The 72,089-nt window shown below is 40.5% G+C and overlaps 1 protein-coding gene across 1 annotated transcript; it reads left to right on the top strand.

Annotated features, from left to right (window-relative positions):
• The first annotated feature begins 16,525 nt into the window (after window positions 1-16,525).
• On the top strand, window positions 16,526-38,725 carry smc1al (structural maintenance of chromosomes 1A, like). Its single transcript, XM_057327776.1, has 26 exons — window positions 16,526-16,906; window positions 16,987-17,175; window positions 17,317-17,429; window positions 18,869-19,072; window positions 19,242-19,480; window positions 23,096-23,354; window positions 27,367-27,507; window positions 27,920-28,002; window positions 28,086-28,185; window positions 29,800-29,907; window positions 29,993-30,178; window positions 30,261-30,440; window positions 30,735-30,881; window positions 30,967-31,104; window positions 31,594-31,710; window positions 31,911-32,017; window positions 32,207-32,348; window positions 32,423-32,568; window positions 33,617-33,770; window positions 34,992-35,105; window positions 35,180-35,336; window positions 35,426-35,580; window positions 35,670-35,821; window positions 35,900-35,969; window positions 37,800-37,910; window positions 38,299-38,725. Exons 1-26 carry the CDS (start codon window positions 16,798-16,800, stop codon window positions 38,377-38,379), a joined length of 3,702 nt encoding a protein of 1,233 aa, XP_057183759.1. The 5' UTR covers window positions 16,526-16,797; the 3' UTR covers window positions 38,380-38,725.
• Window positions 38,726-72,089: the final 33,364 nt, after the last annotated feature.

Here is a 72,089-nt window from a genome sequence, read left to right on the forward strand (position 1 = left end):
TTAGTACGCTGACGCCGTTAGGAAAAAGGGGGAAGGTACTGTCATAGGCGTACACCCTACCAGCCGCCAGTCTTGCCTCGAGCAAGACTCGAGCCGATACCGGTTTTACGCGGAGGCTGTAGGACCTTGCGAAGGTGATGGGTGTAGCCCAACCCGCAGCTCTGCAGATGTCTGCCAGAGAGGTGCCTCGCCAATCTCTGTTTGAGACAGCCCTCCCTGCTGATCTCCAAAACAGACAAAGAGCTGTGGCTCTGTGTGCGGTCTAAGTAAAGGCGCAGCGCACGTACTGGACACAACACGGACGGGGTTGGGTCTTCCTCCCCAGTGGGGAGCGCCTGTAAGTTCACCACCTGGTCCCGAAAGGGAGCGGTGGGAACCTTGGGCACGTAGCCGGGCCGAGGTCTCAGGATAACGTGAGAATCCCTGGGTCCGAACTCTAGGCAGTCAGGGGACACGGAGAATGCCTGTAGGTCCCCTACCCTCTTGATGGAGGCGAGCGCCATAAGGAGAACCGTCTTCATCGTGAGATGAGGAAGAGAAGCATCCCCTAGGGGCTCGAAGGGGGGCCTGGTGAGACCTGTCAGGGCTACATCCAGGTCCCACGAGGGTATGGAGCGCGGACGAGGCGGATTGCGCCTCCTAGCGCCCTTTAGGAACCTAATGACCAGGTCATGCTGCCCTAGAGACTTCCCAGCAACTGAGTTGTGATGAGCGGCAATGGCGGCTACATACACTTTCAGTGTGGAGACGAGAGAGCGCATCGGCTGTCTGGTTCAGGTCGCCTGGGATATACGTGGCACGCATCTTCCACGATCTTTGTAAAGACTCGGCCGAGACAGGCCGAAGGGGAGGACTCTGTACTGATATGCCTGACCCTCGAACGCGAACCGTAGGAACGGGCGATGACGAGAGAGAATCGAGACATGAAAGTAAGCGTCCTTTAGGTCGATTGCCATGAACCAATCCTGACATCTGCCAGATGTCAGGATGCGCTTCTGCGTGAGCATCCTGAACGGCAGCTTGTGCAGGTGTCTGTTCAGGGTACGCAGATCTAGGATGGGGCGCACCCCCCCCGCCTCTTTTGGGGACGATGAAGTAGGGGCTGTAAAACCCCTTGGACATCTCGGCTAGGGGGACGGACTCGATCGCACCCTTCGCCAGAAGGGTGGCGACCTCGCCCCGTAGTACGGGAGCATCCCGGCCTCTGACCGAGGTGGCGAGGATGCCCCGGAACTTGGGCGGGTTTCTGGCGAACTGGATCGCGTAGCCGAGACGGATCATTCTCCTCAGCCACCGTGATGGTGTGGGAAGCTCGAGCCAAGCTCCCAGGGACCGCGACAGGGGGACTAAGGGGGATCTGCTTCATCGACCCCCCGGGGGGTGGTTCGATGGCTGTCAGTGCGGGTCTCTCGCCGGGGGCCGGCAAGAAGACTGGCTCTGCTGGTTCGCCTACCTGGCGATGCAGCTCCACGCACCATCGATTTGAGAGTGCTGAGGGCTGCAATGTACATTCGATGTTGCGCCTCGCCATGACGCAACGTCGAGTTGCCGAACACCGTCGTGTAGAGGGTGAGAGCGGCTGTGATAAACACCCAGAGAGAGAAAAACCTTTAGAAGTGCGTAGTTGGGACGGGGCAGGAACCGTCCCGGATCGACCAACCAGCAATGGAATGGCTTGGGTCGGGCCCAAAAGGTGTTCTCGATCTCCCTCGGGTCTTCCCATTAGGGCTGCTATGGCTTCCGCCACGGCTGCTGATGGGGTGGTGGTCTCCTCTTCGACGTCTCCGGGGGGCTGCCGAGTGGGGGCACCTGAACCGGAGTGTTGAAGAGGACCAGGGCTGCTGGGAAGCAGAGGGTGCACGGGATCTTGACGGCCAGGGGGCGGCCGAATCGCGGCGGGGGAGGATATGCTTGATATCCTCTGTCTGCTCCTTTTACTGTCGTGAACTGTGGCTCAGCAGTATCACCAAACAGCCCCCCCTTGCGAGATGGGTGCGTCGAGAAAGCGTACTTTCTCGCAACCCATCTGTGCAGGGTTTGGCCAGAGGTGTCTCTCCTGGACCACATGTGTGGACATCGCCCGACCCAGGGCCCGCGCGGTCATGTTGGTCGCCCGTAGAGCGAGGTCGGTGACGGCGCGGAGTTCCTGCATAAGCGCTGGGTCAGTCTTACCCTCGTGGAGCTCTCTGAACGCCTTGGCCTCAGGATGGCCATAGCGTGGAGAGAGGGGACAGCTTGGCCCGCAGCAGAGTAAGCTCTCGACATCCTGGATGCCGAAAAGCCTACGTGCTTTGGACGGGAGTCTAGGTCGAGCCCCAGGGGGACTCGACGTATCCTCTAGCTGCCCCACCATCGAGGCAAGAAAGGGTGATGGAACTAGTTGACGTGCACGCGCCGAAGGGGGCGTTCCAGGTCGTACTAAGTTCCTCATGCACTTCCGAGGAAACACGGCACTGGGGCGAGTACTTCATGGAGCCGCTCTCAAACCCGAGATACCATGTATCCAGCCGCGAGCATTGGGAGAGGCAGTGCGGGCACTGCAACCCAACGCCGGCGGCCCGGGAAAGCATGGCTGACATTTCGACGTCCGCTTCTTCCTGATCTCGACCCTCCTAGGGAGGGAGCTTCAAGGAATCGTCAGAGTCTGATGCCAGTAAGTCACCCTCCGATGCTGCAACAGACATCTCATCATCACGTACCGTGTCCGATGGAATAAGACGGTGGACCATCTCATGGGGAAAGGTCAGACGAGCAAGACAAGGTGCGAATGGTCCGCGAGTCAGTGGCTAACGGATTAGCGCTCACAGTAATCCTCATATCACCCTCGCTGCTCGCCGTAGCGGGTGGCAGGGCCGTAGTCCTGCCGTCACGGAACGGGAAGCAGACAAGGTGGTGGCTGAGCCCCGTGGGAACACAGCCACCCGTGACGCAACGTCTGAATCGTCAACCGCCCGCAGTGCGGGCAGGACGTATCCACAAGGGCTGCCCCAGCATACTGGAAGTAGACCTCGTGTCCGTCCCCCTCCTCGATGAGTGTGTTGCACCCACGAGAACAGCGGGCATGCCACGCTGGAGAAATTTGCTCTTTTAGAATGCAGACGGTGTGGCACCGTCTGCTAGCTCGAACACCTCTGGAACCGCCGAGACGCCCAGGGGAAGTCGCCGCAGGAAGGGACCGTCCGCTGCACCACGTCGTAGAACCAGCAATCTGGAGTTGCTAAGTAGTAGCGAGAGTTGATCTTCACAAGCGAAGGCTCCGATGAACAAAAGGTGAATGAATGAAGCACGCCGTCTCCCTTTTATACCCGGATTTCCGGGGGCGGAGTCCGGCATGCAAATTTCATTCGCCAATTTTCATTGGCCTTTTCTAAGTAGTCGGAAGCGATTGGTTCTCAGGGACGAACCCCATCTGTCGGTTCGACACAACGTCGAGAGACCGACAGAAAGGGAACGGGGAGTTACAAATTGCCCTCATTGTAATCCGCCAAAATGACGGATGGACGGACGGCCTTAAGATTTTTCCATCACTGGTAAAAAAAAGAGAATTTTTTGGTTAACGCGACATCTGGTACACACACGTACAGGAAAATCTGGACCACGGCCAATCAGAGGGGGGTCCGCCCTTCACTATCTCTGATTGGTTTAGACCACGATATGGGCCTAATGTGTGTCTGTTGTTGAATCACAGGGAGACTTTCAGAGTCGCGGAGACTTTTTTTCTCCCTCGAACGATTTTTTTTAGTCGCACCATTGAGAAATAAGGTCGCATGTGCGACCAAACTGGTCGCACTCTAGAGCCCTGAGACTATCAACTGTGACATCACTGAACGCGAGAAACCCGGCAAGTCTCAAACTTCCATGTAAACGCGGTTTTATGTGTAGCCGGTTTATTACACTGGAAAAAATAACTTGTAGATTTTACTTAATAAAATTCTCGTAACAATTTGCACTATTTTTTTTAAGTAAAATTTGCTGCTATTATTCAAGTACAATTTACTAACCAGAATTAAGTAAATTCTACTTATTAAATACATTTAGTTTTTGTTAAAATATCAAGTAAATGTTACTTAAAGTAAACAAAAAAAATTACACTGAACAAAAACATGTCTAACTCAAACTTCACGGATCACTTACTTTCGTATTGAAATATAAAAAAATTACAAGATATATTGTCAATAAGAAGAGATTGGTGGTCTCTATACTGGCATTATCACAGTTACTGCTCAATAAGTGAAATTACACACTTCATGACTAACATCGTGCCTCCCTCAGCCGAGGCACAAGCACCGCTCTTCTGAACAACGTTAACAACTTTAAAAAAAAAAACTTAAAAATAATACCCAAACTCAAAGATAAATCAACACAAAACACGAACAAGTCTTTTTTTTACTGAAAAACACTTAAAATGACAGTTGTTCCCATGCTGGGAACTACAGATCAACTGCCAAGGTAGTTAGTCTACAAAAATGATTTATGTAGTCTCAACACAAAATAAACAAGTAAACTTAATTTGGACAATTTAAATGGGTTTAACATAATAAAATTTAGTTGGATTTACTTATTAATTTGTTCAATTAAAATTACTCAAAGAAAATAATTAAACTCTTAACAAAAAATTAGTAGATTTCATTCCCAAGATTTTTACGTTATTTTTACCATTTTTTTTTGTTAAAAACAGGAACATAATTATATTAAGTATATTTTATTAATTTATTTTCGTAAAATCTACTAAGGCACATAATCATTTTTTTCAGTGTACTATGCATGTAAACACGTGACAACAGGTTTCTTTTTAAGCTGATTTTTGATAGATATGCGTTTATTTTGTGCATTTAAACTCACTTACTGTTGCGGTGAATTTGTAAATCACGTTCAGCAGTCTATAGTACTTCTAAACTTGTATTTATTTAAACTTCATAATAATGTTCCGTACCGGGGTTCTGGGTATGTAAAGGATTCTCTGTGAAACGGTTGAGAATTGTCCAATCACATGAGGTCAAACATGTAAAAATCAATATTGATACTGTATCAGCTAAAGCAGAAAGGTCTGGGGCGCAGTGGCGCACAGAGCTGCGCCCTGGGGCATGTTCAAGCTCAAACCGGTGCGCAACGTTTTGCTACGGTTTACGGGTTGAACGACATGTTTCCTGGAAACGGTTTGCAACGGTGTGCAATGGGGTTTGAGATGCATTTTCTCTTGTTTGGTGGGCGTGTCAAGAATGTCAATGTCACTTTTATTTATATAGCACTATTTAATTCAACCGAAGTTGACCAATGTGCTGCGCAATTTAAACAGATTTAAAATTAATATAAAAAAGAACAAAAAGAAAAGACAGCATACATAAAAGACATACACAAGATCAATTACAGAAAGCCAGGTCAAAGAAGTATGTTTTCAGCAGAGAATTGTAAATGGAAGGTGAGGAGGCTGTTCTAATGGAAAGGGGCAGTGCATTCCAAAGTCTGGGGGCAGCAACAGAGAATGCACGATCACCCCTAGATCTTAACCTATACTTTGGGATACACAGTAATCTCTGGTTTGATGACCGAAGAGAAACAGTTGGCCTATATTCAGTTAAAAGGTCTGATAAATAAGAGGGAGTCAGACCATTTAATGCTTTAAACGCTAGTAAAAGAATTTTAAAATCAATTCTACAGCGCACGGGCAACCAGTGTAGGGTGCGTACAACTGGAGTAATGTGCTCACGTTTTTTGGTACTTGTTAAGAGTCTGGCTGCTGAATTTTGAACTAATTGTAAACGGGATAAGACTGATTGACCAATCCCAAAATACAGGGAGTTGCAGTAGTCACATCTAGATGTAATAAAAGCGTGGATGACTTTTTCAAACATTTTTCTGGTAAGTAAGGCTTTGCTTTAGCAAGAATTCGAAGCTGAAAAAAGCAGGACTTTACCACCATATTAATTTGTTTATCGAATTTGAGACCTTCATCAAAAATAATACCCAGATTTTTAACACAGGGTTTTTTTCCAGGAGGTCAAATTACTTAAGTTTATATTTGGAGTGGTTGAGTCCGGCCGACCAAACACTATAATTTCTGTTTTTTCTTCATTAAAAAATAAGAAGTTTAGAGATAACCAGGCTTTAACATCCGACAAGCAAGACATAAATGTATTCAAATCATTCGAGCTTTGCTTTAGGGGCAGATAGATTTGGGTGTCATCAGCATAACAGTGGAACGACAGACCATATTTCCTAAAAATAGAGCCCAGGGGGAGCAAATATAGGGAAAAAAGGATGGGAGCCAGAATGGATCCCTGGGGAACACCGCAAGATAAGGAGGTCACCTCTGAGGCAGACTCTTCTATATTAACTTTAACCTCCTACGACCTGGCGTCCACATGTGTGGACATCACATTTTTGGTTGTGTGCACGATAATACTTAATTCTATGTAACTGGAACCTGTTATTCACAAACATGGACCTTTATACTGCCATCTGGTGGTGTCAGAAGAGAAAAACACTTTACATAAAAATGTCAAGATGGCGGCGAACACATCTGAAAAATAAAGGCAGCTATGTCAGGCCAAAACATCCAAAAGGTAAAAAATTTAATAAAATGTCATTGTTGCTTCTTGTTAAGTTATGCATAGTAGTGTTGTATGATAAATATAGCATGCAAATTTGACACATTTTTGCAACAGTAAAGATGTACTATGCCTCTAAACTTGATGTCCACACATGTGGACAATGGGACTTTGCTAAGTTGAAAATGTAAAAATGTATTAAAAAATAATGAAATAATTAATCTTTTTAAATAACTGTGAAAACGTAGTTTGGGAAGAATTTGTTTGAAAACATCAATTTACACAACGACTGCAAGCAGTACCATGGGGCCAAGCCCACACTTTGCCCACACTTTACCAAGTGTACCCACACCCAGCCCACACTTCCCCCGGGGTGCCCATATTTCCCCCGGTGTACCCACAGCATTCCCACACTTCCCCCCAGTGTACCCACAGCATTCCCACACTTACCCAAGTGCACCCACAGCATGCGCACACACAACCCACACTGCCCCCAGTGTACCCACACCCAGCCCAAACTTCCCTCAGTGTACCCACATCATGCCCACACTTCCCCCAGTGTACCCACACATACCCCAGTGTACCCACATCATGCCCACACTTCCCCCAGTGTACCCACACTTACCCCAGTGTACGGCACGCTTACCCCAGTGTACCCCCAGCATGCCCACACACAGCCTACACTTCCCCCAGTGTACCCACACCTAGCCCACACTTCCCTCAGTGTACCTACAGTATGCCCACACTTCCCCTAGTGTACCCATAGTATTCCCACACTTCCCCCAGTGTACCCACACTTCCCCCAGTGTGCCCACAGCATTCCCACACTTCCCCCAGTGTACCCTCAGCATTCCCACAGTGTACCCACAGCATGCCCACAGCATTCCCACACTTCCCCCATTGTACCCACAGCATGCCCACACACAGCCCACACTTCCCCCAGTGTACTCACAGCATTCCCACACTTCCCCCTGTGTACTCAGGCTGTTAATAAAATAGATTTGTACTTTATTACACAATGGTGTCTTGACTGTTTTCTGTGGATACAGACCGATTGTCCATATGTGTGGACATCGGGTTTTTTTCAAAAAGTGCTTCATGTTCAAATATAATATTTGGTTATTATATTTATTGGTTCCTCCTAACCCCAAATAGCTAGAAGAAATCTAAAATGCAAGCCAAACCAAAGCTCGGGTCTTAGGAGGTTAAAACAGCGATTTGTGAAATATGATTTGAACCAGTCTAATGCAGACCCCGTTATCCCTACACAGTGCTCCTGGCGTGATAGCAAAATTGAGTGGTCAACACTGTCAAAAGCAGCAGTCAGGTTGAGTAACAACAATATAGAGAGATCCCCAGAGTCACCATTTAATAAGAGGTCATTTAAAACCTTTAATAGAGCTGTAAAGAATCTTATTATTATCCAAAAAAGTTTGAAGCTGCTGAAACACTACTTTTTCTAAAATCTTAGAAGTAAAAGATAGATTTGAAATAGGTCTAAAATTTTCTAGAGCAGTGGAATCTAGGTTTGCCTTCTTCAACAGAGGTTTAACTGTGGCGAGTTTTAATACATTAGGCACAACACCAGTCACCAGACAGCGATTTCTCAGGGTTACTAGATAGGGGCCCACTGCATCAAACACAAGTTTTAAAAAGTGGGGTGGAATGACATCAATGGAAGAGCCAGACGGCTTTAACTGCCAAACTATCTCACGAAGAAGTGACAGGGAGATTGGTTCAAAATGGGAAAACTCCAAAGTAATGGTAGGGCAAACTGATGGGTCCCAAACAGGTTGAGAAACACCCAGTCTAATGGCATTAATCTTACTTATAAAACATCTAAGGAAATCATCACATAACGCATCAGACGCTTTTAGAGGTTCACAAACAGTTGGGTTAATAATAGAATTAAAAATGGTAAAAAGAGTTCTAGGTCTATGAAGGTTCTTATCAATAATCTCCGTTAAATATTTGGATTTTGCGGCTTTTACAGATTTCTGAAATTGAACCAATGAGTCTTTTAAAATTTCTAATGAGATCTGGAGATGATCCTTCTTCCACTTTCGCTCTGGTCTCCTGCAGACCTGCCTGAGCGAGCGAATATAGTCGTCGATCCAAGGCTTAGACTTGGCTTTCAAACTCAAAGATTTTTCGGGAGCGACAGAATCAAAGATAGCCGCACATGTGAAGTTGAGTTCACATAGAAGCTCTCCTACACTTAATTCGCTAGAACTGAAGTCCATTTGTTCCATAGCTTTGGAGAAGGCAAGAGAAAAGTCAGAACTTGTGGTAGAAGTGATTAAACGGGATTTACGGGAGAGTTTTGTTTCTTTGGTAATATTAAAAACCCCAGGCACACAAAACATGATAGATTTATGGTCAGAAAACCCATTTTCAGAGATCTCAAGATCAGACAGAGAAAACCCATGCGTCAGTACAAGATCAAGTGTATGACCCTGCTGGTGAGTAGGGACATTTACATGTTGCTCTAGGTCAGTGGTCACCAACCCTGTTCCTGGAGATCGACCGTCCTGCAGACTGCAGCTCAAACCCTGCTTCAGCACACCTGTCTGTAATTATCAAGCAAACCTGAACACCTTGATTAGATAGTTCAGGTGTGTTTGATTGGGGTTAGAGCTGAAATCTTCAGGACGGTTGATCTCCAGGAGCAGGGTTGGTGACCACTGCTCTAGGTCATGCAGATTTAAAAGAGTGACAAATTCTTTAGCAAAAGAGTCCCCAGAGCAGCAGACATGAGCATTAAAGTCACCCAGAATCAGCAGTTTGTCATATTTTTGTGTACATTCACCCAGGAAATCCGCAAACTCACTGAGGAAGTTTGAGTTTTGTTTAGGAGGGCGATACACAAGAGCAACTAAGAGTGGGGAGTTCAGGTCTACTGAGAAGAGCTGCAGCTCAAAGCTCTGGTAGTCAACACTTGCTAAAGTCCGGCATGGAATTGAATCTTTGAAAATAGTCACCAGGCCTCCCCCTCGGCCAACTTTACAAGGCGAGTTTAAAAATTGACAGTTTAAGCGTAAAAGTTCAGAGAAGGGGCTAAGATCTCCATTTGTAATCCATGACTCTGTTATAAAAAGAAAATCCAACTGACGAGAAGTGAAAAAATCATTTAAAATAACCGTCTTATTTACCACCGACCTAGCATTCAGCAGTACCATCCTAACCCGTGGCGTGATTTCAGACAGTACCTCAGAATTCCCTGCCCGGGGAAGAGCTCGGAGATGGCTCATACACACTCCTCCGCGATGAAATAGAAGCGGGCTGAATGCAGAAACCGGAACAGATGTAGATGTAGCTGCAGCTCGGTACACGCAACAATTCAGGATATTAGAAGAGATGTATTTTGCAGTATTAAACACGTATTTATTACGATTTCAACAGGCTCCGAAAATTCTTCAAAAAGAACACAAAGAATGGCCTTCTCAGCTGCCATAGTTCAACTCTTGCGTCACCACAACAGGGTGTTCAACCGCACCACCGTTTCCGTTTAAAAAACGTTTTGTCGGGGCTGAAGGCAGCCCTGGTGACATTCCTACGCAAGCCAATTAGAGAGCAGCCTCAGGTCACCTGCCTGCCAAAATTTTGTGTACCCACATAAACACTCGTTTGTCCGGCACCTGCACGTACAACAATATACACACAAGGAATTTGACTTGGCGACAGGAGCTTAGTATAGTGCAAATATACATTAATATAGAAAAAAAATTGAAATTAAATAAAAACAATAATGCACTATATACAAAAAGTGGAAAAATATAGACAAAAAACAACATCATTTTTTAAAAGAGTGTAGGTTACAGATGTGTTATTAACAGGTTTAACGTATTATTTCTTACAATGTACCGTTTTTTTCCCACATGCTATGTGCAATGTGCTCGTCATATTATGCGACTACGCATTACTTTACGGAGAGCTTGCGAGCTGCATTCTGCCTTAAGACCAAACGGTGCAACCGAATAACATACAGATTTAGTTACAAACTAGCTAGTATTTACTAAGCCTCTAGTGTGGACTTTACGTTCACTTTTAAGAAAGAACTTACGAATGGCTGGTGCAGCTCTACCAGGGCCGTATTAAGACCTCCATGGGCCCCGGGGCTATGAATTACCACAGGCCCCCCATAGAACGTGGAACACGTCTCTGCGCTTTAAAATGCGAGATTCAGTGCTCAGGAATGTCTTTTAAAGGTGCAACGCAGAACGCGAGTGTCTCGAGAAGCACTTTTTATAACAAAACAGTTGCCGTACGAACTACACGGCAAGATAAAATAATTACGAGTTACACAAAGAGATCAACATGAGTCATGACAAAACCTTACTGGAGAAGGCGATCCGAGTTCAGGTTCATTAGCCTCAACCGAAACGAAACGGTACCTCCTTGCTCAGTTTCAATAGCTCCAGAAACAGTTAAATGCGCTTCAAAACGGCCATCTGTATGGAGGACTAAACCTGCAAAAATAATAAATAAATAAATGTATAAATAAATAAATATATAAACGAATAAATGTAATAATATGAAAATAAATAAAGGAATGAATGGTTTGATAAAACAAAATAATTCGTTTTAGCTATTATTGATCTTAGCTTTAACTTTTCTTTTCATTTTTTAAATTGATTTATTATTTTTTGTGTCCATTTTTAATTATTTTTAATTATTATTATTTTTTATTTTTAGATTATTTTATTTATCATTTCCTTTTATTTTTACATTTATTTATTTATACGTTTATTTATTTTTATATTTATTTATTATCGCATGTATTTATTTCCACTTTTATTTATTTATTCTTGAATTTATTCTTACTTTTCTGTGTCTTGTATGATAATTAGATGGGTTGGTCTTGCCTACTATTGGTTCAGCGTAGATTGAAGCGTTTGATCGATTACTCTTGACTTGTTTTGGACTAACGTCACGTCACTCACTGATCGTTTGCTTCGTGTATAACGTTTATGGCGTGCGCACAATTAGCTAGAGAGTTACAGCATTTAGCCAATGAAGTCGATAACCATGCATCAAATGACTATGTGTCATTCAGATTAGATGCACTTATTGAGGATTTATTACAGATTGACGGAGAGATAAATGACAAAGTTCTTCAAAATCTGTGCGAGTCAGGGGGTGCTAAGGTGGTGACCAAGTTCCGGTTACAGGTCCTCTGCCAAAGAGGTGCATGAACGACCTCAGCAGATTCGTCGATTCTGAAAGCACAAGACGACTTGATATTAAGATGTCTAATAAACACAGACTTTCTTGTTACATGATTTTGACATTCTTGTTAAGATTGCAAATTATTGGTATGATCGCCCGTAACGGCTGAAGCGAGGTGAAAAAATAAATAAAGCGATTTGACACGGGATTCGTACCCATACAATAAAGTGAGGCAGCGTGTCACTACGGTAACAATCACACTAAGCTATTTCGCAATGCTAGCTGCTGCGGATCTTTGCAATAATATCAAGATGTCACACAACAATATGCAGCTGGATGAATCAAGGGAATATGCCCGTTTTAACTTGTGACCTCTGTGTTATTTATCTCTTATGGAATGTAGTTTACGAGTACCGTTTAGTAACCACGTCTTTTTAGAAGGAATGGTTTCCATTTGATGGCCCCTGTAGTGAAAGAACGATGCTCATTACTACCGTGTTAACTTGTGACTTAAGTTCACTATGTCTCAATTCATTTACATTATGTTACATCATGTTACATTAAATCTTTACGCTTTTTCTAACCGAAAGGCTGCTTATAACTATCACTTTGACAAAGCGTTAGCTTGCGACTTCGGTTTACAAGCTCATCTGTGTAGTTAAACCTTATTACATTTTGTGCTTTATGATTTTCACCAGTTGAACTGTAACACCACCATAGCACCCTCTGACTCGCACAGACTTTGAATGTGCTGCAAAGAGGCTAACAACCGAGGGAGAACTTTGTCATTTATCTCGCCGTCAATCTGTAATAAATCATCAATAAGTGCATCTAATCTGAATGACACATAGTCATTTGATGCATGGTTATCGACTTCATTGGCTAAATGCTGTAACTCTCTAGCTAATTGTGCGCCCGCCATAGTTACTTAACGTTATACACGAAGCAAACGATCAGTGAGTGACGTGACGTTAGTCCAAAACAAGACAAGAGTAATCGATCAAACGCTTCAATCTACGCTGAACCAATAGTAGGCAAGACCAACCCATCTAATTATCATACAAGACACAGAAAAGTAAGAATAAATACAAGAATAAATAAATAAAAGTGGAAATAAATACATGCGATAATAAATAAATATAAAAATAAATAAACGTATAAATAAATAAATGTAAAAATAAAAGGAAAGGATAAATAAAATAATCTAAAAATAAAAAATAATAATAATTAAAAATAATTAAAAATGGACACAAAAAATAATAAATCAATTTAAAAAATGAAAAGAAAAGTTAAAGCTAAGATCAATAATAGCTAAAACGAATTATTTTGTTTTATCAAACCATTCATTCCTGTATTTATTTTCATATTATTACATTTATTCGTTTATATATTTATTTATTTATACATTCATTTATTTATAATTTTTGCAGGTTTAGTCATCCATACATCTGCGTTAAAAAGCACGCAAAAAAATCGACGCATATAGACACTTTATTAAGACATTAACCTGTCAATTTGGCTTATTTATAGCGAATATAAAATGGAGTTCGTTTAAACACAAAATTAGAATGCATTAAGTTAATAACCAAACTAACCTAAAATTGTCGGGCAGATGACCCTTCATGGGCCCGGTCAACTTCGTCTTCGTCAGCTTTTGTAAAATATCCTGATAACTTTGGAATTGTATTAAGTAACTCCTCCCCACTCTCACATGTTTTGGGAAAACCTTTGAACATTTGAGCAGATTTTGGCAGTTCTTCAACTTTCCAGCATAATCATTCCCACAGTGAAGATAATGAAATGTAAATTTGACGCATAATCATTGGAAATCTGATCAATCTGATTTTACCAATCAAATGGCTTTAATTTTTGAATGACTTGCTTATAAACCTATGGGATGATTGCCATGCTAAGGATGTCAGCATCCACCAATCACCTCCACTCTTTTCGCAGTTTGGGTTAGTGGTGGGCGATACTGTAAAATTTAGTATCGATCCAATACCAAATAAATGCAGGGCCAGTATTGCCGATTTCGATACCGATACCAATACTTTTTACTTTTAAAAAGCATTCACTTGAACTTATATTTACTTTCCTGTAAATGAAATGTCATGATTTATCAGATGAATGCATCATTAATATGCTAAATCTGAATACATTTTCATGACCACTAAGATATTTTGTGATTTGTGCTCTTAATGTGCCTGTAGGCTAATTAATCATGTAGATTTTAAAACACTGGACATCATTTAAACCAAATAAATCTATTTATTTAGTTATTTATTCCTTTAATCGAATTTGCAAACATGAACTTTGCACCAAATTATTACTGGAAAATAGTAACAATAACAGATTAACAAAACAGAAAAACTATAACAAAACAATTTCTCTTTATCCCAGTACTACTTCTCTAGCTTTAAAAAAACCAAAGTGCACAAAATTATTACTCAAGAACAAAGATTTTAAAACTGCTTTTTCGTTTTTGTTCAGTGTTATGTTTAGACAAAATAATAGAACAAATTAACATGTTTCCCTTTCATTACACTTTTTTAAGTGAATTTATAAACAAAGTGCACACTATTATTTAAGCACTTTATTTACTTTCTGTCTCAAACAATAAAGTACTTTCAATCTTTGGCTTTTTACCCCCAAAGGCCCACTGCCATACATCGCAGTTCGCAGTGTTTTTATTCACCAATGTGAAAAAACTCCACACGATGCTCCTCTTGTTTTCGCCGGCTGCAGCAGCGTCTGCGTTCTTGCGCTTGGCGCTGAGGAGTCACGTGATAGCGGACTACAAAACACGGCAGGGAGGAGCAACGTGTGCAAAACTAGGTGTTTGGGAAATAGTTTTTCTTCATTATACATTTATTAGCTACATTAGTAAATAAATAAAATAAGTAGTAAAAACTAAAAACACATTAGTATCGATATTTTTATGTTAGGATCGATCCTTTTCGATACAATCTTAGTATCTAAAGTATCGATACTTCAGGATCGATCCGCCCACCACTAGTTTGGGTTGCTCAGGTTTTTTTCACATGACCTACTGCATCGCTGGCTGCCCGTCAGAACTCAGAGACGAAGATAATTGTTTTAATAAACACGTAATTAAAAGAAATATTTATGCGGCCCTGAACTGTACCTTAGAGCAGGCAGTTTTACGCCCCTGTTTTTACTTATTGTCCAGTAGGGGACGCTGTACATTATGAACCACCAGAACATCTTCATCGTCCATCGCGAGTTATGGTAAATAATCGTTTTTGTTATTAAGCAATCGTCAAACATGTATAGTTATTAAACGATTCATTGATATTAATATGAATTCATTTCAACATCTTAACAGATATGTACGTGTAATTTATACTCAAAAACAATAAAAGCAATTGTTGGCTGGCTAATTAGGCCTATTATGTTGTGATGTTATTGATCTCATCTGTTATAACACGTTGAAATAATAAAAATGTGTTCAAGAATGCATTTGACATATTTACAAGGGCTTGTCATTGACATAAGGTATGTAACGATCCTATAAAGGTCAAGCATGACATCCTGCCATTATCTCCAATAACAATTTTGTCTACAACTTTAAACTTTCTTTTACCAGTGAGCGGGAGCAGTTTGACAGGAGGATTCAGAACATTTTGAAGAAGAGTGGGAGCCCATAGGAGTCATTATCGAGAGCCATCCTATAATGATCATCAATCCTGTTTTTGATAATGGTCTTAATAAATAATGTTGTTCACAAGTAACTTGTTTTTTTTTCTTAGAAGATAAATGACCTTAGAAATTTCTTAAAGTGGTGAATTGTGTTTTTCTTCATTAAATAGTATGTAGGCCACTGTTCTAAATGCACTGCAGGTATTGAATTGATGGTTCATATGATTGCACTTAATGTCTGATGGGCTTAATATGGTTAATATTTGAATGTAACTTTATACATGCCTATACATTCACAAAAAACCCTCAAATCTTCTGTATATTTGTTTATAACTAGGCCACAGTAGATTATTTATTATTGTTGTACATACATCTGAACCAACTGTGTGTATTATTTATTTTTCAATTCACAAAAACACTAAATTGCATTTGCAATTGCAAATCAATTGTCTCCTGTAAGCTATTAAGATCTTTAGTAGATATCTACAAATTGAACCTGCTCTGCATATCATTAGTTAAGTCAATGGTTTCTGTAGTAAGATTGGTTTTGCCAAAAGTCATAAATACAACAACAACAAAAAACATGGTTACTACACTTTTACCAGTTCATTTTCACTGGTCCAGAAGCACTTCCAGTTTAGTTCATTTATTTACTTTTAATCTTACACATACATAATTACATTTTTGTTTAACAGTTTGATTCGGTTACAATTCCGGGCTAAGTGATGTAATTCTGTCAACCTCAACTTTCATCAATACTTTGCTCTTTTTCTGTTTATATTGATGTAGGCCTATATAGATACTAATATACTTTTACTTTTTTATTTTTATCTTAATCCGTATTTGTGCAGAATGTTTATATTTAATTTTCCTGTGCTTTGGCAATGTATTTTTTTTATCATGCCAATAAAGCTTATTTGAATCTTGTATCGATGTTCCCTTATTCCCTACGCCGTTCGCAGTGCCCTTCGAACAAACATGTTCGCTCCCTTCGGATTGGAATCTCACTTAAAATGGCGGAATACCCTTTGAAGTCCACTTCGCAGTCCACTCACGGCCAATTGGCTACAGCTTTTGCGACACAGCTAACGTCACTAGCATTTGTGATCACGTGACACTCTCGCGAGATTAGTACGTGCATCCCCTCCAGTACACGAAATCTCGCGGTATTTGCAGTGTTTACGGGAAGCCATTGCGCGGGCTGCGGGGTCTGTTTTGTTTGAAATTAGATTCGTAAGATCTTTAGATGTGATATTACGAAGAAAGGATTTCACATTAATACTCACCGTCAGGTTCAGACCGTTCAGGAGAAGTGCTGCTTTCTGTATTTGATGTTAACGCGCGCGCTCACTCATCGTCGTGCAAACAGCGAGCGTCCTGGTAGCTTTGCTTTCATTAAACTCTGAACAAATCACTCATCATGGGATATTTAAAGTTAATAGAGATAGAAAACTTTAAATCTTACAAAGGCCGACAAATAATCGGCCCTTTCCACAAGTTTACGGCTATTATCGGGCCGAACGGATCAGGTGAGAGAGCGTGTGCGTGCGTGCGCAGTTTTGCGGCATTCTGTTTGATTTTTGAGGTGAAATGTGAACGTTGTGTGCAGGCAAGTCAAACCTCATGGACGCCATCAGCTTCGTCCTGGCCGAGAAGACCAGTAACCTGCGCGTGAAGACGCTGAAGGATTTGATTCACGGAGCTCCGGTGGGTAAACCTGCGGGCAACCGGGCGTTCGTGACTATGGTGTACCAGCTGGACAGTGGGCAGGATCTGTCCTTCTCTAGAATCATCATAGGTAACACACATCATGTGTGTGTGTGTGTGTGTGTGTGTGTGTGTGTGTGTGTGTGTGTGTGTGTGTGTGTGTGTGTGTGTGTGTGTGCGTGACAGAAGGTCGTGCTCACTTTGTCTCTTTCACGCGCGCGCTGTGCTGTAGGTTCCTCGTCGGAGTACCGCATCAATAATAAAGTGGTGGGTCTGTCCGAGTACAGCGAAGAACTGGAGAAACTGGGAATCCTTATCAAAGCCAGAAACTTTCTGGTGTTTCAGGTAGGCAAAGCGGCTGCTGCTTTCTCTTTCTACACGATGAAGCTACGATAAAACCTGAAACACGTGAACCGAGCGAGCCATCCTTCTGGAATACCAAAAACCTAGGGATGTAACGATTCACTCAGCTCACGATGCGATGCGATTTATTCACGATTTACTCACGATTTATTTTTAAAAAATGAGTTGAAACAAATTAGAAATGAACAACTTCCCTTGCATTATTTCTTAAATGCTTTACGTTTCTTTGCATAATAAAATAATGTTTTATTTCAAATAACAAAAGTAAACTGCGATTTTATAACAAATTAATAATAGAAAAAGTCTCTTTAATATAAACAAACTAATACTGTCTGTGCTTTTCTTGGATTTTTTTGCATTTAAGAAATATCAGCATCCACGTTTAGGTTTGCAGTGAAAATAGCGGCCCCTGCTGTTCAAAGAATGTATTGCGATTCAGTTCAAGCCTCAACCGAATTGAATCGTCACTCATTATAACCGATTTTCAACCGGCTCACGGTGAATCGTTACATCCCTACAAAAACCTCAAATATAAACTATAGGGATGCACCGATATGTAAATTTTGGCCGATAACCGATAATTGTTTAACACTGGAAGCCGGTAATCGATATATTGGCCGATATATAGTATCTAAATATTAATATTACATCTTCTGAGACTGAAACAAAGGGCAAAAGTGGACAGCTGCTTTTATTTGAAAACATTCACTGCAGAAAACAAGGTAACCATTAATTCTCTTTTTCCCAGAAAATCATGTACCAAGCCTACTTTACACTAATTAAAGATTCTTTAACTTTTAAACTTTTCTGGTATGTTTATATAATAAACATTATAGATGTTCTTCCAGAGCAACCCAGAAAAGCGTTTTTAATAGCCACATGTCTAACGTGTGTCAAGACAGAAAGCATTCAGACAGCAATCGGCTTCAAAAAAATATGCTTTTGTTCCTATAATATACACATTCATAAATATCTACACACTGTACCTACATTAACAATGTTTTGCTAATAAGTAAGTGAATGATCATGACAGAACGACAGTATTGTACTGGGTTTTAACTGTGAGTTGTGCCGCTGAAGTGGTTTAACCAGAGAAAATGATTCATAATTTATCGGCCTAAATTTTATATCGGCCGATACCGATATGGACGATAATTTATTGTGCATCCCTAATAAACTAATATAACTTCAAACTTTTAATCCAGGTTGTTACATGTGTTTGACAGAAAATGTGTGTCAGAAGTACATTTCCGTTAGAGAGGGTGTTGTGATTGTTATTATGTGATATAATCCCACAACACTTTCTATCTTCATTTAAAAGCACCGTCACAGAACATGAATATGTGATGTACTGGAGATTACAGCAGACGTGCTAGTGAAGATGACGGACGATGAGTTTGTCATGTGCTGTTTCTCTGCAGGGTGCCGTTGAGTCCATCGCTATGAAGAACCCTAAAGAGAGGACGGCTCTGTTTGAGGAGATCTCTCGCTCTGGAGAGCTGGCGCAGGAGTACGACAGATGCAAGAAAGAGATGGTGAAGGCCGAGGAGGACACGCAGTTTAACTACCACCGTAAGAAAAACATTGCCGCCGAGCGAAAAGAAGCCAAACAGGAGAAAGAAGAGGTATGTACCCACAAAACATTTGACATGGATTTCCTTCTGTTTCCTGCTGTGTCTGCTGGAGCGTTTACATATGCTGAGCTTGTTTGAGTGAGATGGCGTGTGTCGTGATGACTGTCCTCCGTGAGTCTCTGACGTGAGCCGTGTTGTTGCGTGTGTGTGTTCTGCGTAGGCCGAGCGTTACCAGCGGCTCAAGGATGAGGTGGTGCGCGCTAACGTTCAGTTACAGCTCTTCAAACTCTTCCACAATGAATCTGAGATCGACAAACTGAACCGAGAGCTTGCCCACCGCAACAAAGAGATCGATAAAGACAGAAAGCGCATGGACCGTGTGGAGGAGGAGCTGAAGGACAAGAAAAAAGAGCTGGGCAGAATGATGAGAGACCAGCAGACCATTGAGAAAGAGATCAAGTGAGTCTCAGATATATTCTTCATGTGTAAGATCACAAGCCAAAGCCATGCAGTGTTTCACAAGGCCACATTAAGATTCCTCACCCTGGTGCTACGTCAGACTTGTTTGCAGGCCCGCGTTTAACCGCTAACATCATCAGATTGAAACTGGGTTAAATACTACCGCTGGCAGTCGGAGTGCTGATGTCCAGTTTGTATGCCCCTCCCAGCTGTTCACCATACACGCGCAAACAGATGATTATACATGTCTATCACATTGATGTGAAGTTGCTTCAGCTGTGTCTCTTTGGCTTTGAGAAATGAATAACTATCCATTTATGACTTTATGAAAGAGCCGCAGAAGGTCAGCTTAGGGGTGGATACTCTTGATACTCTGGATCGGTCTGAGTAAAACGTGTCACTCACACACAATAACTGTGTTTCTAAACCTCTGATTCAAAGGCTCAGTAAACTGTTTGAAGGATGCAATGCACTTTAAATAAAACATATACAGGGTTCGTACGGGTGCTTTAAATCCTGTAAAATGATTGAATTTGAATATAGTCATTTTAAGGTTAGAAAAGTGATTGGATTTGGGATCAAGTGCTTAAAACTGCCTAAAACTTTAATTTCGTTGCTTTCATAATAATTCGCAATTTTACGGAGAATTTTTCTTTTGAAATAAAACATACATTTTGCACATAACGAAAATACGAAAAAAATCGGCGCGTGGCTATAATGTTATCTGCCAGTCTTTTGGATGTGCGCCCTCTGGTGGATCAGAGTAGGAGATGAAAATATGCCGGGCGTTTGCCGTTTCAATGCTCGTTGGCTGGATGACGAAAATTACAAATTATGGCTAAAACGTGGACCAAATCCTCGAGTGGCCACCTGCAAAGTATGCAAAAAGGACGTGCAGCTCTTCACCATGGGGCCAGCTGCGCTTTCAAGTAGGGCTGTCACGATAAACCGACGATAAATGTCACGTGATTTATGCACAGCTTTTGAGTGAAGTACGGGAAAATGCTGCTGCATCCGAAAGCCAGAGGGCGCTCTCGTGCGGAAACTCCAAATACGCACTGCAGAAGAAGACCATGACACCTTCTAGAATCTATGCCTATGGACATCTTTTTATCACTGTTACTCAAGCCTCATCAGGTATTTTTATGATAATAAAGTATATAATGATCATGTTTGACGGGTGTTGCTTTTTCAAATGCACATTATAAGCGACTCAAACTCGCACTGCTTTTAGATCAGCAGCATTTCCTACTGATCCCAGAGCCGTGCTTCACGGACAAGCTACGCATTAAAAAAATATTGACACATTGCATATCGCAGCCAGCTCGATTGCAATAGGATTTAGTGGTACCGAAATAAAATATCGTGCAGCCCTACTTTCAAGCCACATGAAAGGTAAGTTTTTCGATTATTTCGAAATTTTCGATTAGGCCAATTAAGTTTAAGGTAGATGGAAAAATTCGCGAACTAATTAATATTCGGGAGGGATGTAAAGTGTAATTGTAGGTCTTTTTGCCAGATATGGTCGGAAATGAACAGGGACTCGGGCAGAAATTAGCCTATCTTACTTAAAAACTGTGTGTGTGTGTGTGTGCGTGCGTGCGTGCGTGCGTGCGTGCGTGCGTGCTCACCGACTGAATTGTGCTAATACGATGTTAACGATGTAAGGGATTAGATGTTTTTCGTATAAATAAAGATTCTTTAATTTTTTTTAGCTCGCTGGGATCACCCGCGTAAAGTGCAAAATGTTTTTGTGACGGGGTGGGGGTTTGGTGCTGTGTGGTAGAAATGGCGTAGATGCGCCATCTAGTGGCTGTGTATTGAAACAGAGAAATACATTCCTGTTTTAGTTTTTTAACACTACACAAAAGTTTGAACAAAATACAATCAAGGGAACTTTTATAACGTAATGTTAAACAAATATCTTTAAGATTGAAATACATATGATAGATATGATAACCAGTTCATGTTTTTTCTTCTGAACTGTCACAAATTTACAGGTGGGGCATTTTCCATACTGTTAAAACAGTACCTTAGTCTTATCCTAAAGTAATATTGACAAACTAAATATATCATTTGAAAGCTTACAACCTACTGTTCCCACATTTGGTGACTAATTTTCAAAACAAATTACATAGGAACAGTATTATATTAATTGCATTTTAATGAGCAAAAATTGTTTTAAATTTAAAGAAAAACTTGATCGATTCTCTATTTGTGATGCGGCGGCAACCTATAATTCGCACCCATGTTCTTTCCATGTTTCTTTTGTGTTATTTTATGTGGTCAAATCATATCAATTACAAATAAGTGCCCACAGTACTGTATAGGATGTCTGCTTTGTGAGTTAAATGACAATTTGCTCAAGTCTTTTATGGAATAAATTTAGTATATTTAGTATATAGTATAATTACATATAATTGGCATACAGTATAACTATGGATTATCTACAAAGGAACATACAGTATATGTATGTCAGCATGTAATTAACGCAGTTGTAAGTGACTGGGAAAGTATAAAAACACACATTAAAAGTGCTTTTAAAATGCTGGATTTTGATGTTGGAAAATGTGTAAGAACCCTGCATATAACATATCTCTTACCTTTGGGTTGTGACTGTTGTGAACTTCAGAAGAAGGTGCGTTAAGCGAGTCAAGGGAGATGTATTAAAGGGGTCATATAAAACGGCTAAAAGGAATATTATGGTTTGTTTTAGATGTAATGTAATGTGTATACAGGATTTAAGGTTCATAAACGCTGTATTATAATTAGGGTTGGGAATCGTTTCAATTTTATCGATTCCGATTCCAATTCTGATTTTGCTTATCGATTTCGATTCTTATCGATTCCGAGTTTCGATTCCACAGTTGAAGTAAAACATTTAGATATCAACCTGTGTGGTCATTTAGCCTGCTTATTGACTTGTTTGCAAATACTGTATATACTGTATATATTTATGAGCAGCGTTTTGTGTATATTTACACATAGAAACACACCTTTTCTGATTTATTACAATTTGTATTATAGTTGAACTACATCATGGTTAAACTGCAGTTACTATAATGCAACTATGGTTAATTTGTGATTCCTGTGATTTAATGCAAATTCTATAGCTAAACTATGCTTACTATATTAAAAAATATCGATAATTTTCATAAGGGCTTTTATTGAGATATCAGCAGATCATGCAACGCATGTACTTTTCTGAAAATATGCACACAGGAATTGATAAGAGGAATTCAAATTTTAATCTCAAGTATCCGATTCCTATTCCTTTCGATTCCGATCCGATTCCAAGCCTTTCGATTCCGATTCCAAATTGGAATTGATTTTCGATTCCCAACCCTAATTATAATGCATATATCATTATGTTCAGTCAACTTTCATAAATACATTAATATACACACAATAAAATGCATGCAATTCTACACTGATCAGGAAAAAGCAAAACTAGTATCGGTATCGGCCAAAACTTTCAATTCGGGTATTGGAATCGGATCGTAAAGGAAAAACTTGTGTTGGCCCTCCCCTACTTTGCTTTGTAGTTGTTGTTGTTTCAAGTGTCCAAGGCTTTAGTTTGCCTCTTTCAGTCAGTGTTGTTGTATGTTGATGCAGGGAAAAAGATGCAGAACTCAATCAGAAGAGGCCGCTCTACATTAAAGCCAAAGAAAACACGGCACACAAGATCAAAAAGCTGGAGGCCGCCCGCAAATCTCTTCAGAACGCCCAGAAATGCTACAAAAAGCGCAAGGCTGACATGGAGGAGCTGGACCGCGAGCAGGGCGCTGTGGAGATGGCTAGACAGGAGTTTGAGGAACGCATGGAGGAGGAGGCTCAGAGTCAGGGACAAGATCTCCAGCTGGAGGAGAACCAGGTACACACACCATCCACTCATGATTACTGTCCTAACACATCTCCCATTAACTCACAGTCTTTGCAGTTATTCTTCGTCATTCAGACAGCAAAGATAATGTGGTGTTTCAGTGTTGAAATGCTGCTGTTAAATACATCCACTGAAGTGTTTAATACGATTCAAATGAATTCAATCTGAATGCAGATTGTGAAAGTGCTGTTCACAGGGTTCGTACGGGTGCTTTAAATCCTGTAAAATGATTGAATTTGAATATAGTCATTTTAAGGTTAGAAAAGTGATTGGATTTGGGATCAAGTGCTTAAAACTGCCTAAAACTTTAATTTCGTTGCTTTCATAATAATTCGCAATTTTACGGAGAATTTTTCTTTTGAAATAAAACATACATTTTGCACATAACGAAAATACGAAAAAAATCGGCGCGTGGCTATAATGTTATCTGCCAGTCTTTTGGATGTGCGCCCTCTGGTGGATCAGAGTAGGAGATGAAAATATGCCGGGCGTTTGCCGTTTCAATGCTCGTTGGCTGGATGACGAAAATTACAAATTATGGCTAAAACGTGGACCAAATCCTCGAGTGGCCACCTGCAAAGTATGCAAAAAGGACGTGCAGCTCTTCACCATGGGGCCAGCTGCGCTTTCAAGTAGGGCTGTCACGATAAACCGACGATAAATGTCACGTGATTTATGCACAGCTTTTGAGTGAGGTACGGGAAAATGCTGCTGCATCCGAAAGCCAGAGGGCGCTCTCGTGCGGAAACTCCAAATACGCACTGCAGAAGAAGACCATGACACCTTCTCGAATGTATGCCTATGGACATCTTTTTATCACTGTTACTCAAGCCTCATCAGGTATTTTTATGATAATAAAGTATATAATGATCATGTTTGACGGGTGTTGCTTTTTCAAATGCACATTATAAGCGACTCAAACTCGCACTGCTTTTAGATCAGCAGCATTTCCTACTGATCCCAGAGCCGTGCTTCACGGACAAGCTACGCATTAAAAAAATATTGACCCATTGCATATCGCAGCCAGCTCGATTGCAATAGGATTTAGTGGTATCGCAATAAAGCCACATGAAAGGTAAGTTTTTCGATTATTTCGAAATTTTCGATTAGGCCAATTGAGTTTAAGGTAGATGGAAAAATTCGCGAACTAATTAATTTTCGGGAGGGATGTAAAGTGTAATTGTAGGTCTTTTTTGCCAGATATGGTCGGAAATGAACAGGGACTCGGGCAGAAATTGGCCTATCTTACTTAAAAACTACGTCACGTTGTGTGTGTGTGCTCACCGACTGAATTCTGCAGTGTCGCGAATTCTTTCTTTCATCAAACAACAAAGTGCTATTACGATGTGAACGATATCAGGGATTAGATTTTTTTTTTTAGCTCGCTGGGATCACCCGCGTAAAGTGCAAAATGTTTTTGTGACGGGGTGGGGGTTGGGTGCTGTGTGGTATAAATGGCGTAGATGCGCCATCTAGTGGCTGTGTATTGAAACAGAGAAATACATTCCTGTTTTAGTTTTTTAACACTACACAAAAGTTTGAACAAAATACAATCAAGGGAACTTTTATAACGTAATGTTAAACAAATATCTTTAAGATTGAAATACATATGATAGATATGATAACCAGTTCATGTTTTTTCTTCTGAACTGTCACAAATTTACAGGTGGGGCATTTTCCATACTGTTAAAACAGTACCTTAGTCTTATCCTAAAGTAATATTGACAAACTAAATATATCATTTGAAAGCTTACAACCTACTGTTCCCACATTTGGTGACTAATTTTCAAAACAAATTACATAGGAACAGTATTATATTAATTGCATTTTAATGAGCAAAAATTGTTTTAAATTTAAAGAAAAACTTGATCGATTCTCTATTTGTGATGCGGCGGCAACCTATAATTCGCACCCATGTTCTTTCCATGTTTCTTTTGTGTTATTTTATGTGGTCAAATCATATCAATTACAAATAAGTGCCCACAGTACTGTATAGGATGTCTGCTTTGTGAGTTAAATGACAATTTGCTCAAGTCTTTTATGGAATAAATTTAGTATAGTTAGTATATAGTATAATTACATATAATTGGCATACAGTATAACTATGGATTATCTACAAAGGAACATACAGTATATGTATGTCAGCATGTAATTAACGCAGTTGTAAATGACTGGGAAAGTATAAAAACACACATTAAAAGTGCTTTTAAAGTGCTGGATTTTGAAGTTGGAAAAGGTGTAAGAACCCTGTGTTCACATGTCCCCTTAACATTGCAATATGATTCAAAGATTTGTTTACATGTGCATGAAATATATGTACGGAACTTCTGCGCAAGCACACAGCTAGGGTTGCCAGATTCGCGTAACAAATCCAGTCCAATGGCCATTCAAAACGACCCAAAAACTGTCTCAAACGACCTCGCATATTGTGTCATACTTACCCCAATTATCCCCATCTGATGAACAACATTATTCCACCCGCAAGACAAAAACAACCGTTTAAAAAGTTACCGAATAGGGATGGGTACCGAGAACCGGTACTTTTTTGGACCGGTACATAATTGGGTGGATACCAGAGTATCGATAAGCTTCATGACAAACGATTCTGTTATCGATACTTGCGTTGTTTTATCTCTGTGTATTCGGGTGTTAAATGGCGAATTAGAGGCTGCTGCCTGTCATTTTCCATCCCTGAATGATGTCCGAATGGCCAAAGTTTGCTCGACGTATGTGTGATATCTAGGGCCATATGATTTCGGCGATGTATTTGTAATCTGCTTGTTTTGCGTGTTTATGAGTGAAAGAGTGGCATGGTTGCGCTTATGGAGCTTTCAGCGTCCGCGTTTCACAGCGAGGAAGCTTCCGTCAAACACCTCTTTGCGGCAACCTGTCAAAATAAAAGTCCTTTATTTGAGAACAAGTTATAACATTGTTTTTAATCATTCGGCCACGGAGTATATTTACTTACTTTAGTAAATTGAAGTAAATGTGCTAGTAAAATTATTTAAAAAATAGTACATATAATTAAAAACATATTACTTGCTTAGAAAATAGTACTTAATTTTATGTAGACCTAAAACCAGAAAGGAAAAAAGAAATACGGTCTACCAGCCAAATAACCATAGTCATGTAAAGTAAATATGTTGAATTACATTATGATGTGCTCTCTCTATGCACATGCTATGTGCCGTAAGTGGTATGCTAAGGAACACACACACGTTTTGTTGTGTGGCATTTTCTGTTTGCTCAGAAGCATTTGTAAACTGCAGTTCTAAAGCTCAGCTGTAATAAAGAAACTTAAAATGTTTAGCATCTTTTCACATCATGTGTTTTTGCATCAAATTATAGAGTGTAGTATCGATAACAGTATTGATAAGTACCGGTATCGATAAGCAGTATTGATATCGATAAAATCTTAACGAATCTTGTTCCCGAATGACCAAGTACTTTAAATGTAGAGGGACCTGGCAACACTGCACCCAGCATCTTCAAACTTGTCTCTGGATGGATGTATAAGTCAATATAGTTTGTATTTTCACATTTGCAAAGAAACAAAGTTTTGGAATACCACAGTGTTCATTATTTGCTTTATGTGATGTTATGAAAGAACACATAAGCGTCTCCATTCCCTTGATAACGCACGTGACTTTGCCATGGATCAAACATGTTCTTGTGGTGAGTTTCGTGTGATTTTCAATATTTGACGCAAACATTATTCGACAATTAAGACATACGCGGCACTGCGCATGTGCACGAGGTGTTTTTAAATCCTCTAATTCAAGCGTTTACATGCTTCAGTTTTTCCTCTTGATCGGATTGCTTTCGGTTCACACCCCCCTTTCAATCCCATCAAAATTTCAATCGTATTGACCTCAATGGGATTGATTCAGGTGTTTACATGAAGGCTTTTCAATCCGATCACAAGTGGATTATTTGGTTGCATGTAAACGTGGCCGATGTCCCATACTGCTCCTTTAATGCGCTGTGTGTTTTTGTGGGTTAGGTGAAGGCATATCACCGTCTGAAGGAGGAGGCCAGTAAGCGAGCAGCAACACTAGCCCAAGAGCTGGAGAAATTTAACAGAGACCAGAAAGCTGACCAGGACCGACTGGACCTGGAGGAGAGGAAGAAGATTGAGACCGAGGTACAGATGCCTGTGATGTGAAATACATCTATCTGATGTCTTGCACCCTAATTTCATTCTATGTGTCATGCCATGACAATAAAGATATCAAATCTAATCTTAAAAAAAAAAAACAAGTTTGACTCAACTAATGCTACGCTTATGTGAAAGAGGCATTCAAGTGATTCTTTGTCCTTTTGACAATTTTCATGTACACACAACAGCGTTCTTAAAACAATCCGTGATCTCTCAGATCCAGGAAAATGAGGCTATGTCATGCATGCCAGACCAGTAGTGGTGATGTCATGCCTGCACACATACACATATCCAGGTTTAACCCGACCCAGTCTATGTGTAGTTAAACAGGTTGTTGTGTAAATTGATCTTTGCATGTATAGAGTGAGAAATAGCCAAACAGTGTTGTTGTCTACAGGCTAAAATCAAGCAGAAGATCAGAGAGATTGAGGAAAACCAGAAACGCATTGAGAAGCTGGAGGACTACATCACCACCAGCCGGTACACACACATCACATGTCTGATAAACATGCTTCACATGCACATGGACATCTCTGACATTCCTCTGGGTTTCTGCTCTCCAGACAGTCTTTGGATGAGCAGAAAAGGATGGAGGAGGAGCTGACAGAGGAGGTGGAACAGGCCAAACGAAGAATCGATGAGATTAACACGGAGCTCAATCAGGTGAGAGTCGTAGCTCACTTCATAGCCGTTCTTCAGCTGTTTATTTCTTTATTTCTATAGCCCTTTCCACAGTAGAGCGCTGTAAAACACACATCAATAAAAGTGCTATCAAAAACAGGAAAATGCTGGTATATATTCTATAGTGAGGAAATCATCATTTTGGCTCATTCCAACCAAAGCTTTGAAACATCATGGCACTAATGACATTACATAAGAAAAGTATAATTCTGTGACCAGTGACCAATTGTTTATTGTATTTAATCGCTGTTTTTTCTGAAAATGTCATTACTGTAACGTTTCCAGCTGTGTCTGAAACCACACCCACTCGCCTCTCTCTCTCAGTCCCAGTATATGTCAAGAGATTTACCAGAGGATTTGAAATCAAATCTTCAGCAATAGAGAATCACTGAAGCTGTAATGTAGAGCCGTGGTTTCCAAAGGCCTGAATTTGGCACAATCACAGCAATGGTGCCTCCCTCCAATATGAGGAGCAAAAGTTGTTATCTGAATAATAACATTTAATATGCAAATGAATGAGAATAAAGATACAAAAATAATGCTAGTTTCTTATGGAAAGAACAGGGGCCGTTTCAATAAGGAGGTTCAAGCAACACCGAGTTAAAATGTGAACTCGGACTTGTTTAACACCGAGATGTGAAACTTAAGTGTTTGGTTTCAGAACAGCTGATTTGAGTTAGTTCTATCAGCTCTGGGTAGACTTACCTTGAGTTCAGTGCGTACACCACGACTACGACAAGCCGTGATCAATGGAGCTCCCATATTACCATTCACCATGGCAACGGCACCAAAAAAGCAACATGGCGGCAGAAAGCGATTGAGAGCAAGGCACACTTTCCTCTCTGCATACAGTGGATTAACTAATGTGCTGAAAATGACTTAAGTTTCAATTCATAAATAGATAAATCTACCAATAAACAAACAAATTATGGCAAATGTGTGTCATGAATGACTGTATTAATGAATGAGTTACACCACTTGCGCTTTAAATAGGGGATGAGATGGAAAGGAACTCTGGGTTTACCAAAGAAAACCTGCTCCCGACCAGGTTAGGTTCACAGAGTAAGTTACTATGGTTACTGACTCTGAGTATAAGTGACCCCGCCTTTAGAAACGGGCTTGAGTTACCCCGCTTTCTCGGGTTTGACATACCTCACATTCTGAAACAGAAAACCCAGAGTTTCCCTCATTTCAGGGTTAATATACTCAGAGTTTTCACTAAACCTCCTTTCTGACACGGGCCCCTGGACATAGCCACCTGAAACCCAATACTCAACCCAAAAATTACAATTCTGTCATGATTTACTGAACCCCCCAATTGTTCCAAACCTGTAAAAAATGTCTTTGTTCTGCTGAACACAAAGAAAGATATTTGGAGACATGTCATCAACTCAGATTTCTGGGCCATCATTGACTAGTACAGTAGGGTAAATGAAAGTGCTAGTCAGAGACGGCCCCAGAACGGTTTGCTTTGCTAAATTCTTCAACATTTAACAGAACAAAAAAAGATTTCAAGAATAATGTTTCCTTCTAACAACTAACGAAATGTCAAGAAAGCTTGAATGAAATTGTGATGTGATGATGTGTGTCGTGCAGGTGATGGAGCAGTTGGGTGACGCTCGTATCGACAGACAGGAAAACAGCAGACAACAGCGTAAAGCTGAGATCCTGGAGAGCATCAAGAGACTTTATCCTGGATCAGTGGTGAGGAATCACACCCGTCCCTCACGCTTCATCTCTCTCACACACACACCGACCGTTCGCTCATGTGTCTTTCTCCATTCTCCAGTATGGCCGACTGATTGACCTCTGCCAGCCCACGCAGAAGAAATTCCAGATTGCCATCACCAAAGTTCTGGGCAAGAACATGGACGCCATCATCGTGGACTCTGAGAAAACGGGTCGCGACTGCATCCAGTACATTAAAGAGCAGCGCGGAGAACCTGAGACCTTTCTTCCTCTGGACTATCTGGAGGTGAGGACGTGTCTGTGCTCGTGTGTCATCAGATGGAGTGTCACTTGCTGTGAACGTGTGTATGTTCTGATGTGCACCACAGGTCAGACCCACAGACGAGAAGCTGCGCGAGTTGCGCGGTGCTAAACTGGTGATTGACGTGATCCGTTACGAGCCGCCGCACATTAAGAAAGCTCTGCAGTACGCCTGTGGAAATGCTCTGGTGTGTGAGAACGTGGAGGACGCTCGCAGAATCGCCTTCGGAGGACCGTACAGACACAAGGTATGAAGAGAAAGACACGACAAGGACTTTTTATTCACTCCCTTTCACTTCATCATGAACGGTGACAGCCCACAGTTCTACAACCATGACTGAAATCATGAATGCCCCATCAGTCCTGAACATTCACACACACATCACAGGTGTCAGTAAATGCAGCTGGATGTATATGATGACGCATGACAACCTTGAGTTTTAGTCCCTTCAGTCTGCACAAAAAACTTGATATAATGAAAAGAAAGCGAGGGAATCTGACATGTGTTGCTGCTGTAATGATTGTGTCGGTTTGTCTGTCAGACGGTGGCTCTGGACGGGACGTTGTTCCAGAAGTCTGGTGTGATCTCCGGAGGTGCCAGCGATCTGAAGGCCAAAGCTCGCCGATGGGATGAGAAAGCTGTGGATAAACTGAAGGAAAGAAAGGAGAAACTCACCGACGAGCTGAAAGTAAGTGCGCACACACACACACACGCACACACTCTTCAGGTGAGAGGTCGACTGATGAATGTCATGTTTCATGTGTGTGTATCAGGAGCAAATGAAGGCCAAGAGGAAGGAGGCAGAGCTTCGTCAGGTGCAGTCTCAAGCTCACGGCCTACAGATGAGACTGAAATATTCTCAGAGTGACCTGGAGCAAACAAAGACCAGACACCTGTCTCTCAACATGCAGGTACATAAGACACTACGTGAGCTGGAGAGCAAACTGATATGGAGTTAGGATTGGGGATGATGCTGGAGGTAGTTTGATCTATCAATCTGAAGGGCTGCACCATCAATCGCCATGACCACTAAACCGTCTTTCAATCCAGCTGACTGGTGCTGTTATGTTTTTATGTGCAGCTTGGTCGCCATCATCTAAGAGCACTGCAGGTTTGAGTCGCCAGGGTTTTTCTGTATATTTGTGTTAGTGTCCAGTGAGGAAATGAAAAGATGATGGGCTGGCTGTGGGTAGATGTTTCGGCCCTCTTCTGACTCTGAATGATGTTAGTTTTGAATTATACATGACAAACGGTCCGTTAGCTTGAAATGATAGAAATGTGTGTCTATAGTTCCAGTGAGCAAAGCAGACACAGAGAATCAAAAGAATCAAATATTTTCCATTTCTATGATAACATGCATCAGTAGTGTTCAGAATAATACCTATCATTTCTTCTTTCAGGAAAAGTCCAAACTGGAGAGTGAGCTTGCTAACTTTGGTCCTCGCATCAATGACATTAAGAGAATCGTCCAATCGCGTGAGCGAGATATGAAGGACCTGAAGGACCGCATGAATGTGGTGAGAAACATCTCTGACACCGAACGATAACTATATTAACACAAGATGAGCTGGCGTGCTCACGTTCACGTTTGAAATGTGACAGTCCTTGTTATTCTAAAAGCATCAGCTGCCAAACAAATCACTCTGACCTCTGTAGTTGTGCTGTGACGAGGTGTTGTTCTGTCCTCAGTCTTTGTGCTCGTGTCGTGTTCTTTCAGGTAGAGGATGAAGTCTTTGTGGAGTTCTGTAAGGAGATCGGCGTGCGTAACATTCGTGAGTTTGAGGAAGAGAAGGTCAAGAGGCAAAATGAGATTGCAAAGAAACGGTGAGATTCCTGAAACCTGAAAAAGATTCGTTCATCATTGTGTATAAAGAAACTAAAAGACAATGAACTTCCTCTCACCCGGATGAGGATTGAATGACCCTTAAAAACAGACGATGTTTTTTTTTTCGTTCTGCTTCTTGATGGTGAGTGCCGTGCATATCCATGACTGCTAATCTCTGATCTCATTAGCCTCGAGTTTGAGACTCAGAAGACGCGTCTGGCCATCCAGCTGGACTATGAGAAGAACCAGCTGAAGGAAGACCAAGAGAAGGTCATCATGTGGGAGCAGACAGTGAAGAAAGATGAGAATGAGATCGAGAGATTGAAGAAGGTAAGGGCGGTCGGTCGGTGGGTCTCGTGATCATGCCCCAGTGCATGCTCGCTCAACTTCATCTGCTTCAACAGGAAGAGCAGAGGAACATGAAGATCATAGACGAGACCATGGCACAGCTGCAGGATCTCAAAAACCAACATCTGGCCAAGAAGTCTGAGGTAAACGATAAAAACCACGAGATGGAGGAGATCCGGAAGAAACTGGGAGGGGCCAACAAGTAAGAACCGTCAGCACACCTGCAGATGTTTGTGATGCGATGTGATGTGATGTGATGCGATGCACTGCGCTGGGATGGGAAATGATGCGATGGGATGGGATGTGCTGCGATGGGATGGAATGGGATATGATTCGATGGGATGCGATGCGATGGGATGGGATGTGATGCGCTGGGATGTGATGTGCTGCGATGGGATTCGCTGCGATGGGATGCGCTGGGATGTGATGCGCTGCGATGTGATGTGATGCGATTGGATGTAGGGCTGTCACGATTATTAAATAATCGTCTCGCGATTGTTTGACCTCATCGCGATGATTTTGGATTATCGCAATTATCGCACATCTCTATAGAAGACACTAGGGGGAGCTGTAGTGTATCTGCATATTGCATATTTTAGTGTATATATTGTTACTGAAGCATGGTAATACTTGTCAAATGTACCACCACAACACAATCACTTAAAAACAAAAAAACTAAAACATATTAAATTGTACTGCAGGTAATTTGTATATTATTTAAGCAAATCTCAGTGTGAAAACCAGTCTACCAAAATTTCATTAACACACAAGTAAAATTTTATTGTAGTCTTGCAAGTGAGAAAAAAACAGACTAGAAGCTTTTCTATGACTGATAGCATTTTAATGGTGGCTTCAATTCACACCTGATCAATTTACTTCATTTACAAGTATTTGGCGGTTGTATTATTGACAGGTAAAAGCCTAAACCTTAAATATATGATGACCCAATTTTTTCCAATGTATTTCCAAGAAAAAAACATAGTCTTGTATTCAGAACAATATGGTCGTTTCAATCGCTGAATCAAAAATGTATGAGAATTAAATGTCAAAGCTCAAAAACAGACAATTAATCGTCATAATCGCCAAAGCCCTAAAACAGACAATTAATCGCCATAATCGCAATGATTTATTAGACAATTAATCGTCAATCAAATTTCATAATCGTGACAGCCCTAATTGGATGTGATGCGATGGAATGCGATCGGATGGGATGGAATGCGATGGGATGTGATTGGTGTCTGCTCTGTCAGGGAATTGACGCAGCTGCAGAAGGAGGTGACCGCCATCGAGACCAAACTGGAGCAGAAACGCAGTGACAGACGCAACCTGCTGCAGGCCTGTAAGATGCAGGACATCAGACTGCCGCTGCGCTCGGGAACGATGGATGACATCAGTCAGGAAGAGGTACCACATCACACACACACACACACATGTACTGTATAAAAGGGCTGTCACTGTCCAGTATTTTGTTGTCCAATGTTTTTGCATCAATTCAGACTTAGGTGAACAATACAAGGCTAGGATTTTTTCTACTGGCCCAATTTGACATGATTTTGTGTAAAACTTTATTTAAAAAAATGAAATGATGAAAAGAGAGTATCTACATACAGAGCAGCCCTAAATACATTGAATTTGCTGCCATGTTTTGTACAGCAGCCCTAAATGGACAAACAACTCTACAACGCCTCTCCTCTTCCTCTCCCCTGCGGTATAGTGGTGAAACGGATGATCCGTGATCCGCACGGATCGTACTCTACGGTTCGGAATGCATGTGACCCAAAGCCTGTGCCTTTAAATAGTAAAAAGTTTAAATGGAGGCCATTTTGACTGACAGGTCAAGCAACCAATCACGTTACGTTTCCTGCCACTTCATGTTTGTGTTGGTGGAAATGCCCCTGTGATAACAGACCGGTGTGTGTATACAAGCGTCTCAAAAGTTTACAACAACGTGAATGAGTTTGTGCGATGAACCACCTCGCATACTTTTAAGAAATCAGCGTTTAGTTGATCATGATGAATGTTCATTATCACCAATATAAACAGGACGGTGTTCTTCATAGGTCAGACGGCTTTGTGTTGTTTCTAGGCGTATTGTTTAAGAACGTGACACACACGTCTGTGAGGCTGACGGGAGTCAAAGCCACTAGATGGAAAGCCTGCAACAACATTAAAAGTATTTAGCCTGTTTTGAACGCATTATTAAACTATGTGATGACGTCACGAATGTGTTAATTAGCGTGTGACATCATCAAGCGCCACAGTTTCACAAAATCCTAGCAGAAACACTCAATACTCAATGTGTTCAATCGCACCTGACATTCTTCGTCGTTTGTTACTGGAAACTGCGCTTCTGCTATAATCGCAAGTATTCGACACGTACAAATGTAATGGAGTTTTTTTAACCGGGTACTGGAAATGAACGGAGTAATTGTGACAGCCCCACACATATACTGTTGCGTGCTGAAAGTGTTTTATTGTAAACTGTAGATTTTCAATCCGAAGGGTTACGGTGACCACTGCTGTGGTTCTGTTCAAATGTCCATGGCTTTGTTTTCTGTCTGGGGCTTTTTGGTTTGTGATGCCAGGAATCAATGTAAAGTGAGTGTCGTGTGTGATGTGTTGTAGGGAAGCTCTCAGGCTGAAGAAAGTCTCAGCAGCAGTCAGAAGACCTCCAGCACTGTCCTGGCTAAAGAAGCTCTCATCGAGATCGACTACAGCAGTCTGTCTGAGGATCTGAAGGTACGGCTATCAAAAACCTGTTAGCAGCGCGCGCGCATGTGTGTGTGCGCGTGATGTCATGTGATTTCCTGCAGGACTCGCTGGCGGAGGACGAGGTGAAAGGGGAGATGAACACCTTACAGCAGAGACTGAATGAACAGCAGAGCATTCTCCAGAGGATCAGCGCTCCTAACATGAAGGCCATGGAGAAACTAGAGAGCGTCCGAGACAAGTTCCAGGAGACCAGCGACGGTCAGCCCCTCCGCTCGTCATGTGTTCACAGATGGCCTGTAAGTATCACACGATTGATCTCCGTTTGCTTTGTTGATTGAACGCCACAGAGTTCGAAGCAGCCAGGAAGAGGGCGAAGAGAGCCAAGCAGGCGTTCGAGCAGATCAAGAAGGAGAGATTTGACCGTTTCAATGCCTGTTTTGAGTCTGTGGCCACCAACATCGACGAGATCTATAAAGCCTTGTCACGCAACAGCAGCGCACAGGTACCTGAGCTCAGCGGTGTTAAACGCTGCCTGTCTGTGTCTCCTCTGGTGATGAGCACACGTCTGTGTGTGTGTGCGTGTCGTTGCAGGCGTTCTTAGGTCCTGAGAACCCAGAGGAACCGTATCTGGACGGCATCAACTATAACTGCGTGGCTCCGGGGAAACGCTTCAGGCCTATGGACAACCTGTCTGGAGGAGAGAAGACTGTGGCGGCACTGGCCTTGCTCTTCGCCATTCACAGGTACACACGGAGCACCTTTCTGTGCTTGAAACGCACCCGCCGCTCTTCTCCTGACTGACACACATCTCCCTCTTACAGCTATAAACCTGCTCCGTTCTTTGTGCTGGATGAGATTGATGCTGCGCTCGACAACACCAACATCGGCAAGGTGAGTTTGTTGTTGTGACATCACATATTCATTCAGTGCTGCTGCGCGGACAGATGTTTGTCACGTTGGACAGAGAAGCGCTGAACTACCGGAAGGCCAAAAGTGAAGTATGGGTTCATTTCTTCAAACACAACCCGAATGCCAGAGCCAGTGATTCCAAATAAAAGCACTGAAATATCAACGTTCTCTTCTCCCAGATGTACATGACTTTATTTCTTCACAAACTAAAAATTCACTGCAGATCAGTAGCGAACGTGACGTTTGAACCTTGGCCCTCTGTGCACGTGCATCCCCCCAACACACACACACACTTACCACAGTAAAGTATGGTACTTTACCTGACTCAGCTTTCCTATAGAACATCATTCTACCATCACACTTACCACATGATACAGTTACAATGCTACTCCAGACTTGAAACGCAACAAGCCGAACACAGCAAGACAGTTCTCACCAAAATAACACGCAATACAAATACAAATCATTATTACACATGTGCATTATGATCGGCGTGTCGCGTGTATGTGCTCTTCAACAGAATAATGGATCACATGAACGACACTGCCGCACAGTCTGATCATAAACCAACACAGACTAACATACACAAGACCAGTTTAATAAGTGACACCTCATGAGAGCTCTCGGCAAAGAACACCTACACTAGCAGACAGTAAACACAGATTCACCAGCGAATAAACTGTGATTATAATAAATCTTCATATTAAACTGCTAACGTTACAGTGAACTAAACTTATGGAACTGACCGTAGTAAATAGATCATTCATCTCATCAAATGTCACTTATGCAGAATAACTGCAAATATGCACAATATGTTCAATCCGACCACAGTCAACATCACTCGACTTTAATAAATCTCACATAAACAACCAGAATGAATTTAGGCACAGCGGCATACCACATCATAAATTACAATCTCATGATCAAATGACTTGATAAAATCTTCCTCCTGTTGTTTTGATTGAACAACGTTAATCAGCTTTTCAGAGACTTGATAACAAAGTTCATCCACAGGCTGTTTTGAATGACGTTTTGTCACCTTTTTATTTATTTTTCTTTTCTTGACACAACAATGAATGGGAACAGTCAAAGGCATCAAAAATAACGATTAACCCCCCATAAGGAAAAGTAAATAGATAAATAATAATAATAAATAAAATAAAAAATAATAAAACATTAAAATAAAATAATAATACAAATAAATACCGTTTTCCAAGACTGCTGGCGAACAACCCCCCAGATGGGAGAAATCGTCTAGCAAAAAACAAAGCGCACCTGTTTAGAAACATGATATGATTGGTCAGTTTTACTGTCACTCAAAATGAATCTCTCTTATTGATTTACTATTGTTCTGTCGAGCTGTAGCTTCATGCATGCGCAGGCTGCGCAGACATCTTATGACATCACAGAACTGTGACTGCTCTGTGATCTTGAATTACTCTGGTGAGACTTGGAAATCTCACGTGGATAGTCTGCATCAATCCACAAAGTCAAATGTACATATCTAATAGAGAAAATCAGCCTACTTTTATTGAAAATAATATTTTGTTAATATAATTTTTTACGATAGTTGAGGTCATCACATAGGGCCCTGAGAGTTCGCTATTGCTGCAGATAATATAAATTTGTCATCTCAGAGTTTTGTTACTTTGTTCTTTATTTTTAGATTTTCAGATTTGTCAGATGTCTGTCTGGCAGTCTGACATTCAACGCCTTTTCTGTTCTGGTCACTTTAGTGTGATGTCATCATTGAATTGAAATGGAAAGACTTTCAGTACACTGCAGTTCTCTGGTGTTTGTCATGTTGTGTAGGTGGCAAACTACATCAAAGATCAGTCGGTCCTGAACTTCCAGGCCATTGTGATCTCCCTGAAAGAAGAATTTTACACTAAAGCCGACTCGCTGATCGGAGTCTATCCTGAGGTCAGAGTTCACACGTGCACACACACACACACACACACATCCATGTCTGGTTTATTATCTCCGTGGGGACATTCCATAGGCGTAATGTTTTTTGTAATGTACAAACTGTGTATTTTATCCCCTATCCCTAACCCAACCCCTAAACCTAAAGATCATAGAAAACGTTTAGCATTTTTAGATTTTTAAAAATTATCCTTCTGTACAATTTATAAGCTTTTTTGCCCATGGGGTCCTCAATTTTGGTCCCCACAGTGACACGAGTCCCCATGAGTAGGTGTGCATTCAGGTTTAGGTCCCCACTGGGATATACAAACATGAACACACACACACATCATGTGTTTATTATGCCCTCGCAAGCTCACTCTCTCTCTCTCTCTCTCTCTCTCAGCAAGGAGACTGCGTTATCAGTAAGGTCTTGACCTTTGACCTCTCCCAGTATCCTGATGCCAACCCCAATCCCAACGAGTGAAGCCTTCCTCACATTCCCAGAAACATTTCTCATGTTTGTTTTGCTATGTAGTCTCTAAGGATCACTGTAGCTTCTTAAATTCTCTCATTCAATTCTTATTAGTCTCTTATTTACTCCTTTATCAACTCAGATAGAACCTATTATCTGCCTTTTTTTACTGTTTTATTTGACATCGTGTGTTTTTGTGTATCATCAGGCATGTCATTGAAACTGCATGTGAAATCAGACTTCTCCAGACTGTCTTTCTCTTCGTATTGTTTCCTTTTACAGCTGAACACATATTAAAGAAGACATGCAGATGTACTCTTTTAACTGTAACCCTTTCTCTAGGAAAATAAACTGCTTTCAATAATATGTGCAAGTCTGAGTTGATCATAATACACACAACACATCACTAGTAGCTGGAATGATTAATGAAGAAAACTCTGGTCCAGTCAAGTTTATTATACCGCTTTGTCCCATTTGAATATCAAAGCAGCTGTACATGTAAAGACACAAAACACTTGTTACAAACAAAGACCTCTTAAATACGCAGAATAGATAAAGATAGGAGCTTTAAAGCGATACACACATGCATCTATATGGATGTATATATACCGGGGCTGAACGATTAATCGAAAAGTCTTTGAAACTGAAATTCAGAACCTATAACCAACATCATTTTCCCATGTCGTTATTTCAGTTACTTTACCTTTATAACATAAAGCCCCCTTGTTGAAGCACTCTAGCCGTCTGAATTGTTTCCACCACATTTGTAGGGAACCCCGCTGCCATCAGGTTCTCCCTCTCAGCAGGTAAGCCCACAGAGACCAAAGCTCCGGACGAAGATGCAGAATCTGCCCTCCTGCTTGTGATAGCTGGTCGTATGTCTGCGGAAGATGCCACGGTGTCTCTGACAATAATTCCATGATGCCCGTGAACCATGTCCTTGCCGGCCAACGAGGTGCCACTAGAATTAGTGAATGAACCTCTTGATGTACTCGGTCTAGAGTAGGTTGTATCATGTCCACCGGAGGGAATGTGTATAACAGGGTACTGAGCCATGCATGTGACAGCATGTCCACCCCCAGCGGGGCACTTCTGTCCGTGATCGAGAAAAACAGTGGGCAGTGCGTATTCTCCGCCGACGCAAAGAGATCCACCTCGGCTTTGCCGAACCAATCCCAGATCTGCGCCACCACTTGCAGATGTAAGCGCCACTCCCTGACCTGTGGGCTCCGTCTGGATAGCATGTCCGCCACCCCATTCAAATGGCCCGGGACGTAAACCGCTCGGAGCGTCGCTATATGTTCGCTGCTCCAAAACAGGAGCTTTCGTGCCAGCTGTAACGGGAAGAGAGTGAGTACTCCCTTGCCTGTTTATATAAGATACCACTGTTGTGTTGTCTGTCCTGACTAACACATGTTTGCCCCGCAGGCACCATGCAAAATGTTTCAGCGCCAGACAAACAGCCTGCAGCTGCAGAAAATTATGTGACGCTGTCTTAGCGCTGTTGACCATTCCCCTCTTACGGAGCTCTGCTGGCACAGAACTCCCCATCCATGTAGCGTCGCATCCGTCGACACCACAATACGTGACGTCACACTGCCCAGGGGAACTCCCTCTGATAACAAAACTGGGTTTCCCCAGGGAACCAGAGTCTGAACGCACGAAGGCGTGATCGTCACCTGTCTGTGTAGATGCTGTGCCGCGTTTAATCTTGTGCTCGGTATCCATCTGTGGAAGGCACGTATAAAGGGGAGACCCAACCTGACTGCCGCTATCATTGAGGCCATGAGCCCCAGCAGTCTCAATGTTGAATGAAAACGGACCCGTTTGCCCAGCTGGAACTGAGCCAGGCAGCTGCGAAAAACCTCGCCCCTTCGTACTGACAGCATAGCTGTGTTCTGTACGGAATCTATCTCCAAACCGAGATATATTATCTGCTGCTTTGGGACCAGGGAGCTCTTTTCGAGATTTATTAGAAATCCCAGAGCCCGCAAATGGGAAACAAGTGCTTGTGTCTGTAACACTGCTTGCTCTCTGTTGTCTGAGGCCAGGAGCAGGTCGTCCAAATAGGCGAACACTCTCATGCCCTGGCGCCGCAACGGTGCCAGTGCTGCCTCTATGCATTTCATAAAATGCGTGGTGCTAGGGACAGCAACGAACAGTAGGACCTGAAATTCGTACGTGGTCTCCTCCAAGGAGAACTTCAGAAAATGTCCTGTGCCCCGGGTGAATTGAAATGTGGAAGTATGCATCGGTTAGATCTACTGATGTTAACCAGTCTCTGGGATGCAACGAACACAGAAGATGCCATACCGTAAGGATCTTGAATTTGATTTTGTCTGAGTTGTTTGTTCATTCGTCTCAGGTCTAGGATAGGCCATAAACCCCTGCTCTTTTTCGGGAGGAGGAAGTAACAGCTGTAAAACCCGTCTTCCAATTTCCCCTGCGGAACCACTTGAATTGCTCCCTTCTGGAGGAGAGCACGGATTTCCTCTTTCAGCACAGGCGAATACCTTTCTGGGACTAATGTTGTGATTAGCCTGCCGAAGCAGGGGGGGGGGTGCGAAAGAAACTGTAGTCAATAACCCCACTGGATCGAGCGAAGTACCCACGGTGCTTGCGCGCCACCGTTCTAGGCAGACAGTGAGGATCCCCGTCATAACTCGGGGAATCTCTGCATTCACCTGCCCATGATGCTGAGTATGAGACATCACCTTTCCCCTCTGTCGGCTCGTGGCCTGACTGCGAGGTTAGTATTTCTTTCTTTTTTTCCATTGTATTTTTATTGAATTTTAAATTTAAAACATAAGTACATAAACGTATGAATAAAGGAAGTGAGATAAAGAAAATAAAAGTAAAAGGATAGAAATAACAGCAACATAAGACAATTAGTGAGGAATGGTATAAAAGTCAGGATCATGAAGTTGCCAAAAAAAAAAAATATATATATATATATATATATAGTTTATTTTCGATAGTGGTCAGAGATGTGGTCATGCACATTATGAAACATATCCATCCGGTGGCCAAGTGTCACTGAAAGGCTCCCATATTCTCCAGAAAGCATCAATCTTGCCTCTTAGGTAATAAGTTGATTGTTCCAAACGCAATGTGTCGTTCAGCAGTTCTTTGAACAGAGTAAATGTCGGAGGTTTTTGCTGGTTCCAATTGAGCAAAATGCATTTTTTTGCTATATATGAAATTATACTGATTCTTTTAACAGATATGGGGTCAATTGTCCTGTCCAGCTCTGTGCCGAAAAGGTACCGTATGGACGAAATGTCCAAAGAAGATTTCAAAACTCCAGAAGAAAAGTTGTGTACCTCTTTCCAAAAATATTTTAGTTTCCTGTACTCCCAAAAGACGTGCATGATTGAACCCGTTTGTGTATTACATCGTCGACACCTTGATGACTCATTAGGGTACATTTTACTCAGACGGAGTGGAGTGAGGTACACTCTGTGCATAAATTTAAAGATCTGTTCTGTAATTTTGTTACAGGATAATGGGGTAAAAACATTCTCACATATACATCCCCATTGGTCTTCATCAAAACTACACCCAAGGTCCCTTTGCCACACATTCTTGAGTGAGGCCAGAGGGGAATCGTGACAATCCAACATTGCAGAGTATATCACAGAGATTTTTCCTTTTAATGTTGTTGAATTCATCAGGATCCCCTCTAACCTGGACCGCTCCAATGAAAGCCGCCCAGTCCTGTCAAGAGTACTATCATATGGCGAATTTGCAAATATTTGTAAAATTCCTGTTTTGGAATCTTAAATTCTGTGACTAAATCAGAAAAGGACTTGAGGGATCCATTTGTAAACAAATGTTGGAGCTGGTATACCCCATAGTCTTTCCAGTTTATAAACAAGGATTTTCCAAGGCTGGGCGGCAAGTCCGGATTGAGGGACAGAGGGGCTAACCCAGAGATTTTAGCAAAACATCCGCAAAACCTTTTCGCATCTTGCCAGGCCTTGAGTACATTGTGAACTACATAAGTTCTTGTCACTGAATGTAATGTGTTTATATTATTAATAAATGGTAAGGAGCTCAAAGGTATAGGGAAGCAGAGGTCTCTTTCAATATCTGTCCAGTGAGCAGTTACGCGTTCATGTAGCCAATTAATCATCCCTTTTGTTTGTGCGGCCCAATAGTACAGCTGGAGGTCAGGGAGGCTCAGTCCACCACTCTCTTTTGTTCTACTCGGGATTTTAAAGGATATTCGCGGTGTAGAGTTCTTCCAAATAAATGAGCTTACTAATTTATTTATGGATTTGAAAAAATCTTTATTCAGTAGCAAGGTAACGATTGAAATAGAAAATTAAAACGTGGGAGGATGTTCATTTTTATCACGTTGATCCTTCCGAGGAGAGATATAGGAAGCAAGTTCCAGTGTTCCAAGTCTTGCTTGATCTTTTTAAGAAGTGGGGGATAGTTTAAGGAAAATAAGTCTTTGAGCTTAGGAGATACATTCACTCCGAGATATTTGAGTCCATCCTGAGCCCACATAAAGGGTGAAATTTTTATTCGTTTACTAGTAATTGACATATTCAGAAAAAAAGCTTTGGATTTTGTTAAATTAATTTTTTAGCCTGATATTTGCCTTAATTTAGTCATTAAATCCAGCACTACTGGAACTGTGTTTTCTGGTTTTGATATATACAAAATTATATCGTCTGCATACAAAGAGATTTTGTTGTTTATCTTACCAGTGTCTACTCCTGAGATCTCCTTATTGGTTCGTATTGCTGCCGCTAGCGGTTCAATGGCTAAATTAAACAAGAATGGGGACAGGGGGCAGCCCTGACGACATCCCTTTTGTAGGTCAAACTTCTCAGAAAGGTTGCCATTTACACATACCTGCTCCTGTGGACCACTGTACATAGATCTTATCCAACCGATGCATCTATCGCCGAAGTTAAATTTTTTTAATACTGAGAACAGATATGACCACTCGACTCTGTCAAACGCTTTTTCAGCGTCCAAGGATATTATCAATGCTGGTTGGTTGTGCAGAGTCGAGTGGTCAATTATATTTAATAGCCTTCGAACATTATCAGTACCATTTCGTGCTCTTATAAAACCAGATTGATCGGGGTTGATCAGTTTAGGCATCAAGTCCTCTAACCTACGAGTGATTAGTTTAGATATTATCTTAAAATCAACAGGGAGCAGAGATATTTTGGTAGCCTGTTTTGCTTGTGTAAAGCATTTAAAAGGAAAGTGTGCTCTACTGTGGAAAAACTGAATGTCAATGGCAAACAATCTCATATGAACAAATTTGCACAGCGCTTTTGAATGCTTGATTTTGGCTAGTCATGACATTCTAATGTATGTTGTGGCCCTTTCACCAGACTTGGCAGTTGGACAGAGTTGCTGCGTTGCTGCTGTCTCTCATAGTGAAAATGTCTCTGGGCGGACGTTCAAGGTCACTAACCAGCCTGAAGTTGATGTATATTAATTTTTTCGGTAATGACTAATACTAATGGCGCTCATTTTAGGCACAGTTTACTATGACATTTTGCGCGTATAGTGTATTTTAACTTGCAAATCAACCCACTCTGTATTTAAATCTCTGTATTTGTCTTCTTTTTGTTAGGTCATATAACTTCGGGAATTCCATTATTAAAACTATGTTCTCCGTGTTTTGAGCTCACTAAAATGTTTAGGTTAAAGCTAGCGTGGATGCCGTTCACAAAAGGAGCGCTTGCGAAGAGTCGTGGCAGTGGAAGGATTTGGGCACCGGTTGCGCACCACCTCCGTGCCGCTGTTGTGCCGAAAACACTCCCTGCCAGAATCGCACTGCCTTCGCGTGCGCGCGCGTGACGTCACCGCTGGTTTACAAAGGCGATTCTGGTCTGTAACTCGCGTTTTTCAGTATTCGTTACGAAAATGTCACATTCTTAGACAATGTAAGCAATACAGGTATTATTAATTATGTGATTGATTTAAACTTTGTTTGAATAAATGTCTTATATTTACATACGGAGAATAAGAATTTAGTGGATCGAAATGAAGTTGGATTAAACTAAATCGACTTTCTTGTTGTTCCAAATGACAGTACTGCATTACTGACTGAATCAACTCTTTTCATTACACCTAAATGTGTGTTTTACACCTAGGCCTTACACAAGGCAGAAAAGTAGGCCTACATGTAGTTGAGAACACACACTGTAAAGAAAGCAGACACATCTGACGATATAAAATAATGTATAAATGATCAAATTGGAAAAAAAAAGTTTTAAATGGCGAACACTGACATTTTTTAAACAGGTAAAGACGAATGATGATCCTGCAGAAAGATTTATTGATTTAAGTTGAAAAGGTAATGTAACATGGGGGGGGGTATAATGCTCTCTATAATGCTTTATAATAATGATAGACACTTGTATTTTTCGGGAGACAGACTGCAGATCAAGAGATGTCACCAGCATCCGTTTTCATGTGTCTCTGACATTGCAAACCTGAGATTTGGGTGGGGTGGTATGAATCTCAGGTTTGCAATGTCAGAGACACATGAAAACGGATGCTGGTGACATCTCTTGATCTGCAGTCTGTCTCCTGAAAAAGACAAGTGTCTATCATTATTATAAAGCATTATAAAGAGGGGAGTGTGATTTTGGCAAGGCTTGCCGAAATCATACCCCCCCCAAATCTCAGGTTTGCAATGTCAGAGACACATGAAATGGATGCTGGTGACATCGCTCGAACTGTAATCTGTCTCCTGAAAAAGACAAGTGTCTATCATTATTATAAAGCATTATAAAGAGGGGAGTGTGATTTTGGCAAGGCTTGCCGAAATGATACCCCCCCAAATCTCAGGTTTGCAATGTCAGAGACACATGAAAACGGATGCTGGTGACATCTCTCGATCTGCAGTCTGTCTCCTGAAAAATACAAGTGTTTATCATTATTATAAAGCATTATAGAGAGCATTTTAACCCCCCCATGTTACATTACCCTTTCAACTTAAATCAATAAATCTTTCTGCAGGATCATCATTCGTCTTTACCTATTTAAAAATGTCAGTGTTCGCCATTTAAAACCTTTTTTTTTTGTCAATTTGATCATTTATACATTATTTTATATCGTCAGATGTGTCTGCTTTCTTTACAGTGTGTGTTCTCAACTACATGTAGGCCTACTTTTCTGCCTTGTGTAAGGCCTAGGTGTAAAACACACATTTAGGTGTAATGAAAAGAGTTGGTTCAGTCAGTAATGCAGTACTGTTTACAGTCATTTGGAACAACAAGAAAGTCGATTTAGTTTAATCCAACTTTATTTCGATCCACTAATTGCTTATTCTCCGTATGTAAATATAAGACATTTATTCAAACGAAGTTTAAATCAATCACATAAATATACCTGTATTGCTTACATTGTCTAAGAATGTGACATTTTCGTAACGAATACTGAAAAACGCGAGTTACAGACCAGAATCGCCTTTAAGTCCTAGGTCGGTGGACATCAGAGGTGATCGTCACTGCGCCGGGGCTCGCAACCTGTTCACGCGAACGCACGCATAGCTGCGATCTGGCAGGGAGTTGTTTCGGCACAACCCGCCACACGAAACCCTCGCGTTTTGCAGCTTACCGCATGTCTCCCACTGGAAATGAGCTATAGACATTCACGACTGCCGCTCAAAACTAATAACAGAGGATAATCCCGGTGCTTCGAATCACCTTTACACAAACATCATATATACTGTAAATACACCATAAGATTATATTTGCATTGCATTGTCGCCTCTTTGCATTGACATTCTGCCTTAACAACCAGCATATGAGTTAACCTCCGCTGCTTCAATATAGCTAGCCTACATAATTTGGATTGAAAGAATGAATTCCAAAACCTCCACTGACATGCCCCGGTATCGTAGACTCGTAGAGTTTTTTTTTAACTGTGCATATGTGTTTAAATGATTTTAAATGCTAGAAACTGTATTGTGAGCTACATTGGTCGTATTTACAATAGGCTAAGCGTGTAAATGAAATGATTTCTTTAACGTTGAAATTAAAGAATTAAATGAAAATATGTTTTTCATGCTTTGCTTCTATTGTGTGTATATGAATTGAAATAATCAAGACTTTAAATGACTACGGCCAAAAACGATTTAATCAAAAATTAAACGATGAGCATTGAAAGGAAAATATTTAGTTTTTTATTTTATTGCATTACTTATTTTCTTTGGTAAATGCAGAACAACAAACAGCAATGATGTGCATTAAAAACAAATTCCTTGATTACACCATCTTTAGCTAAATATTGTCAAACGTAATACAGAAATAAATGGCTGTGTCCACATTTATTTATGATTGTATGCATTATTTAACCTTTGGTTAAATAATTTATATTTACCATGCCATTTATATTTGCCTTAATTTATATTTACCATGGCCACCTGCCACTGACATTATGAATGCACTTGAAACGATGAGGAACAAGACAGGAACATTTTGAGAAAATCTGACAAAATACAACTGAATAAGCTATTATTGGGTTATTATTATATAGATGTTTTTAAATGGCAAACACGGCTGTTTTCAAGGAAAATACACGTTTTATTATTTACAAATGCAAATTATTTACAAAAAAACACACAGCAGCAGGTGCAATTACAACGAAACGTTTTCCTTCATGAAAAAGGATAGCCATCTAAAGCTAAATATTGTCAATCGAAAATAAAAGCTATTGTTTACGCTGTGCGTGTGTGTGTAAGGGTACAGAAGAACATACAGTCTTGTTTTAAACATGGCTAAGCAATCAAATTTCGATCCAGCGATCAAAACACGTTGTATTTTTTATTATTATTTTGATTAAAGTACTTTTCAACTTTAAAGGTCTTTGCACATACAGTCCGAAATTGTCGTATGCGTTTTTTTTCGTATTTGGCTCTCGTTTGTACTGTGTCTCTGAATGGTTAAAAAAGGCCACTCAAAATGCTTGACGGATGCGAAAAACGCAGAAAATCGAATGGGCTTAAAGCCCATTGCACATTGAGTCCGAAATTTGCGTCCGAAATTCCCGCACGTTAAAAAATAAATACGACCTCACGTTGTGTCAATCACATTTACACACTGCCTCCGATATTTTCGTCCGTCATAAAAAAATTCGGACCGGGTTCGATTTTCTGCGTTTTTTGCATCCGTCAAGCATTTTGAGTGGCCTTTTTTAACAATTCAGAGACACCGTACAAACGAGAGCTAAATACGAAAAAACGCATACGAAAATTTCGGACTGTATGTGCAAAGACCTTTAGTCTGCATTTAGATCCAGACAATGCCACAGTCTCCTATCTCAGTTTCAGTGAGCAAGCTCTGGACTTAAGTCGGCATTTTTTTTTTTACTGTTACGAATAATTGATTACTCTATTAAATATTGTTTTCATTACCAATTTATTTAACCTTTATTATGCATGCATAACCTCTAAAACAATTAACGCATAACCAAGTGTAAATAAATGTGAGCATTGCGGTTTTATGACTAACGAAACGGGAATATAATGCAAGCTTGCTCATCTATATCAGTAAATAGATCAATAGGTTTGTTGGTTTAGCAGAAAGTCGTCATCAATAATTTAATGTCTTAATGTGTATATTGTTCTGAAGCAGTCGTGTGCTGTTTTCTGACTAGAATCCGCTCCAGTTGAAAGAAAAAGTCTTAGAATGTTTGTCCTCGGCTTTAATATTCAGTGTGAAAATCCTTAATGCTCTCCCGGATCTCTCTCCCGCTGCTGTCTGCACTGAACCAAGCACGGAAGTGCCGAATGTGCCCATAAAAATATAGAACAATAATAAGAACTTTGGTGCCCCTAGTGGTCGGGAGCATTTCCGTTGTGTTGTGGCTTTATTCTGTTGTGTTGTAGCTTGATTGCGTTGTGTTGTGAACTTATATTTGCTTTTTAAATTTCGTTGTCATGTGCACTAGTAGGCCACCGTACTTATTCGATGGAACTGCTGTGTTTCATGAGGCTGTAACGGTGGCCGCCCTATTTCAGAAAAAAAACAGTAGTTCAAACACCCGAGTTCAAAACCCTTTACGGGTTTTGAACTCGAGTCTCCCGCGAAGTAGCGAGTGGCTCTTACCGCCAGACCACGTGGGCACATCTCACTCCAAACACTATATGATATAATACCCGTACACTTATAACCTTTAAAGGAAAAAAAAAAATATATATATATATATGTATAGTTTAAATTACAGTAGTTCGGGCGCCAGACAGGATGAATCCCGTCACAAAATCACAATATCCCGGATAGCAAACCACCGGTTACATTAATTTCCCCAAAAGTCAGCATCCCAGACACATTTAGTTTTCGTGGTTTATTTTAAACTGTCCAAAACAAATATATACAAATGTCCAAGGGGAAAACAGCCCAGCACAGTCATCTTCCGTGCAAGGAAGTAAGAGGTAACATACCACGTTAACCAAAAGCAAACCAGAGAAAAAACGAAATATGGAAATCCAAAAACAAACAAACAAAAACAAAAAAAACCCAAAGAAACGCGTCATCCTATTTCCGTTCCAAGGAAACAGATCCACGTCCATATGCATCCATACAAGAGAAAAAAAAGAAAGAATAAACACTTAGTTATATTTAAACAATAACGTCAAAGGGCAAAACAACAGCTAAATAGGAGAAGGTGCGGATGTAGTGTATGTGTGTAATGGATGCATAGAGTTAACGTACTGACCAGATAAGTGATCCTGAAAGGAACAGGAGAGTTTAGACGAATTTCGCCAGACACCCACACAGTAGAGTACATGAACCGCCAAGCTTTGCCAGCTACTCCAAATGGTTAATCATTAAGTGCTTTTTCGAGAAGTACCATAAACTCCACCACACTCCAGATCTCGCTCACAGGAGGCCGCAATTCAACAAGCGCTCATCTTCGACAGTTTCTCCCTGCAATCCATCCAATCCACGCACTTTCTGACGACGCGTTCTCCTCTTCCGTACAAACACATTTCCTTTTATCTACTTCCTTCCGCTGATAATTACATGACTCCGCCCATTTTCTCAAAATGAATGAAAAAATAGATTTGTGGCTTTTTTATATGCACTGCCACACTCTCCCCCCCTGGAGAAAACAACAACAACAACAACACCAAAAGGTTGGAAAAAAAACATTTAGAAACCTAGGAATTCTTCGTCCTCATCAGATGTTTCTTGAAATATCTCATAAAGTTTTAGTTTTTCTCGGGACTCCAATTCATCAGCCTTTGGAAAACACATTTTTAAATTACAGACATGTGCTGTACAGACATCTTCACCAGTTTCTTCCAAGGCTATTTGATAGTTCATTGGACCTAGCTGCTGTAAAACACGGTAGGGACCCTTCCACTTTGGAGCAAGTTTTGCAGTGTAGTGGTGTTGTGCACTAGACTGTGGGAAGTTTCGTAACCACACACGATCCTTGCTTTTGAAAGTTACCTCTCTCCGAGTTTTGTTGTAGTTCCTCAGTTGTCTCAATTTGGCCTTCTTACTACTTTCTTTTGCTTGGGTGCGTAAGTGATGAAGATGATGTACTACATCATAGGGAGCAGCATCTGGAGTTAAATTTCTACCCTGGAGCATTTTATCCATTGGACCTTGGAGCTTCCTACCCAGCTGTAGCTCAGCTGGGGAGAAACCTGTGGTCTCCTGAATGCCTGAATTTAAAGCAAACCGGAACTCCGGCAAGAACTGGTCCCATCTTTTGTGATTTCCCTCTACATAAGCTGCCATCATGCTCTTGAGAGTACGATTCACTCTTTCCGTCATGTTAGTCTGTGGATGGTATGCTGTAGTTAATTTAGGAGTGACATTCCAATTTTCACACAGCTCTCTGAATACATATGAGATGAATTGAACACCTCTGTCTGAGAGAATGAAGTCTGGAACGCCCCATCGAGTCAGTATCTCTTTCCTGAAGATAGACGCAACATTTTGGGCAGTGGCCTTACGCATGGGGAACAACTCAACCCATCGAGAATAATAATCAATGAAAACAAGCAAGTACTCATTTTGGTTTGTACTTCGGGGTAGTGGCCCCATGATATCAACTCCCAGCATTTGATTTGGGCGAGTGGTAGTGGTCTGTTGCAATTTTCCAGCAGGTTTCTGATTCTCACTTTTCAATGTTTGACACTTTACACAGGTTCTCACCTGACGTTTCACATCGGACCACATGCCTGGCCAGAAAGCTACCTCCTGAAGCCGTTTGTACGTTTTGTAAATCCCCCATGGCCACACATAGGATTGGAGTGGTAGTGCTGCAGAAAAGAGGTTCGAAGACTTATGGGAATGTAGATTCTGTAGTGCAATTTCTCATTTGCTAAATATGATTTCTGATACAGTTTATCTTGTATAATCTCATATTGATCTCCCAATTTTCCACAGTTTTCAGCTAGAGCTTGGAGCAATTTTGTAACTTCAAGGTCTTTGTGTTGTTCTTCCCACAAGACATCATCAGACCATGGCAGTTCTGAATCTTTTTTGCTGGTGTACAGGTTACAACTGGAAGTTTGTGAAGACCTGGATAAAGCATCCAGAGCTACATTTAGTTTCCCCTTTCGGTACTCGATAACGAAATTGAATTTTTGCAGGTGCAGGACCCAACGGATCAGTCGGCTGGTGGTTTTGGTAGAATTCATGACCCATTGAAGAGCAGAGTGATCAGTGACCACTGTGAAGAGTTTGGGTTCCAGGTAGTGTGGCCATTTCTCCAAGGCCCACACGACAGCCAGACATTCCTTTTCTGTGGCTGTGTAGTTTAGTTCCGCCCTGGTTAAGGTTCTACTGGCATAGGCAATGACATCTTCGCACTGGTCTTTCTGTTGTGCCAGAATAGCACCCAACCCTGTGTCACTGGCATCAGTGTACTCAATGAAAGGGTACTGAAAGTCAGGGTGACCAAGAATTGGTGGTGAGGTAAGACAAGCTTTTAGTTGTTCAAATGCTTGTTGGCATTGAGTTGTCCATTGGAACCGATGTCCCTTCTTTTTCAGTGAGTTGAGGGGTTCGGCTGTCCTTGAAAAATTTGGGACAAATTGATGGTACCATTCAGCCAAACCGAGGAACCTCTGGACTTCCTTCAGGTTTGTAGGTACAGGGTAGGCATGAATGGCTTGAGTTTTACTGGGGTCTGCTGAAATGCCTTGAACACTTACAACATGTCCTAGAAAGGTGATTTCTTGAAGACAAAACTTGCTTTTCTTTAAATTAATAGTAAGGCCAGTGGTTTCCAACCTGCGGAGCACTGACTGGATGTCACAGAAGTGTTGAGTTACTGAAGGCAAGTAAACGATGATATCGTCGATATAGACGAAACACATTTTTCTCCTAGCCTCCCCCAGAACTGTTTCCATGAGCCTTTGGAAGGTTGCAGGAGCATTCTTGAGTCCAAAAGGCATAACATTAAATTCATAAAGACCCGCAGGAGTGATAAAGGCAGTCTTGGCTTTGCTTTCTGGGTCTATTTCCACCTGCCAATAGCCACTGTTAAGGTCAATGGTTGAGAAGATGGCTGCTCCAGCGAGTGATTCTAAGATTTCCGAAATGTTAGGAAGAGGGTAAGCATCACTTTCTGTTACAGAATTAATCTTTCGGTAGTCCACACAGAATCTATATTTGCCGTCTTTTTTTGGTACCAATACCACTGGTGAGGCCCACCCAGAATGCGATGGTTCAACAATTCCTTGCCTCAACATTTCCTTAAGCTGTTCTTCCATGGCAAGTTGTTTGGGGGGGACAAGCGATATGGTCTTTGTTTAATGGGTACTTGACACGTGGAGTAAATACGATGTTGCAGAACATCAGTCCGTCCAGTCACGAGGGTACACACTCGAGGATTGCTTTCCAGAATGCGGAGCAGTTCTTGTTTACCATCTGGAGGTACATGTGCTTCTTCCACAACTATTTTAATTAATGTTTGCTCATCCCGAGTGTCGGGTTGGTGAACTAGCAACTGGGGAGATTGAGGTGGAATAGCGCTTAACAAGGACAGATTCTGTGCGGTTTTCTTGCATTTCAAGTGTTCTTGTTGCGAATTTTCAGTTGGCACACTTGCATTTCCCGGTTGAAATGGGTGCTCTTTTGTAGGTGTAAGCCTAAAATAATATTTCTGATCAGCAACATTTATCAGCATTCCACTGAAAAAAATGAAGTCTAGCCCCAGAACTACATTATAGGCAAGGGCTTGAGAAGACAAAACAGCAACAGGTAGGGTAAAAGTTTGTTCGTGTAGATGTATTGTGGCATTCATCCATCCTAAAGGAAACTCTGCGTCTCCATTTGCCAGGTAGAGAGGACCCAGGGACCATGGATGGAGCTGATCAGGTGATGTGAGCTGTTTCCAGAGGCTTTCATGAAGGAGGGTGTAACTAGCACCGCTATCCACAATAGCTTTTCCAGTCCAAGAATCCATACTGATTGGAACTATCAATTGCTGTGGTATTGTGATAGCTGCATTAAAGCTTGTGGACTTTGAGGTTTTCTTGGTAGCAGATGATGACTTCTGCATTCTTGTAGCAGTCATCGAATGGTTGATCGCAGGACCTTTTTCCTGAGGAGAAGAGTAAGGGTTTTTTATGCTGATATGTTGGTGACCAGATGATTTGGGTGACTGTGGAGGGACATAATGTGGACATTTGCCTGGTGGATGTTGTCCTCTGCATCTCCAACACTGAATTAAGATTTTGTCTAAAGGTCTGTTCGATGAAGGTTTTTGGGGTGCAAGTAAATACTTTGGGGCTATTCGACTTTCATATCTACGCTGTTGTTCATAATCTTTTTCAAACTGGTGACCTAGCTTTACCAGCTCCTCCACATTACTTACTCGACTACGCAATTGGCTCGCAAGGTAAGGCTTGATGTTCTTAAGTATCATCTTAATTATTTCACCTTCCGTTAGATCTGGCTTCCATCTTTTACAAAGGGCTCGGTAGGAGAAAGCAAAGTCTCTAATAGATTCCTTTTCACCTTGAGTTTTGGTTCGGACTCGTTCTGCCAGTTCATCCTCTTAGTCTTCCGACAATAATGCAGAGAGGAAGGCAGCTTCAAACTCACTCCATGTGGATATGCTGGACCGACTGACCTCCCACCAGTCACGAGCAGTTCCATACAATACCGTACGAAAAGTGGCCAGGATATCAGCATCAGTCAAGGGGTGCAGAGCCAAAAAATCCTGACATTTGGCTAAGTAAAGAAGGGGATCTGCATCATCTGACGCCCTTCCAAAAGTAGGAAAAGTTATTTTGATATGGTCACTCTTTGACACAGATGTGGAAAACAGGGTTGAAGTGGAAGCAATTTCTAAAATAGCCTCCGCTGGAGAAGGTGAGGTAACAGCAGTACTTACAACTTGTGGTAATGATAGCATTTCCTTAATTTGTTTCTTTTGACCTTGTAATCCTTTCACGATTTCAGTATTCATCTCGTTTACACACGTAGACAGTTTGTCAATTTGGCTGTCATATTGCTGGAGTTTTGTAGTAATGTGATCATGGCTTGTTTGAAATATGTGTTGAATAGCTTTGTTGTCCTGCTGCATTTCTGACTGTAGTTGATCCACCATGAAACGAAATTCTGATAGTAAGGTAGATTCTATCTTTGGGAGTTCATCTGTGGATATTTGCTGTATTTCCTTAGTCATCATGTCTGATTTAGACTCCTCTTGTCGTTTATGAGTGGTCAGCATAGTGAAGGTTTCACTCTTGTTATCCTCCACTTTTGCAGCAAGATCAGCGATTTGTCTGTCGTGGTGAGAAAATCCCACTTTCATTTCCTGGGTAAGCTCACTCACTGTCTTTTCTTGTTTTCTCATAAAGTTGAATAGAACATCCCAGTTCCCTTGTACCTGAGCAGTAAACTGTTGTATTTCCCTTCTAGGAGTTGGTAGAATGTTGGGTAAATCATGTTGAGTCCCTGAAGTAGAGTTATCTTCTGATGAAGTGCAAAGTTGCATGTTATTCGGCTCATGGCCCCACATGTGGGGTTGTCTTGTGGCTGGAGTGGAAATAGGGGATGATCACCGCACTTGTGTCCCGGGATAAGTGGTACTGAGTGGAGTTGAGATATTACATAGGGCTGGGCCACGTGGTAGAGGTTCAAAGAGGGTAGGTAAAGTAGATGACAATATAGGAGTGGCGATACTAGGTGCTTCCAGTTCCTCAACATCCACACAGGTGAATTGGGGAGGAGGGGTCGTGTTCATGTCTAAACACTTGTAATTCATGTGTATGTGTATGTGAATATGAAAAAAAATAATGTCAGATTTTTTGGGCAGCAGACTTGGGGGAAAAAAAAACTTGACAATATTAAAGTAACAAGGGTCACAAAACATTAGTAAATCAATACTTCAAAGCAATATACACAACCTCACAGATGATTAAACAATATTGTTCCACAACAGTCAGATTCAAACTTGAATGAAGTTCATGTCTAATCACAACATATATCACCTTCAATTTCCCCCCTTACTGTCACACCATGGAAATGACTATTAACTCAATTGGCAATCCCCACACAATTATTTGAAAAGTCACTGGAAAATATATATACATTCGTCTGACATCAAAATTTCCTAGATTCATTCAGGCAGTCTCTTTACTTAGCCCAAAAAAATTTACCTTCCCCCCCAAAAAACATGTGTTTAGGATTCTTCTCACACTTCACATACATTTCAAAAGCTTATAAGCAACTTAGTTTTAAGTCCCTGTTCGGGCGCCACTCTGTAACGGTGGCCGCCCTATTTCAGAAAAAAAAAGGAAGCCTTTACGGGTTTTGAACTCCGGTCTCCCGCGAAGTAGCGAGTGGCTCTTACCGCCAGACCAAGTGGGCACAACTCAATCCAAATACTATATAATATAATACCCGTACACTTATAACCTTTAAAGAAAAAGAAAAAACGAAATATGGAAATCCAAAAACAAACAAACAAAAACAAAAAACCCCGAAGAAACGCGTCATCCTATTTCCGTTCCAAGGAAACAGATCCACGTCCATATGCATCCATAAAAGAGAAAAAAAAGAAAGAATAAACACTTAGTTATATTTAAACAATAACGTCAAAGGGCAAAACAACAGCTAAATAGGAGAAGGTGCGGATGTAGTGTATGTGTGTAATGGATGCATAGAGTTAACGTACTGACCAGATAAGTGATCCTGAAAGGAACAGGAGAGTTTAGACGAATTTCTCCAGACACCCACACAGTAGAGTACATGAACCGCCAAGCTTTGCCAGCTACTCCAAATGGTTAATCATTAAGTGCTTTTTCGAGAAGTACCATAAACTCCACCACACTCCAGATCTCGCTCACAGGAGGCCGCAATTCAACAAGCGCTCATCTTCGACAGTTTCTCCCTGCAATCCATCCAATCCACGCACTTTCTGACGACGCGTTCTCCTCTTCCGTACAAACACATTTCCTTTTATCTACTTCCTTCCGCTGATAATTACATGGCTCCGCCCATTTTCTCAAAATGAATGAAAAAATAGATTTGTGGCTTTTTTTATATGCACTGCCACAAGGCTTCGAGGAAATATAAAGTTTAGTATCATCAGCATAACAGTGAAAGCTAACGCCGTGTCGCTTTATTATATCTCCTAGAGGTAGCATGTATAATGCGAAGAGCAGAGGCCCTAAGACTGAGCCCTGTGGTACACCGTACTGGACTTGCGATTTGCGTGACACCTCATTGTTTATTGCTACAAATTGAAAACGGTCAGATAAATAAGACTTAAACCATTTCAAGGCTATTCCCTTAATGCCAACGTAATTTTCGAGTCTATGTAGGAGTGTGCTGTGGTCAATGGTGTCGAATGCAGCACTAAGGTCTAGCAGCACCAATAACGGTCTAGCAGCACCAATAACGAGCTACAACCTCGGTCATACGCCAAAAGCAGATAATTTGTAACTCTGATCAAAGCAGTCTCTGTACTGTGACATGCTCTAAATCCAGACTGGAATTCTTCATTGATGTCATTCCTTTGGAGGAAGGAGCATAATTGAGTTGAAACTACTTTTTCCAGAACTTTAGATATGAAAGGTAGATTCGATATAGGCATGTAGTTCCCTAGTTCTCTAGGGTCGAGTTGGGGTTTTTTGACAAAGGGGCCTTATAACAGCCACCTTATATGCTTTAGGCACATGTCCTAATGTCAGAGATGAGTTAATAATACCAAGAAGAGGATCTATAATTTCTGGGAGCATCTCTTTCAGTAGATTTGTAGGTATAGGGTCTAGCATGCATGTTGTTGATTTAGATGATCTAATGATTTTAGACAGCTCATCGTGATCTACGGTATTAAATAATTGCAATTTCTCCTTAGGGGCGCTGTAGTTAGTTTGTTCAGCGGGTTTCACTTCTGGTTGCATTGTTATAATTTTTTCTCTAATATCTTGGATTTTACTTGTGAAGTAGTTCATAAATTCATCACTGTTATGCTGATATCCAGAATCTGAAGTCGCTGACCATTTATTTTTTGTTAATTTAGCCACTGTGTTAAATAAAAACCTAGGGTTGTGCTGGTTTTCTTCTATTAGTGATGAAAAGTAGGCAGATCTAGACATTTTTAGGCCTTTCCTATATTTTCGAATACTATCCTTCCATGCTGTACGAAATACCTTTAAGTTAGTTTTCTTAAAGTTGCTCTGCATTTTTCGGGCCGCTTTCTTTAGAGCCTGAGTGTGTTCATTATACCACGGTGTGGGGCTGCCATTTTTAATCTTCTTTAAACGCAGAGGAGCAAATGTGTCTAGCGTTTCCGAGAAGGTGGAGTTCAATTTTTCAATGGTAATGTCAAGATCTTCAATGTTATTTCTCATGCTAGAGATTTGAGACAATTCAGGCAGATTATCGAGAAACGCATCTTTGGTAATATAAAATATTGTTCTACCATATTTGTAACAAGGAGTTTGATTTGCAGCCGTAGGCCAGTGAAGCAAACATAATACCATATTAAAGCTGCGAGCAGCGATGATCGGGCCCTCGCGCAAAAGTGCAACCGCAACCCTGTGCCATCACCACCCGTCGGCCTCAGGAACAGTGAACGGTGGGCAACGTGCATATAAGGAGTTACATTATAGATTTTTCCATGCCATATTTCCTATTGCCAGCTGGTGGCGCTATGACTATAAGTGAACACTGACGTGGATATGTGTTCAGGCCAGGACTCTTATCAAACATATGAAGTGTGAGGCCGGTCGGACATTGCGTGCCTGAGTTACTATAGCTTCCTGTTTCATGGCGAAACATCAAACTTTATGAGGCCGCCACGTACACGCCCCTGAATGAAAAGTCAGAATCTTGCAATGTATCATCACAAAGGTTTGAAGATCATACTGGCTATACAGTTCAAATATGATGCTGACCTGTTTGAAGCTCTATGAGGAGTTAATCACAGTTTAAAACATGCCACTTCCAGTTTCATGCAGGTGGCGCTATAACTGTAACTGAATATTACCATGAATTTGTCTTCAGGCCAGGACTTTTATCAAATGTGTGAAGTCTGAGCAGTTAAAAACCGTTAAAAACATGCCATTTCCTGTTTCCTGCAGGTGGTGCTATAACAGTATCTGAAAATTACCATGTAGATGTCTTCAGGCCAGGTCTCTTATCAAACATGTGAAGTTTGGGGCTGGTCAGACATTGTGTACCTGAGTTACTATAGGTTCCTGTTTCATGGCGAAACATCAAACTTTATCAGGCCGCCACGGACACGCCCCTCAGTGAAAAGTTAGGATCTTTCAATGTATCTTCACAAAGGTCTGAAGATCATACTGGCTGTACCCTTCAAATATGATGCTGATCTGTTCAAATCTCTATGAGGAGTTAATCACAGTTTAAAACATGTCACTTCCTGTTTCCTGCAGGTGGCGCTATAACTGTATCTGAAAATTACCATGTAGATGTCTTCAGGCCAGGACTTTTATCAAATGTGTGAAGTCTGGGTGAAGTCTGGGGCCAGTTGGACATTGTATGCCTGAGTTACAACAACTTCGTGTTCATGGTGAAACGCCAAACTTTGGCAGGCCGCCAGGGTCACGATCCCCCACGAAAAGTCAGGATCTCCGCAATTTTGCTTCGCAAAGGCCTTAAGATTAGAATGACATGAAGATGATGTTGATCGGACTAAAACTCTAGGAGGAGTTCGTTAAAGTACGACGACTGGAAATTGAAACAAATTACAAAATTGCACAGGAAATTAAAAATCACAGACTTCCTGTTGGGTTTAGAGATTTGCTCCAAGAGACTTTTCTTAATGATTTGGGGTGTTCTATGAACCCACCAAATTTGGTGCATGTATGTTTTGCGTAGCGGCCTGGGCAATTCTAGGTGGCGCTAGCGAGCCATTTTGCCACGCCTAATTTTAAAACCCATATCAGACGTAAATTTTCGCCACGTCTGATGCGTGTGCAAGTTATTGTGAGTTTTTGAGCATGTTTAGGCCTTCAAATTAGCGATCAAGGAGGGAGAAGAACACAGAAACAATAGGGCTCTGCACTGCGGTGCAAGCCTGCGGCTTGCTCCTGCGTGCTCGGGCCCTAATAATGATCCGAAATGTCTTCACTCTGCTGAAGGATTTTAACATCGTCCACATTTATACCTTAAGACAGTATTAAATCTAAAGTATGATTACGAAGGTGAGTGGGTCCTGACACATGTTGACTAATGCCCATGGAGTTAAGTGTGTCTTTGAAAGCCATTCCTAAGGCATCTGTATCGTTATCTACATGGATTTTAAAGTCACCAACGACAAGGACTCTATCTGCGGCCAGTACTAGTTCTGATAAGAACCCACCAAATTCTTTAATAAAATCTGTGGTGCCCTGGAGGCCTATATACAATAGCTAGAATATATTTAAAAAATGTTTTGTCTTTAGTATTAGGTGTTGAAACATGAAGTACCATGGCTTCAAAAGAATTATATTTAGAGTTCGACTTCCGGGAAATGCTAAAAGAGTTATTGTAAAGTGCTGCGACACCTCCCCCTCTGCCTTTTAGATGAGACAGATTCATTTAAATTAATATAATCATCTTGTTTTAGCCATGTTTCTGTCAAACAGAGCATGTCTATTTTATGATCTGTTATCATATCGTTAACAAAAAGTGCTTTATTAGAGAGAGATCTAATATTTAGCAATCCGAGTCGTAACAGTTGATTATCTGTATTTTGTTTGTTTAATTTGTTTATCATTTATTAAATTACTTTAAAGAGGTTTACGCAAAAATGCATTATTTTATGTTTGCTAATCCGGGGACAGACACAGTCTGTATTTTATGATGTTTGGGAGAAGGGATATTACATGTACATTTTGCGTATTCTGCGACATGAGGGATACGACTTTCCCTTCCTTGGCAGCAGGGATTCAGCTTTCCGTTGGGGGCGGGCTTCGTCTTCCGGGACCGGCATGCTGTCTAGGCTGTGTACGCATTCTCTGCGTTCCCCAAGCATCAGGTCTCGGTGTTGCCGCTTGAGCCAGTCTTTTGGCCGGTGGCGGCCGGTAGACTGACCTGAGGCCTGCGTTGGCAGTCGACGGCCCCAGGGCGTTAAACCTCCTCGGCATCGAGCCTCTCAGGGACTCTGCCTGCTTTGTGGAGTCCTCGAACCGCGCTTGGAACGCGCCGAAGACCCCGTTCGGGCAGGTTAGCCAGGGTCAGCCAAAAATGACGTTGCACCACCACAGTACTGGCCATGGCATGGCCCAATGACCCCAGAACCCCAACGGGTTACATGAACGATATAATCCGCTGTGGAACATACTTTCCCTATGAGCACATCACACGGCATCCCCGCCGACATGGCCTCGCTCAGCTCTCCCAGGTAAGTGGTTTGGTATGTCTGCAGTGAGGACATAGAGCTTAGAGCTCTGGCCGTACGTGCTTGTTCGCCGTAAACCCTGCCCAGTTGCTTAAACAAAGAAGCAGCCAGGGCCCATCGGAAGAGTGGGTTTCTGGAGGGCACTATGTATGCTGCCAAGGAATGCTCCATTGGAGGGGCTGACATCAGTCCTGCCTCCGCACGATCACCCCTGTTCCCCGTGACCTCTGCAACGACGGCCAAGGCTGCGTTTGGGTTGGTCTCTGCGGACAGGAGTGGACCATGCCTCGCTGCTGCCCCGCTAAGCACCCACTCTACAAATGCTACACGCCGCTCAAGCGTGGAATTTACAACAAATTGCACTAAATACCAACCCAATATGCACTGATTACTGTGTTGATTAAATTTATAATCACATTTTATCTGATGAGTGTTAGAGAAACGGTATTAATCACAAGAATGCATAATGTGCAATACAGTTTGCATGCATTCATCTGTTTCTTATGCTTCCATCATCATCAGTACATACAGAGGCGTCGGAATGGGGTAGGCAATTGCCTGGGGCCCACATGTGATGTAGGCTCCGATGGCTGACCATTGAAACAGTCAGAAATTGTCAAATTAATAAAACACTCCTCGAAATTTCGGCAACCCCCTCTGCTGGGCCCTCTCTCCCGCTACTCGTGCTATAATATCCGCGAAACACATGACAACAGCAGCAGACTTCAGCTCCGCTTCATTTGTATTTAGCGCTCTTCAATCCACCGCCTCGCAGTGCGGAGTGCACTTCAGAAGAAGAGAGTAAGGTGTGTGTATTTACTGCTATTTGCTATTACATCTTCATATGTGCAGTTCCTTGTTATAAATGCAATTTACATAACGTGACGCCCGCTGGGGCAATACAATACAGTTTCCCATCTACTGTAAGGTTTTCACCCTCTCAAGTTTTCGTCTCAACACAATATACAGTTATTTACCTCCGAATAATGTGCTTCACATCCTTGAAGGCATAATTTAGAAATCGATCCTGATGCTATTTTCATGTAGATTTAAAACATTTTATTCTGTATGTGGCATTAGATGAACTCAAAGTCTTGCACAGAAGTGAAGGACAGCACTCGTATAAAGAGTTGATCGGAGTCGATGGCACAGAAAGAAAAATATTCCTTACTGAAAAATGACCCAGCAGCAGATTGTGACAGGGATTTATGCTGAGGTTGTCCCTTTGAATAATAAAGTTGGTTAAATTTAACGTGAAAGGGATTATACAGATACATTAATATATTTTATGATAAAAAATATTAAAACTAATAGAAAAGTGTAAAACAAAATTGAGGCTAACCATACCTTTATAGGAGCATTTCTCAACTTGCAATGTATTACTAATATATGATAAATATTTGGGCATTAACATTGAATGTTTTAAAAGTAAACATTTTGTTGCATCACAAGTGTTTTGACTATAGTTATATTTGATCAAAGTGCAATTCTATTTTTTAGGAAAGATACATATTCACAAGTCGTAAGGATCGCACACCTGGCAAATTAATTAAAATAATTTCTACATGATTTAAGAGGTAAAAAGTTGGTTACTTTTGATGTGGTAAAAGTCGATCTTGAAGTTCAAAAAATCTCTCAGACAAAGAAGGTTCAGGTGTCAAGGAGTTAACTTTATTTGATCAGGCCAAACAAAGTGAGATGTCCTTAGTCATCTGAAAACCAAGTGTTTTCCAGCTTTTAGTTATAGTGAAACTTAGGAAAGGAGGTGCTTTCCTAAACCAATCAGGAAATTCCCTTTACCTTTTATTTTTTATTATCCAATCATTCTCGTCTGCCACTATTATTTTCTAGGCAACAAGGTTTGTATCTAATAGTGGAATGTCGACCTTTACTTGGTTTTTTAAAAATAAGTTTTCCAGTTGGTACCAGTTTTCAGGCCACAAAGTGAACAACATGTTCAACCTTCTGAACTTTATCTAGGTCAGGCCTTAAACAGATCCAAAGACATCACTGAATTTTATATTGCTGAAATCTGGTCTATACTTGGTTAAAATGATTAAAAATATACTTATATGTTCAAACAACACTCAATCAATGCTTAAGTATACTGATTATGTCATTAAATCATTAAATCATATTCATATATTCACTTGTATAATAGTTATTGATCTGATTATTAACACATCTATGGTAATATCATTCCTATGAATACTTCTTATAAGTGGGATGTACAACAGAGCCCAAAAGTGCACATATGTTATTGATCTGATTATGCACAATATATTATTGATCTGATTATGCACAATACTTTCTACCCTAAACAATGCCAAAAGAGTTAAACAAATATACAATTTTTGCCTTACTGTTTCAAAACGTTTAAAAATCGCTAAACACTTAAACCTATTTACTACATATGCCTGCTAAGATAAAAAAAAAAACGTGACACACATTGTAAACTTAACAACATTTAAACACCACATAACGTTATTTGATTGAATGTGCAGCTGTTGCCGTTTATTCAAATAACAGACGTTGGCCAACGCAAAGAATTGTGGGTTATCTCTAACAACGAAGGATACATCTCATGTATCCTCCGTTTTCCTGTCAAAGTAGGTCGCATATTAAGGGTGCCTCCGGAGAGTCCTACCTGATTTTATGAAACGAGACGGCCTCGATGACGTAGCAGCCTTCGAATGAGACCTCTGGAGGACGCAGCCTTACGAAATGAGACACAGCCAGAGTACCAGAAACAGTAATGATAAGTTTGGCTGAATCCGAAATCGCATACTGCCATACTATATAGTAGACGAAGAGCAGTAGGTGAATGAATAGTATGTCTGAAACGTCGGTTTTCATAAAACCGTAGGCGAGAATTTCCCGGCTGGTGCACTATTTCTCGTGAGATTTGGACGTGTGTATACTAATGTTGCGTCCCAATACGCCTACTTACGTATATCCGAATCCTCAGTATTCATAAAAGAGTAGGTGAGAAATTCCCAGATGGCTTACTGGTTACGCCCACATTCGGAAGCACCCAGCGACAGATACTTGGGATACTTCTCTATCAGTTCATACCAGTGATGGGAAGTTCGAGTCATTTTTGCGATTCGGATGTTTGAATCTCGTTCAGCAAAATGAACGAATCTTTTTTCGAGTCATTTCGTTCATCTGAGCAGAGTTAAATTAATGTTGCATGTTAATAGCCAAATTACCCCATAACGTTTATTTATGCTAGTTTTGATCAGATATATAATAAGAAATAACTTATATTGCAGTTAGGGACAAGTTATGAGAAACCGTAATCTAATTATTTCCTCACAGCATTTCTGTAAAGTTATGTATTTATAATTCATTAACAATTTTGGGTCACTCAGGTATGCAATAAGGTTTACAGGTTGTTGTTTTTTACTAAAAAGTCTCATGCAGTTTGCAAAGTATATAATAATAGGCTATTGAAATCATTTAATGTGCAATTATTTAATAAGAGATCACTTGTGTAATATATGCATTAGACATAAACACTGACTTTACTAGTGTTGCTTATGTTTATATTTTGCCAGCACAGTTCTTATGCAAAATAGTTAGTTATTAAGATAAATTAAAAACACATGCAGAAATCCCAAGAAACATTTATGAATATACTGACAGAAAAAAGAACAGAACGGTACGTTTTAGAGAAGATGTTTATTGCACATATCTTTTGATCATTTTATAATATTTCTTCCTATAATACAACATATAACACGTACATCATGCATTTGACTGATGATCCGGGAAGTGGTCACGTAACGTTAAAGACTCGGACTCGAAGACTCCGGTACAGGCTGCAGGTTTGCCTGCGGAGCTACCATTTGACAAAAGAACAAAGGGCTCGGACCCGATGACTCGAGAGACGAACTAATCATTTCTCTTTCCGGTATAAGGACTCGGACCCTATGGAAGCCCGTTCTGCCAGGGTTGGGAATTTTTTTAGATTTTATAAGTCATATTATGACTTAGTATCTCATAATAATGAGAAACTAAGTCGAAATTTCGATCTTAGTAACTCATAATAATGACTTAGTATCTCATAATAATGACTTAGTATCTCATAATAATGACTTAGTATCTCATAATAATGACTTAGTATCTCATAATAATGACTTAGTATCTCATAATAATGACTTAGTATCTCATAATAATGACTTAGTATCTCATAATAATGACTTAGTATCTCATAATAATGACTTAGTATCTCATAATAATGACTTAGTATCTCATAATAATGACTTAGTATCTCATAATAATGACTTAGTATCTCATAATAATGACTTAGTATCTCATAATAATAGACTTAGTATCTCATAATAATGACTTAGTATCTCATAATAATGACTTAGTATCTCATAATAATGACTTAGTATCTCATAATAATGACTTAGTATCTCATAATAATGAAACTATCAATGATTGTACTCATAATAATGACTTAGTAACTCATAATAATGACTTAGTAATCTCATAATAATGACTTAGTATCTCAAATAATGAGAAACTAATCGAAATTTTGACTTATAACTCATATAATAAGAAACTATCTCATAATAATGACTTATATCTCATAATAATGACTTAGTATCTCATAATAATGAGAAACTAAATCGAAATTTTGACTTACTAAATCATTATTATAAGAAACTTTCTCATATGACTTTCTCGTAATATTGGCTTAATCTGCACATGCACATGTCTGCTATGCCGCTATGTGCTTTTGATCGTATGTCCTTGTTTTATGTGCAGTCTGCTTGATCAGCATTGTGGTAATTCATGGATTTTAGACACATAGAGCAATATTTCAGACATGGCCTTGCAAATCATGAAATTCTTACTCTACTGGAGAATATTCATGGTGTTAAAATTAGCCATGGAACTCTTGAGCGACTTTTGAGCAATTCTCACTAACTATTAACTGAGTATTACTAGCCAACAACGCGTTTCAGTCGCATTTGTTAAAGTGCTGTAGTGTAAAGTTAACCTGTAAGATGCTAGATAGTAAAGTATATTTGTGATTTTGCTGTGAAAATGCAGTGTTTTAATATGCTATCTTAAAGGGGCGTTCCACGCACACACGTGTCTTTGAAGTAGACTTAACTTGACATATATTTAAACCATACGCATGTTAAAGACGCTTTTAATGTCTGTGTAACATGTGACCTGTCATTTCGTCGATAATTATTGCAAATGAGCACATCACAACATGAAATACACATCACAGTAATGTAGCTTACGTCTGTTAACATGTGGTACAACGCATTGTTCACTGCTTGCATAGATGCATATAAGTCATGTAAATAAACATATTTACTTAAGTAACTAAACATAATCTATATATTTTATTTGTCCATTAGTACTACCTCCTCATTTAAACGCAGTATTGAGCACAAATCATAGAGGTCACTTGAATCTTGTTTGACTGTTACAGGAACAGATGAGCACGCTCGTAACATAATGAAGGTGACGACGGTGGTCAGCTGCGAGATGGCAGTAGGATGTGGGGTTCAACACCTACAGGATCATTTGTTACAGCAATAAATTGAAATAAAGCTTTGATTTATGTGATGTTTACTTGTATATGTATTAATAATTATTAAATTCATTTATTTTCTTACATCAAATTTACGTATTTTTTATTCATGTTTATTCTATAGTTTTCTGTAAATAAAACATATTACATTACTTCATGCATTATGTCATTGCTTCACTAAAAACGTATGCATTCACATTTTTGTAGTCTGTATTAATGCATAGATGGCATATGGCAATACAATTACATTTAGTAGCCTATTTTAATACAATATATAATTTGGTCAGCACTTATCAATAATATTGTGCACAAGTGTATGTGTGGGCTAGCAATGCATTTCTAGGGTATATTTAATTTATAAGCAATAATACTTACATTCCTTGACAATAAAATCAGCAGTGCTCTCCTAAGGCGACGTCTCCTTTGTGAAAGCATTACAAACATGTTGCAAATGCTGGGAAAACTCGTGGAAGGTAAAGCTGTAGCATTACTGATGTTAATGCACCTGTCCCTCATAATTAGGGCCCGAGCACGGAGGAGCAAGCCACCGGCTTGCACTGTAGTGCAGAGCCCTTTTGTTTCTGTGTTGTTTATTCTTCTTCTTCTCCTTCTTCTTCTTCTCCTTCTTTGATCGCTAATTTGAAGGCCTAAACATGCTCGAAAACTCACAATAATTTGCACACGCATCAGACCAAAAATTTACGTCTGATATGGGTTTTAAAATTAGGCGTGGCAAAATGGCTCGCTAGCACCACCTAGAACTGCCCAGGCCTCTACGCAATACGTACATGCACCAAATTTGGTGGGCTGATAGAACTCCCCGAATCATTAAGAAAAGTCTCTTGGAGCATATCTCTAAACCCAACAGGAAGTCCGTTATTTTTGATTTCCTGTGCAATTTTGTAATTTGTTTCAATTTCCAGTCGTCGTACTTTAACGAACTCCTCCTAGAGTTTTAATCCGATCAACATCATCTTCATGTCATTCTAATCTTAAAGCCTTTGCGAAGCTAAATTGCGGAGATCCTGACTTTTCATGGGAGAACGTGACGCTGGCGGCCATCCAAAGTTTGGCGTTTCACCATGAACAGGAAGTTGTTGTAACTCAGGCCTACAATGTGCAACAGGCCCCAGACTTCACCCAGACTTCACACATTTGATAAAAGTCCTGGCCTGAAGACATCTACGTGGTAATATTCAGATACAGTTATAGCGCCACCTGCAGGAAACAGGAAGTAGCATGTTTTAAACTGTGATTAACTCCTCATAGAGCTTCAAACAGGTCAGCATCATATTTGAAGAGTACAGCCAGTATGATCTTCAGACCTTTGTGATGATACATTTCATGATCCTGACTTTTAGTTGAGGGGCGTGTGCGTGGTGGCCTGACAAAGTTTGATGTTTCGCCATGAAACAGGAAGTTATAGTATCTCAGGCACAAAATGTTCGAACAGTCTCACACTTCACACATTTGATAAAAGTTCTGGCCTGAAGACATCTACATGGTAATATTCAGATACTGTTATAGCGCCACCTGCAGGAAACAGGAAGTAGCATGTTTTAAACTGTGATTTAATCCTCATACAGATTCAAACAAGTCAGCATCATATTTGACCAGTATAGCCAGTATGATCTTCAGACCTTTGTGATGATACATTTCATGATCCTGACTTTTAGTTGAGGGGCCTGTGCGTGGCGGCATGAAAAAGTTTGATGTTTCGCCATGAAACAGGAAGCTATTGCAACTCATTCATTCAATGTCCAACAGGCTCCAAACTTCACCCAGACTTCACACATTTGATGAAAGTCCTGGCCTGAAGACATCTACATGGTAATTTTCAAATACAGTTATAGCGCCACCTGCAGGAAACAGGAAGTGGCATGTTTTAAACTGTGATTAACTCCTCATAGAGATTTGAACAGGTCAGCATCATATTTGAAGGGTACAGCCAGTATGATCTTCAGACCTTTGTGAAGATACATTGAAAGATCCTAACTTTTCTCTGAGGGGCGTGTCCGTGGCGGCCTGACAAAGTTTGATGTTTCGCCATGAAACAGGAACCTATAGTAACTCAGGCACACAATGTCTGACCAGTCTCACACTTCACATGTTTGATAAAAGTCTAGGCCTGAAGACATCTACATGGTAATATTCAGATACAGTTATAGCGCCACCTGCAGGAAACAGGAAGTAGCATGTTTTAAACTGTGATTTACTCCTGATACAGATTCAAACAAGTCAGCATCATATTTGACCAGCATAGCCAGTATGATCTTCAGACCTTTGTGATGATACATTTCATGATCCTGACTTGCCTGACAAAAATACAAATTAATTAAGCCATCACTGGGTTATTATTATTATTTAGACGTAAATAAGTCCTCTGCTGCTGTACAGTGGGGATCCTTAAAGTATGTTTAATTTCTCTCATTAAACAACCGTCCACAAACCGTACAGGGCAGGTTCTAGACTGGACTTTCTTCTGTGCAACCTAGCGCATTTCATATAAATATTTATATCACAAATATTAATGTAGTTCGCATCCGCATCTTTCTAGCTCTCCAGGGTTAAATCTGCGTGGCAAAGCCACGCGAGACACTGGACAGCACGAAGCGGATTCATATAGCCTACTTATTTTACTTCATTCAAAATTCGCTGTGTGAGGCTCCGTAAGTCTAAACAATTAGCATTTATTTTTGTTTGATCATTTAGCTTAAGATAGCTAGATGTATCCTTTTTTCATAAAGGAAAAAACTTTCGTTCTAATTGCACATTAAAGCTTGTTGTTCTGCATTTAATAATAGTAATAATAATAATAACCCTGTGATGGCTTAATTAATTTGTATTTTTGTCAGCATTTCTCTCAGTTATCATCGTTCGCATGTGCCAGTCCTAAATATCACAGTAAAACGTTTTATAAAATACTAGAATCTTTAGCATACACTGAATGATTTTTATTGTGGAATCTAAACAGTGACTGAACCTTGATCAACATATCGGACAAATAGGTCACTTTCACTTTGACTACATCACTGCACTGTAGGCCTATATGCATCCGCTGCGTACTGTCCAGTGTCTCGCGCAGCTTTGTCACGCAGCAAAACTCTGAATTCGTCTTGGTTCACTTGATGGAATGTACACAGAAGCAAACTTGTGGGAAAAAATATGTTAACCGGACAACCACCAACACAGCGAATTTTGAATGAAATAAAATAAGTATATGAATCCACTTCGTGCTGTCCAGTGTCTCGCGCAGCTTTGCCACGCATATTTAACCCTGGAGAGCTAGAAAGATGCAGATGCGAACTACATTAATATTTGTGATATAAATATTTATATGAAATGCGCTAGGTTGCACAGAAGAAAGTCCAGTCTATAATCTGCCCTGTACGGTTTGTGGACGGTTGTTTAATGTGAGCAATGAAACATACTTTCTGTACAGCAGCGGAGGACTATTTATTCGGAACCGAGGGACAACCGAAGACGTCGCTTACTGACCTTTGATTTGCCAGTCAGCGGAAGGGGGCGTTTCATACCGCCCACATGTGAGAAACTAGTTTTCAAGTTGTTTATTCGTTTTTTAAACGTTAAGTTGAAAACGAAAAAAAAATCCGAATTCTCGTTTTCCCGTTTTTTTTTATGAACGAAAAACGAAAATGGCGCCGTTTTCTCACTCCCATTTGTTCAAGTTCAAACTGAAAAACAAATGGCCAAAAGATACACGGACCTACACGGACCGAGAAAACGGCGCCATTTTCGTTTTTCATTCATCAAAAAAATTGAAAAACGAGAATTCGGCTTTATTTTTCGTTTTCAACTTCACGTTTAAAAAACGAATAAACAACTTGAAAACTAGTTTTTCACATGTAGGCGGTATAAAACGCCCCCTTCCATTCGTTGCCTATAAAATAGCCAACTCCCGACATCCTTCTAAAAGATCAGAAGTACAGCCTGATCTGAGGACTGCATATGCATGAGCTGCGTGGGACAAAAGTCATTCTTAAGCAAATAGCGGGTGAACTCAACCCAACTTTTTTTTACAATTTTCACAAAGCAGCTGTACATGAAACATGATACCTGCAAACAATCCGTAAAATGTATAGAAAGAAAGAAAGCAAAAAATGAAGAGCAAAGTGACAGACACAACGCACAAGCACACGCACGCACGCACTGTTGGTGCCCTAGGCAAGATTTAAGATTGCGCCCTTCCTATACAAAATAAATAAATTAATAAATAAAGATGATTTTTTAAAAGCAAAATTCATATTCATTTTAATATAAAATGAATTGTGATTAACATAAATAGGAAGTAAATAAATAACAACTACAAATATTTGTAATAAAAAATTTTCTAATTACCTTCTCATTGTTTGAAAATAATGTTGCAAATAAAATAAAACGAATTGTTTTCTCAATAATAGGCTACTGTATTTGAATATTAGAGCTTATAAAACGAATATTTGATTGTTATTATTATTTAGAAAAGGGTTAATGAGAAATTGTGTTTATACATTTTGTCAACCTCTGCGCAAATGCTGTTTTGGATTTTCTTAAATAAATGGCAAGTGCCACACACTTTTCAGTTCACTTAGTTGAAAGCAGTACAATACAGCACGCATTAGTGTTACCAGTAGAGTGGAAATAAGCAATTGTAACCTATAATTTGAACCTCTATATTGCCCACTGTCCGCTGATAGAGCAACTAAAACTTTGTTGGGCAGAATAAATCAAAAAGGATTTATCATTGGTCTTGGTGAGTCAAACCATGTTATATATTTTTTATTTTCTTAAATTGTTAAAAAATGTTCATATGGTAAAACAACTGTGTGAAGGGTAATGCATTTGTGTTTAAATACGCAATGTGTTTAAATATTGGCAATTGACGGAGACTCAATCGTCCGGAACGTACGCGCTTCCTCCACTAAAGGTAAGGTGCGCACTCATTGTTTTCCTGGCGCCCGTGTTCTTGATGTCTCTGCGCATATATATAAAACAAAAGCATCTACTGAGTAAACCTAAAATAGAATATATTTGGATATTGCAGTAAACAAGCAGACCACGCAAATGAAAAACAATAAAAATGCATTTAGAGTTGTGTAGTAACTTGGCCATGATATGAGCCTTTTAATCAAAACATGATAAGCCAAACATTCATCATGATTTGATCGTTCGAATATATGTTGTTAATTCGTCATATTTATATGTATTTGTAACCATTGCCCCCATCGAGATGAAATCCAGTATAAGCAGTGTGTTATCAGTGTCAGCAGTTGTTATCGGGGATAACAGACTTTGGAATATCGCGACTAACCAATCAGCATCAAGCATTCCAACAAGTTTGTGGCAACTAAATCATTCAATGGGGAAAATATACTAAGAAAATCCCATGTGAATTTTGATACTAACCTTTGCATCTCAGCCCCCACCACTTCAGTGGGGAAAACGGTCCATCACAAACAGAACATTTTTCTAAAGATGTCATCTCCTCTTTGATAAGCTGATGTGTTTTACAACCTAAATAAAACACAATAAATAATTTAACTTTGTGTTCATAATGTACATTTAATATTAAATTTCAGTAATCTGTCCTTAGTTGTTTTGAATTTTGTGATGTTTAGCATGTTATCTTAGCATGTGAAATGCAGTTATTTTTCATCACAAGTTTATTAGCTGGCTTTTATCCTAAATATTACACAGCTACTTATTTCATTAGATGAGATAAACTATTGGATATGAAATATTGACTGATTTTAGAGCTGCCACTAACGACTATTTTTATATCGACTAATCTATCGACTAATTTATCAAATAATCGATTATTCTAAATGAATAATATTTATTTTTGAAAGTTGACATTTAAATTACAAAGATAGCCATTTTAAAGAAAAATATATACTTTTTGTAATTTATTGATAAATGCAGAACGACAAGCAGCAATGAGTTTTTTTTATTTTTTAAAAAGGACAACAGCCATTTTAAGCTAAATATAAATTGTTGAAAGAAAATGATAATAAGCCAACTGTTTGGGCTGTTTAGTGCAAATGAACAAAGCCTCAATACAAATTACAACGGAACACAGCGGCGTCTAAATTAAATATAATTAACCAGTATATTTACTGGTCAAGTATATTTGTATATTTGACAGCAAAATGAAAAAAAAACACTAACCCTCTGTCTTTTTCTCAACAGGTAGTGGTCTAGCTTTTGTTGAAACTAGTAACTTTGTATTAGCACCTATTGTATTATTGCTACTGTATGACATAAACTCCAAGCTTGCCCATCTATATCAGTAAATACAGTAGATCGACAGACTTGATGGTTCAGCAGAATGCCCAGTCATGACTTA

Source organism: Triplophysa rosa, unplaced genomic scaffold, assembly GCF_024868665.1.
Source record: "Triplophysa rosa unplaced genomic scaffold, Trosa_1v2 scaffold290_ERROPOS261821+, whole genome shotgun sequence".
Lineage (NCBI taxonomy): Eukaryota > Metazoa > Chordata > Actinopteri > Cypriniformes > Nemacheilidae > Triplophysa > Triplophysa rosa.

What these genes read in the sequence shown, in the direction of transcription:
- smc1al (XM_057327776.1), top strand. Translation starts at nt 16,798, where the DNA reads ATGGGATATTTAAAGTTAATAGAGATAGAAAACTTTAAATCTTACAAA. An exon ending in GACTACATCACCACCAGCCG is followed by an intron (nt 28,003 to 28,085) that starts GTACACACACAT and finishes TCTGCTCTCCAG; the next exon opens with ACAGTCTTTGGATGAGCAGA. An exon ending in ACAACACCAACATCGGCAAG is followed by an intron (nt 35,970 to 37,799) that starts GTGAGTTTGTTG and finishes CATGTTGTGTAG; the next exon opens with GTGGCAAACTACATCAAAGA.